Here is a 72,089-nt window from a genome sequence, read left to right as displayed (position 1 = left end):
GGCCGATTTTCATCCCGTCTACAGCCGGCAAAAAGTGGCCCTGCAGAGAGCTCCGCTATTTCTGACAGTTCTCTGACAGTTCCATGACATTTACAGAGGTTGCAACAATGTATCTATTTGTTTCCATTTAGGATACAGATGTTTTTATTCGGAAACAAATAGATACACTGTTGCAACCGCTGTAAATGTCAAGGAACTGTCAGAGAACTGTCAAAGAAATAGCGGAGCTCTCTGCAGAGACACTTTTTGCTGGACTGGAATTCCTCTTATTTTCATCCTACTTCTTCTTCTTTTTCATCCTCATCCTCTTCTTCTTCATCATCATCCTCATCCTCTTCTTCTTCATCCTCATCCTCTTCTTCATCCTCATCCTCATCCTCTTCTTCTTCTTCTTCTTCTTCTTCTTCATCCTCATCCTCTTCTTCTTCTTCTTCTTCTTCTTCTTCCTCATCCTCTTCTTCTTCTTCATCCTCTTCTTCATCCTCATCCTCTTCTTCTTCCTCATCCTCATCTTCTTCTTCTTCTTCATCCTCATCCTCTTCTTCTTCTTCTTCTTCTTCTTCTTCATCCTCATCCTCTTCTTCATCCTCATCCTCTTCTTCTTCCTCTTCTTCATCCTCATCCTCTTCTTCTTCTTCTTCTTCTTTATCCTCATCCTCATCCTCATCTTCTTCATCATCCTCATCCTCTTCTTCTTCTTCTTCTTCTTCTTCATCCTCATCCTCTTCTTCTTCATCCTCTTCTTATTATTATTCATCCTCTTCTTCTTCTTCACCCTCATCCTCTTCTTCTTCTTCTTCCTCATCCTCATCATCTTCTTCTTCTTCCTCATCCTCTTCTTCTTCTTCTTCTTCTTCATCCTTATCCTCATCTTCTTCCTCTTCCTCATCCTCTTCTTCTTCCTCATCCTCTTCTTCTTCCTCTTCTTCTTCTTCATCCTCTTCTTCATCCTCTTCCTCTTCTTCTTTTTCTTCTTTTTGTCTTCCTCTTGCAGGTCACTGCTCATGCGCAGATTTTTTATCGGTAAAAAAACGGCTGATTAGCCCATTATTGCCGCGAAAATCGGCCGATCTTCTTCTTCTTCGTCATCCTCATCCTCTTCTTCTTCTTCATCCTCATCCTCTTCTTCTTCTTCTTCTTCCTCATCCTCTTCTTCTCCTTCATCCTCATCCTCTTCTTCTTCTTCTTCTTCTTCATCCTCATCCTCATCCTCTTCTTCTTCTTCTTCTTCTTCATCCTCATCCTCTTCTTCATCCTCATCCTCTTCTTCATCCTCATCCTCTTCTTCTTCTTCACCCTCATCCTCTTCTTCTTCTTCTTCTTCTTCACCCTCATCCTCTTCTTCTTCTTCATCATCATCATCCTCTTCTTCTTCATAATCATCCTCATCCTCTTCTTCTTCTTCTTCTTCTTCTTCGTCTTCTTCTTCATCATCCTCATCCTCTTCTTCTTCTTCTTCATCCTCTTCTTCTTATTATTCATCCTCATCCTCTTCTTCTTCTTCTTCTTCTTCTTCCTCTTCCTCTTCTTCTTCCTCATCCTCTTCTTATTCTTCTTCTTCATCCTCATCCTCTTCTTCTTCTTCTTCTTCTTCTTCTTCTTCTTCTTCTTCTTCTTCTTCTTCCTCATCCTCATCCTCTTCTTCTTCTTCTTCTTCTTCATCATCCTCATCCTCTTCTTCTTCTTCTTCTTCTTCTTCTTCTTCATCCTCATCCTCTTCTTCATCCTCTTCTTCTTCTTCTTCACCCTCATCCTCATCCTCTTCTTCTTCATCATCCTCATCCTCTTCTTCTTCTTCATCCTCATCCTCTTCTTCTTCATCCTCTTCTTCTTATTATTCATCCTCATCCTCTTCTTCTTCATCATCCTCATCCTCTTCTTCTTCTTCTTCCTCTTCTTCTTCTTCTTCCTCATCCTCATCCTCTTCTTCTTCTTCTTCTTCTTCTTCATCCTCATCCTCTTCTTCTTCTTCTTCATCCTCATCCTCTTCTTCTTCTTCTTCTTCTTCTTCCTCATCCTCTTCTTCTTCTTCATCCTCTTCCTCTTCTTCTTTTTCTTCTTTTTGTCTTCCTCTTGCAGGTCACTGCTCATGCGCAGATTTTTTATCGGTAAAAAATCGGCCGATTAGCCCATTATTGCCGCGAAAATCGGCCGATCTTCTTCTTCTTCATCATCCTCATCCTCTTCTTCTTCTTCATCATCCTCATCCTCTTCTTCTTCTTCATCCTCATCCTCTTCTTCTTCTTCTTCTTCTTCATCCTCATCCTCTTCTTCTTCTTCTTCTTCATCCTCATCCTCTTCTTCTTCATCCTCATCCTCTTCTTCTTCATCCTCATCCTCTTCTTCTTCATCCTCATCCTCATCTTCTTCTTCATCCTCATCCTCATCTTCTTCTTCATCCTCATCCTCATCCTCTTCTTCATCCTCATCCTCATCCTCTTCTTCTTCATCATCCTCATCCTCTTCTTCTTCTTCTTCATCCTCATCCTCTTCTTCTTCATCCTCATCCTCTTCTTCATCCTCATCCTCATCCTCTTCTTCTTCATCATCCTCATCCTCTTCTTCTTCTTCTTCTTCGTCTTCATCATCCTCATCCTCATCCTCGTCTTCTTCATCCTCTTCTTCTTATTATTCATCCTCATCCTCTTCTTCATCCTCATCCTCCTCTTCTTCTTCTTCTTCTTCCTCATCCTCATCCTCATCCTCTTCTTCTTCTTCTTCTTCTTCTTCATCATCCTCATCCTCTTCTTCTTCATCCTCATCCTCATCCTCTTCTTCTTCTTCTTCTTCTTCTTCTTCTTCCTCATCCTCTTCTTCTTCATCATCCTCTTCCTCTTCTTCTTTTTCTTCTTTTTGTCTTCCTCTTGCAGGTCACTGCTCATGCGCAGATTTTTTATCGGTAAAAAATCGGCCGATTAGCCCATTATTGCCGCGAAAATCGGCCGATCTTCTTCTTCTTCATCATCCTCATCCTCTTCTTCTTCTTCATCATCCTCATCCTCTTCTTCTTCTTCTTCATCCTCATCCTCTTCTTCTTCTTCTTCTTCATCCTCATCCTCTTCTTCTTCTTCTTCTTCATCCTCTTCTTCATCCTCATCCTCTTCTTCTTCATCCTCTTCTTCTTCATCCTCATCCTCATCTTCTTCTTCATCCTCATCCTCATCTTCTTCTTCATCCTCATCCTCATCCTCTTCTTCTTCTTCATCCTCATCCTCTTCTTCTTCATCCTCATCCTCTTCTTCTTCATCCTCATCCTCTTCTTCTTCATCTTCATCCTCTTCTTCTTCCTCTTCTTCTTCTTCATCCTCTTCTTCATCCTCTTCCTCTTCTTCTTTTTCTTCTTTTTGTCTTCCTCTTGCAGGTCACTGCTCATGCGCAGATTTTTTATCGGTAAAAAAACGGCTGATTAGCCCATTATTGCCGCGAAAATCGGCCGATCTTCTTCTTCTTCGTCATCCTCATCCTCTTCTTCTTCTTCATCCTCATCCTCTTCTTCTTCTTCTTCTTCCTCATCCTCTTCTTCTCCTTCATCCTCATCCTCTTCTTCTTCTTCTTCTTCTTCATCCTCATCCTCATCCTCTTCTTCTTCTTCTTCTTCTTCATCCTCATCCTCTTCTTCATCCTCATCCTCTTCTTCATCCTCATCCTCTTCTTCTTCTTCACCCTCATCCTCTTCTTCTTCTTCTTCTTCTTCACCCTCATCCTCTTCTTCTTCTTCATCATCATCATCCTCTTCTTCTTCATAATCATCCTCATCCTCTTCTTCTTCTTCTTCTTCTTCTTCGTCTTCTTCTTCATCATCCTCATCCTCTTCTTCTTCTTCTTCATCCTCTTCTTCTTATTATTCATCCTCATCCTCTTCTTCTTCTTCTTCTTCTTCTTCCTCTTCCTCTTCTTCTTCCTCATCCTCTTCTTATTCTTCTTCTTCATCCTCATCCTCTTCTTCTTCTTCTTCTTCTTCTTCTTCTTCTTCTTCTTCTTCTTCTTCTTCTTCTTCTTCTTCTTCTTCCTCATCCTCATCCTCTTCTTCTTCTTCTTCTTCTTCATCATCCTCATCCTCTTCTTCTTCTTCTTCTTCTTCTTCTTCATCCTCATCCTCTTCTTCATCCTCTTCTTCTTCTTCTTCACCCTCATCCTCATCCTCTTCTTCTTCATCATCCTCATCCTCTTCTTCTTCTTCATCCTCATCCTCTTCTTCTTCATCCTCTTCTTCTTATTATTCATCCTCATCCTCTTCTTCTTCATCATCCTCATCCTCTTCTTCTTCTTCTTCCTCTTCTTCTTCTTCTTCCTCATCCTCATCCTCTTCTTCTTCTTCTTCTTCTTCTTCATCCTCATCCTCTTCTTCTTCTTCTTCATCCTCATCCTCTTCTTCTTCTTCTTCTTCTTCTTCCTCATCCTCTTCTTCTTCTTCATCCTCTTCCTCTTCTTCTTTTTCTTCTTTTTGTCTTCCTCTTGCAGGTCACTGCTCATGCGCAGATTTTTTATCGGTAAAAAATCGGCCGATTAGCCCATTATTGCCGCGAAAATCGGCCGATCTTCTTCTTCTTCATCATCCTCATCCTCTTCTTCTTCTTCATCATCCTCATCCTCTTCTTCTTCTTCATCCTCATCCTCTTCTTCTTCTTCTTCTTCATCCTCATCCTCTTCTTCTTCTTCTTCATCCTCATCCTCTTCTTCTTCATCCTCATCCTCTTCTTCTTCATCCTCATCCTCTTCTTCTTCATCCTCATCCTCATCTTCTTCTTCATCCTCATCCTCATCTTCTTCTTCATCCTCATCCTCATCCTCTTCTTCATCCTCATCCTCATCCTCTTCTTCTTCATCATCCTCATCCTCTTCTTCTTCTTCTTCATCCTCATCCTCTTCTTCTTCATCCTCATCCTCTTCTTCATCCTCATCCTCATCCTCTTCTTCTTCATCATCCTCATCCTCTTCTTCTTCTTCTTCTTCGTCTTCATCATCCTCATCCTCATCCTCGTCTTCTTCATCCTCTTCTTCTTATTATTCATCCTCATCCTCTTCTTCATCCTCATCCTCCTCTTCTTCTTCTTCTTCTTCCTCATCCTCATCCTCATCCTCATCCTCTTCTTCTTCTTCTTCTTCTTCTTCTTCATCATCCTCATCCTCTTCTTCTTCATCCTCATCCTCATCCTCTTCTTCTTCTTCTTCTTCTTCTTCTTCTTCCTCATCCTCTTCTTCTTCTTCATCCTCTTCCTCTTCTTCTTTTTCTTCTTTTTGTCTTCCTCTTGCAGGTCACTGCTCATGCGCAGATTTTTTATCGGTAAAAAATCGGCCGATTAGCCCATTATTGCCGCGAAAATCGGCCGATCTTCTTCTTCTTCATCATCCTCATCCTCTTCTTCTTCTTCATCATCCTCATCCTCTTCTTCTTCTTCTTCATCCTCATCCTCTTCTTCTTCTTCTTCTTCATCCTCATCCTCTTCTTCTTCTTCTTCATCCTCTTCTTCATCCTCATCCTCTTCTTCTTCATCCTCTTCTTCTTCATCCTCATCCTCATCTTCTTCTTCATCCTCATCCTCATCCTCTTCTTCTTCATCATCCTCATCCTCTTCTTCTTCTTCATCCTCATCCTCTTCTTCTTCTTCATCCTCATCCTCTTCTTCTTCATCCTCATCCTCTTCTTCTTCATCCTCATCCTCTTCTTCTTCATCCTCATCCTCTTCTTCATCCTCATCCTCTTCTTCTTCATCATCCTCATCCTCTTCTTCTTCTTCGTCTTCGTCTTCATCATCCTCATCCTCATCCTCATCTTCTTCTTCTTCTTCTTCTTCATCCTCTTCTTATTATTATTCATCCTCATCCTCTTCTTCTTCCTCATCCTCTTCTTCTTCATCCTCATCTTCTTCTTCTTCCTCATCCTCTTCTTCTTCATCTTCATCCTCTTCTTCTTCCTCTTCTTCATCCTCTTCTTCTTCTTCTTTTTCTTCTTTTTGTCTTCCTCTTGCAGGTCACTGCTCATGCGCAGATTTTTTATCGGTAAAAAATCGGCCGATTAGCCCATTATTGCCGCGAAAATCGGCCGATCGACCGATTTTTTTCCAACTTTACCAAAAAAAAAAATGGCCAAAATCCCTAAAAACGGCCGAACAAATAGCCCACTAACGATCCGAAAATCGGCCGATTTTTATTTTCGGCTGAAAAATCGGCCGATTTTCGACCCATCTATGGCCTGCATAAGGATCAGCAAAAAGGGCAAAGTTTGATTTGCAGGAGGTTCTAAGTCTAGATTAAAAAAAATAGCTGTGAAAATATGTCAGTTATTCACACAGGCTCCTTGAATCTTCACCATGATGTTCCTAATAGGCTAGTTCCTTGGATTGTCAGTGTCATGTAATAGCACAAATGGGGGATTTTCTCATTATCCGCTTCCACGCCGCCCTTTAACAGAAATACTGCTGCAGGGTGGCTTGAGTGCGCAAAATCAAGTATATATACATGATTTTGCAATTCTCATAGTAAAACAGCACACAGCACACAGTTAACCCTTGGATCACCCCACATGTTAACCCCTTCCTGCCCAGTGCCACTAGTACAGTGTCAGTGCTTTTTATTAGCACTGATCACTGTATTGGTGTCACTGGGGATGTCAGTGACACCAAGTCAGTTCCTCCCAGTGTTAGAATGCCTGCAGCAGTCACACTATACGTCGCTGATTTTTTTTTATTTTTTACTGGACATGTTTAATAGCAAAAAGTAAAAAATATAGAGTTTTTTTTTTTTTTAAATTGTTGGTCTTTTTTGTTTATAGCGCAAAAAAATAAAAACCACACAGGCAATCAAATACCACCAAAAGACAGCTCTATTTGTGGGGAAAAAAGGACATAAATTTAATTTGGGTGCAGCGTTGCATGACCGAGCATTTATCAGTTAAAGTAATGCAGTGCCGTATTGCAAACAATGGCCTAATCAGGAAGGGGGGTAAATCCTCTGGAGGGCAAGTGGTTAAATACTTCAGAAATAATATAATATTGACATTATATGGTGTTGACAATCCTAGGACATAAACAAATTACAGTGAAGAATCGTGCAGCCTGTGTGAATAACGGACATAATCGCAGAGTGATTTTTATATATAGACCCCTATCTGTTTAGGCATGTGGCATGCACTTTTGAAGTTACAAAAAAGTATCCAATATCATGTTGACTCCAAGGGTAGTTTACTGCACTTCCAGTCTTTGCCCTCTGGAAGAAGAAATTCACTTCAATAGCAAACACTGGGGGTTATTTACTAAAATTGGAGAGTGCAAAATTTGGTACAGTTGTGCATAAAAACCAATCAGCTTCCAGGTTTTATTGCCAAAGCGTAATTGAAAAATCTGAGGTTAGAAGTTGATTGGCTACCATGCATAGCTACACCAGATTCTGAGTGCAACAGTTTTAGTAAATCCCCCCACTGTGTGGTCTATATGTTTCATGCAATGTAGACCACCAACTATACTGCTTTCTGAACTGCTACTTATGGGACATTTGGCAGGCATCAAAGCACTTGACAAGTGTCCCTTTTGGAAAAAAGCACGTATGATCCTTTAATCAAACCAGAGTTTTTAAAATAATCCATATCCTCATTTTCCTGTTATACTCCATATACTGATCCCCAGATATTACATCTGTTTTAATAGCTGTAGTTGAATTATTTCATTTTTTTCATGGCAAAATTACATTGAATAGGTTTATTAGGTATAAACACACCTAATAATAATAGTGGGTATTGCATAATAAGGATGACTATGTACTGTTAGAAACAGAATTTATCTACAAAAGATCAATATTTTATAAGAACAAGAAAATAGCACCAATTAGACTATTCACTTTAATGTGTCTTCTGATGTTAGATGGCTTGCTGGAGTATTACAACTTGAAATATGTGCTGGAAAATTAATGAACCCTAATGAAACTTATAAAGGAGAACAAGGGTTTTGTTACCATTGAGAAGTGACTTAACAAAAATTCAATATAGTGTTTTGAAAGCTGAAGACAAACACACAAAATGGAAGGGCACAGCAGACCAGGGAGAAGCAAAAGCAAGAAAATAATGATACAAAAAAAGGATATATTGAGAAGTTAGATGGTAATAAAAGATGACAGAAAAATACTAATTAATTCAGAGAAAGAGAATAAATAGCAATCAAGCATTTGCCTTGAATTTTGTGAAATATGTTGAACACTTAAATTAAAAAGAAAAGAACATTTTCTAGGATAACAGTATTAAAGTAATGGTGTTTCCAATCTTTAAATGTGTTCTTATATGCATGGATGAAGGCATATTATATTTCTTTGTAATTATAGTTTAATTTTGAGGCTTTTACTATAAAATATGAATCATCTTATTTACTTTTTATTACTTTAATATTATCAACAATTTTGACAAATTTTCTTTTTTTTTTTTGCATTTGTTTGCTTTTGTACTTTGTAGGATTTTATCTTGAATAACCAAATATTATGTCCTAGAAATGTGATTTCCTGGAAATCAAAAGAAGAAAAGTGTCCCTGTCATATGCATACAGAACAAAAACACTAAATATATTAGCATGAAATGAGTGTACTAGATAATCCCTGTACATGGATGGGAATGAACCCTATGCTTTTTGTTGTGGAAGCAAGCCTAATCCTTAAAGCAATTTTAAATGATTATTTTTTGAAATAACAAACACACAATACTTACCAGCTCATAATTTTGCACAGAGCAGCCCTGATCCTCCTCTTCTCAGTCCCCCACTAGCTCTCTTGGCTCCTCCCCTCTGCCGAGTGCCCCCATAGCAAGCCACTTGCTATGGGGATACTTGTGTGGGTTTAATCCCGTATTCCATTAACACACAGAGCGTGGCTCAGGCCCATCCTCTGCTCTCTGCTCAGTGGCTTCGATTGACAGCAGCAGGAGCCAATGTCTCCTACTGCTGCCTCTCTATCCAGTGAGGACAGAGAGAGTGAAGAGAGTCACTGCTGTCATGTACAGTGCTGGATCGAGATTGGGCTCAGGTAACTATAAGGGGGGCTCTGCATGAAGAAGGTTTTTTAACCCCAAGTAAAAGGTAAAAAAAACCTTCTGCTTTTAGAACCACTTTGCCACTACTTCTTACCCCAAGAAAACACATAAATATAGGTAGAAAATGTAGCATTTCTGATGGGCATTGTACTCAGGATAGGTCATGTACTAGTTTCCCTGTTTTTCTTCATAAGGATACCTACATATCCAACACAGCTATGTATCTTGTCAGAACTGTCTATAGGCATTTATGTCATTTAAAATCAGCTGTCTGTAAATTGCCACATTAATGCTAAACAAGATAACTGTGGCAGGGACTGTACCACCTACTGAAAGAACATTAATGTGTATGACATAGCAGTATGATTTTATTCTTCGTTTTGGAAAAAGTAGGGACTCCTGTGAGATTTTTACTTCCATCCTGGGCTCTCTTACCAGAATGAGGTGAACTCCCCTACAGCAACACCCACACACATTTGTTTTAGTAGAGTAGGGATAGGCTAGACCCCCATTAGAGTTTTATTTCTATTTATGCTCTATTTGCACATTTTCCCTCACTTCTTGCCCCATAGGACCATTGTCAGTAGGACAGTAAATGAAAGTGTTACTAAACCCACAGCAGTAAAATCAGTCTGTATATGCAGTAAAGCATGCTTGGTATACTCACTGTGGAACCTAAGGGGTTAATCCTCTGTATTGTGTAAAAAGACTGTTTGATCCTTTCTTCTCTGTGCCTCCTTTTGTTAAAATGACCACCTGATACAGACTGAATCCATAGTCACATGAACATGCTCAGTTTGGTGTGTATTGCTAGAGAGGTTTTTTTTTTCTTAGGAGAGTGCATGTGATCAGCATAGGGCCAAACAGCACTATCCTGACAGAGGGTCAGGACTTTCACATCCTCCTAGAGCAGAAAGAAAACTCCTCCTACAAGCTTTAACCAGTGCTCTGCTGAAGTCACAAGAATGCTCTATCTGCTGATGAGAAAAGGTATTTAACAGTTTATATTTCCTAAAATATTTGCATTTCCATGTTCTGTGTACTGTGAGAGACCAGTTAGAGTGAATGCAGGGACCTGGGTTTAGTAACACTTTAATGAATGAGGTGAAACTCAACTGACTTTCATGATCCAATCATATGCTCACAAAAATGTAGGTTTTTTTTTTAACCTCCCTAGCGGTATGATTATTTCCGATTTTTGGTGCTGAAAGCGTTACCATTTTTTTGCATGGAAAAATTTAGTTTTTTATTGTAGGCTGTAATATTTAGGAATAACTCACTGAAATCTGTCTGAACAAGAATCTATTAAACATCCCGGGTATGATAAAATTTGAAACACAAAATCATAAATTATAATTTAATAAATAATCATAAAAAGTAATAATATAATAATATTACATTTAATTCAATAAAATAATCAAACCAAAAACACTGAAATTTGAAATATAGCGCCAAGTTCGCACATTGCTGAGCAAAGTCGCAAAATTGTTTTCAGTGTCTGATGACGAATTTCCCCACGAATCATTATCACTCAATTCTGCAAGTGGTTCTAATTTACTATCACTGTTCTCTAGCTGATCTAAAACCACTTTTGACCTAAAGGGACACTTTTTGGACGCCATGGACTTTTCTAAGTTTCCAGGCAGAAAGAACATTCAAAATGCAGACAGGGGACAGGACAGAGCACTAGGGACAAAATGTATGTGAAATGGGTTGAAATAGCAATGTTTTACTATGTAAAATCGTTTTGAAAAAAATGAAATTTTTTTTAAATTTTCAAATTTCCTGCCGCCGCCGGCGGCGCCCGTACGTCCCGACGTCACAGGGACCGGAACACAGGAGCCGGATGCCGGCATCAGCCGGAGGGGATGGCCGGGGACGCTGCAGGGGACACATCGCGGGAGCGAAGGACAAGGTAAGTGCTGCAGGGACTCCCTATGCAGCGCCGCATGGTAAGCCCGAGTGTAGCTCGGGGTTACCGCTTTTGGTACAGACATTTTACCCCGAGCTACACTCGGGAATACCGTTAGGGAGGTTAATTTACCCGGCACATGATTGGGTATTCTTTGCAAAGTGAATTTTAAGCACATTTACTAAGCTAAGGGAACATTTTTTTGCAAAGTGAAAACTCTGTTGCAAGGTGAATATCCTATTTGTTTTTAGTAAAAAAACAACCGGTATCTAAATATCACTGTGAAGTCCAATAGGCATCAGAATCTGACCATGCAGTTCAATGTACTGACCTTGTCAAATACCCAATCTTTTTTCAACAGTACAACAGTGTGTGTGCATACCTGTGATGAGGGGTGTTCTGTACCTATGGCAACACAGAGCACTGAAGTTGTGCACAGAAAGCACATTTCCACTAAGACAAAAAGATATTCTGAGGCACTTCTAAGTGAAAATTAGTTTGAAAACCTACAAGACTGTAAAAAGTGAAAAAGTGTGAGAATGTATGTGTGCTTTAAACTGTATGTATGCAATGTATGAAATGGCAAAAACGTTTTTATTTTGATACATAGGTAAGTGTCCAAGCCTCTTCAAAGTTTTTCTTTCTGTTTCTCTGATAGAGAGATTCACTCCACCATTAGTTTTGATAACTATTGCCACAAAAAAAAGAAATTATCCTAAATTGTGCAGTTGTAATGAGAGCAAGTGAGTGGAAATCAATAAATGATAAAAAACTGTCTAATATCCTCTCACTTGATGTTGGGTCCCCAAGAATGAAAGTGATGGAAATCACCCCAGCAGGGCACAGATGGAAAAAAAATTACAAGGAGCCTGATATGGCTGTAACTCTTTCATACTTTAGCCAAAACAAGAAAAAAAATTGTTGCGGACACTTTGAAATGGCACAATAATAAAGAAAAAAAACATGATCAGTACAACTCTCTAATACTTGTACATTTCTCCATGTTTTATTTCTTTAAAAGTTGTAAATGTACAAAAAAAATATTGTATCTGCTAGAAATCCAGTGAGCTCCTAACATCCTGTTTGAGCTGACAACACAATTGGGGGATTCAATAAATCCCTAATGACACATCTCTGGTGCTATGGTCCTTTAAAATGGCCTGAGACAGATTTTAAATCCTTGCCACCCAATTCCATAGCTTTACTGACCTGTGAATCAGATTCACATAGTTCCTAATAGTGCCACTTTTTGCAAAGTAGTGCTATTATTGCACAAGGTTTAAAAATAAATACCTCCAGTTTGTAGATAACAAAACTGTAGGCAATTAAGACCAAATTTAAGGCTGAATACCAGGCAAATATTTTTTCCCGTGCAGTGGGGCTGTGCCGTCATGGCACGGGTTAACTGCTTGTTTTATTATAGGGGAGAGGACAACGGAGATATGCTTACCTGATTCACTGATCCTCCCCGCACAAGACCGTTCCAGCACCCCCGTGCTCCAGCAATCTTGAAAATGGACTGTTCCTGACATTAGCAGGCTCAGAATACGCTCCATAGACAGGAACAATCCACTGCTGGACAGCGGGGGACCATGGTTTTCCAAAGGATCAGCAGATCAGGTGAGTATAAAATTTATGTTCACCCCTAGAAAAAATAAGCAGTTGACCCATGCAGTGCGGACACAGCCCCACTGCATAGAAAATAAAAAAAAGATTGCCCAGAGTTGGGCTTTAAGTTGATATACAGAGACAGGCAGAGTGTCTGTCTATGTAGGCTGTACAGCAGAGTGGCATATTTGCCACCACTGCCTCTTCACCTCTCCACCCTTCCACTGGCCAATGACACCTACTGTGTGTGGGAACCTTAGAGGGAAGCTGAGACACTAGTTCACTATCTTTTCTGCTCTCTCCTTGGAATTGACAGCAATCAGTGGGTGGATTCTAAGGCAAATTGAAAGCTGTCTATTCACCTGGTGTCAATCATATGGAGAATGGACTGGATGGGGAGCTAGTGTCTGTGAATCTGCATGAGACTCCCTCACCACTGCACATGTTGGCATGACAGCTGCAGCAACAGGAGAGAGCTTAACTGACTTTTCAACATGCCAGCCTCAGTGCACCTGCAGACATGGTGCCTGCCCAAGATTCATGTACATGTTTACAATGGTTACATAAATCTGTCATCTGCACCAACATTCACTGGGTTGATTTACTAAAACTGGAGAGTGCAAAATCTGGTGCATCTGTGGTAGCCAATCAGCTTCTAACTTTAGCTTGTTCAATCACTCTTTAACAAAAAACCTGGAAGCTGATTGGTTTTCTATGCAGAGCTGAACCAGATTTTGAACTCTCTAGTTTTAGTAAATCAACCCCAATGTGTGGAGACACAGCAGAATTTTAACATACTCATTATGAATTTCTTTAAGTGTCTTGCATGAGGTGATTGTAGCTGTATTACTGCACTTGCAACAGAAACAACTGAGTACTGTCCATGATACTTTTTTTATTTGCACTAATATTCAATTTTGAGGACGAGCTTTTGGGTTATGTCCCCTTCTTTAAGGTCCAGGAAGTACTGCTTGGACCTGAAGAAGGGGACATACCCCGAGAAAGCTTGTCCTCAAAATTGTATGTTAGTGCAAATAAAAAAACTATCACGGACAGTACTCAGTTGTTTAAGTGTCTTATGCTTCACTAAAATCTCACTCAGCTTTGTACGACCTGCCTGCTGGACTACATAAATTGACCTATCCCAAAACCCTTTGTGTTCCACTTTATGTGCATACAATGATTTCTTTCTAAACAAAACCATGCTGCTAACGTTAATCCCAAGAACCTGCCCATGTATTGTATGTAGCAAAAGAGTGTTTAGGGAGAGGCAGCTCTGGAGGTGTGCCTACTTCAATAGAAACTGTCCTCTCAGCAGATGCCCCAAAAAGGGTTGGAGCAATATAAGGTGTGTCTCACAGCAGGGACAAGGTAGAGAAAAAAATACATGGTTAGGCATACTTTAAAGTGGGAGTTAAAGGTTTGAGGAGTGAAAGTGGTTCTAAAGGCTGAAGGTTTTTTAGGTTTATGCATTCTAGGCATGAAAGTGAAAAAACGTCTGTGTGCAACCACCCCCCCCCCCCACATCTAACCCTGATACTCACCTGAGCCCCCTCTTGATCCATCTATGTGCATGGGAGCCTTGGCTATCCCGGATCTCTCTCTCATCATTGGCTGAGACAGCAACGGGAGATGTCAACCACAGCTAGTGAGCCAACGAGGAGAGAGCCCACTCTATGTGTCTTATGGACACATAGAATTGGGCTCGGGAGCGAGCATGTCCCAGTGCCCCCATAGCAAGCTCCTTGCTATGGGGAGTCAGGAGTCGGACCCACTCTGGTCTGTACAAAACCATTACACAGAGCAGGTAAATATGACATGTTTGTTATTAAAAAAAACAAACAAAAAACTTTTAATATTGCTTTAATATCTGGACATAAACTTTAAGTAAAATTCAGAACTACGGGTCACAAAATTCAAGTTGCAGTCTCTACTGGGTAGTATAAAATGAATAATTTAGCTCTTGGTATCTACTGTATATATAATGTTGACAAGTATAGAAATCAGTTCCTAAAACTTTCTTGACCATATCATGTTTCTCCAGTCTCTCTAGTATACTTTATATAGTAATTCTGCTATGACTGTTTTCACTTATCTTGGGCTGCAAATATCTACTGCATATTGTGCAATTGATCATTAATGCCAAAGAGCATTCCATTTGTCTGCTAATGCTGATTTGACAAGGAGTTCCATATCAGAGGATCAATTCAGATGCGTCACTTATTAATTTGTACAGAAGAGTTGTTATGACAGAAGTCTGTCTACATTGGAAAAGACAGTTTATATAATCTATAAACACATTTAATATGGAATCTACATAGTTTGATGACACTGAAGTATTTTTGTCTAATAAACTAACTGTTTACCTTTTACAGTAGCAAAAGTTAAATGTATGACATTTTCTGACATTTCTTGATCACTCAGAAATGAATATATTAATGATTTGTCCCTCTGTAAATATAAACACAAACATAACAAATACATGATATCCACATTGTGTCCCCTCTTGGCAATCAAGTTGTCACGTTTTATAGGAATGACATTTGAATTACATGCAGGGATTCATTTATAATATATCATTTTAAGGTTTGATTATTGTCAGCAGTGTTATAAAATGATTGCTGAATGTGGGCATTCTTCAGTATATACCACACATAGCAGATTCATTTTCTAATTAAAAAAAAAAACTATAAAAAGCAGTCAATTTGTTGTGGTCAAAAATGACCCTTGGAACTGAAAGAAAATTGCATATTTAAATTGCCTGGTTCACAGTATGCTGTATATCATGCAAAACAAAACTGCAGCAAGAGTTAAAAAATACGTTTACTTCAGGCGACACATGTGGGTAATATAATGAGTGACAATTGAATTATAAACAAGAATTTTATTAGTATACAAAAAGTATTAAACTTTTGTGAAAATGGGGTTCTTAAGTAGCACAAAACATGTTAAAAATGACTGTATATAAAAACAAAATCAATGTCAAAGCTGTTAGAACAGTCCATACTAAGTACACTGTCAGCTGTTTCAGTGATTATACCACCACACAAATTATACAATTAATATGTATAGCACACGGTGATGGGGAGATACCACCTACTGTATGTAAATACCAGCATCACATATAATGACAGTCACAAGAAAAAGGCTCTTTTTCATACAGTATAGACTGAAAGCATCTGACATACAAGTTGAGATACTGTGTACCCTATATGGTACAGAGTGCTCTTATTCCTTGCCACCTGACCAGGGCTGTCAAACACAAGGGCTTTAGGTCATCTAGAGCCTCTACTTCTAATCTGGGTGTCTTGTATAGTTGGGTTGGTGCTGTAGTCCTAATGTAAGGTGATGGGTACCTGCAGGGAGACAACCATATACTTCAATACATCTAACCCTCCAACGCTCCCTCATAGCTCACCCACTTGGGAAATTCACCCTATGGGTATTAGGATATATTTAGGGCTTGATTATGGGGGATCATAAAAATTGGTTGCTCCTGTGGCAAGATGAAACCCACCAAATGCCTCTTAACTACATTAAAGTGTTACTAAACACAGGACTATATCAGGTCTCCCACAGTACACAGAACATGGAAGTGTAATTACTGTAGTAAATGTAAACTGCTAAATACCTTTTCTCATCAGCAGTTAGAGCAGTCTTGTGAATTCAGCAGAGCACTGGTTAAAACTTGTAGGAGGCATTTTCTTTCTGCTCCAGGAGGATGCAAAACCCCTGACCTCTGTCTGGACAGTGCTGATTGGCCCTGTGTTGATCACATGCACTGTCCCAAGAAAAAAAAAAACCTTTTTAGCAATAAACACTAAACTGAGCATGTGCATGTGGCTACAGGTTCAGTCTGTCTTATCAGGAGATAAGATGTGGACATTTGAACAAGAGGAGGAGCAGAGAAGGCAGGATCAAATGGCCTTTTTACAGGGTGCAGAGGATTAACCCTTTAGGTCTAACAGTGAGTATAAAAAGCATTCTTTACTTTATATACTGACTGATTTTACTGTTGTGGGTTTAGTAACACTTTAAGCCACAGTCATATGAACCTGTTTAGATCTCCACAGCTAAATTTAGTGAAGTAACCAAAAAACTGCAGATCATATTTTTTTCAATTAGACATTTTGTATCTCTTGATTGTTTCATGTTTACTGATTTTTGTGTAAATACATTTGTGCAACACAAGCATATGCAATAGTATACATGCAGGGGCGGACTGATAACTCATGGGGCCCCTGGGCAATAGAGGATCATGGGGCCCCTGTGTCCTTGCCCAAACTCAAAAAAGCCTATGAAAAAGGTAACAGGGGCATCTCATGGGGCCCCCTACTGATCCCAGGCTCTCGGGCAGTGCCCGAGTTTCCAAATGGTCAGTCCGCCCCTGTATACATGTAAATAATAACACTGTTCAACAGGTAAAAAGTTTTGGGCATAAAATTAGCTAATCTTACATAATTTTGGGGTGCTGAAAACGAAAATGACCCTAAAAAATGTTGATTGGCTCTAGTTTCCATGATATATTCACCCATCTAATGACGTAAGCCATTCAAAATTATGATGCAACTTCAGCTGCATATTGCGCAATTGATACTGGTGACCAATAGAAAATTGCATGTATACTGAGATGATGCAATTAGAGATGAGCGAATCGAAGTATCCGAAGTGGAATTCGAGTCGAATATCGGAAAAATTTCGATTCGTGCCGAATCCGAAAAACAGCCTAATTCGGACGCGCGAATCGAAATTTTTCCGAAAATGGCGGCTGACATGTGCGGCGACGGAGCGGGGATGTCGGGGAAGGCGCGCAGACAAGGCGCGCTGCCCCATAATGCATTCCTCAACGACATGTGATCGCATCAGCCAATCAGCAGCCAGCCAGCCAGCACTGTGTAATGGTCGAGGTATATATAGCGGCCATTTTGGAAATCTTCATTTGCCTGCAGTCATTGAACAGAGGCAGACCGCTCTGTACTAGGGACAGGGACAGAGTTAGGGCCACAGAAACGAGAATTGGGGACAGAGAGAAGTTACTTAGGGACAGAGAACCATTACTCAGGGACACAGACTTGTTAATGAGGGCCACAGAATCGTTATTTAGGGACAAAGAAACGCTAGTTAGGGCCACAGAATTCATACTCAGGGACAGACAGAATTTTCACTCAGTGCCAGAGAATTGTTACTTAGGGCCACAGAAACGTTATTAGGGCCACAGAATTTTTACTCAGGGACAGACAGAATTGTTACTGAGTGCCAGAGAATTGTTACTCAGGGACAGACAGAATTGTTACTGAGTGCCAGAGAATTCTTACTCAGGGCCACAGAATTCATTCTCAGGGACAGACAGAATTGTTACTCAGGGACAGACAGAATTGTTACTGAGTGCCAGAGAATTGTTACTCAGGGACAGACAGAATTGTTACTGAGTGCCAGAGAATTGTTACTCAGGGACAGACAGAATTGTTACTGAGTGCCAGAGAATTGTTACTCAGGGACAGACAGAATTGTTACTGAGTGCCAGAGAATTGTTACTCGCACAGACACAAAATTGTTACTTGCACAGACACAGAATTGTTACTCGCACAGACACAGAATTGTTACTCAGGGCCACAGAATTCATACTCAGGGACAGACAGAATTGTTACTGAGTGCCAGAGAATTGTTACTCAGGGACAGACAGAATTGTTACTGAGTGCCAGAGAATTGTTACTCAGGGACAGACAGAATTGTTACTGAGTGCCAGAGAATTGTTACTCAGGGACAGACAGAATTGTTACTGAGTGCCAGAGAATTGTTACTCGCACAGACACAAAATTGTTACTTGCACAGACACAGAATTGTTACTCGCACAGACACAGAATTGTTACTCAGGGCCACAGAATTCATACTCAGGGACAGACAGAATTGTTACTGAGTGCCAGAGAATTGTTACTCAGGGACAGACAGAATTGTTACTGAGTGCCAGAGAATTGTTACTCAGGGACAGACAGAATTGTTACTGAGTGCCAGAGAATTGTTACTCGCACAGACACAAAATTGTTACTTGCACAGACACAGAATTGTTACTCGCACAGACACAGAATTGTTACTGAGTGCCAGAGAATTGTTACTCAGGGACAGACAGAATTGTTACTGAGTGCCAGAGAATTGTTACTCAGGGACAGACAGAATTGTTACTGAGTGCCAGAGAATTGTTACTCAGGGACAGACAGAATTGTTACTGAGTGCCAGAGAATTGTTACTCGCACAGACACAAAATTGTTACTTGCACAGACACAGAATTGTTACTCGCACAGACACAGAATTGTTACTCAGGGCCACAGAATTCATACTCAGGGACAGACAGAATTGTTACTGAGTGCCAGAGAATTGTTACTCAGGGACAGACAGAATTGTTACTGAGTGCCAGAGAATTGTTACTCAGGGACAGACAGAATTGTTACTGAGTGCCAGAGAATTGTTACTCGCACAGACACAAAATTGTTACTTGCACAGACACAGAATTGTTACTCGCACAGACACAGAATTGTTACTCAGGGCCACAGAATTCATACTCAGGGACAGACAGAATTGTTACTGAGTGCCAGAGAATTGTTACTTAGGGACAGACAGAATTGTTACTGAGTGCCAGAGAATTGTTACTCAGGGACAGACAGAATTGTTACTGAGTGCCAGAGAATTGTTACTCGCACAGACCCAAAATTGTTACTTGCACAGACACAGAATTGTTACTCGCACAGACACAGAATTGTTACTCAGGGCCACAGAATTCATACTCAGGGACAGACAGAATTGTTACTGAGTGCCAGAGAATTGTTACTCAGGGACAGACAGAATTGTTACTGAGTGCCAGAGAATTGTTACTCAGGGACAGACAGAATTGTTACTGAGTGCCAGAGAATTGTTACTCGCACAGACACAAAATTGTTACTTGCACAGACACAGAATTGTTACTCGCACAGACACAGAATTGTTACTCAGGGCCACAGAATTCATACTCAGGGACAGACAGAATTGTTACTGAGTGCCAGAGAATTGTTACTCAGGGACAGACAGAATTGTTACTGAGTGCCAGAGAATTGTTACTCAGGGACAGACAGAATTGTTACTGAGTGCCAGAGAATTGTTACTCAGGGACAGACAGAATTGTTACTGAGTGCCAGAGAATTGTTACTCAGGGACAGACAGAATTGTTACTGAGTGCCAGAGAATTGTTACTCGCACAGACACAAAATTGTTACTTGCACAGACACAGAATTGTTACTCGCACAGACACAGAATTGTTACTCAGGGCCACAGAATTCATACTCAGGGACAGACAGAATTGTTACTGAGTGCCAGAGAATTGTTACTCAGGGACAGACAGAATTGTTACTGAGTGCCAGAGAATTGTTACTCAGGGACAGACAGAATTGTTACTGAGTGCCAGAGAATTGTTACTCGCACAGACACAAAATTGTTACTTGCACAGACACAGAATTGTTACTCGCACAGACACAGAATTGTTACTGAGTGCCAGAGAATTGTTACTCAGGGACAGACAGAATTGTTACTGAGTGCCAGAGAATTGTTACTCAGGGACAGACAGAATTGTTACTGAGTGCCAGAGAATTGTTACTCAGGGACAGACAGAATTGTTACTGAGTGCCAGAGAATTGTTACTCGCACAGACACAAAATTGTTACTTGCACAGACACAGAATTGTTACTCGCACAGACACAGAATTGTTACTCAGGGCCACAGAATTCATACTCAGGGACAGACAGAATTGTTACTGAGTGCCAGAGAATTGTTACTCAGGGACAGACAGAATTGTTACTGAGTGCCAGAGAATTGTTACTCGCACAGACACAAAATTGTTACTTGCACAGACACAGAATTGTTACTCGCACAGACACAGAATTGTTACTCAGGGCCACAGAATTCATACTCAGGGACAGACAGAATTGTTACTGAGTGCCAGAGAATTGTTACTCAGGGACAGACAGAATTGTTACTGAGTGCCAGAGAATTGTTACTCAGGGACAGACAGAATTGTTACTGAGTGCCAGAGAATTGTTACTCGCACAGACACAAAATTGTTACTTGCACAGACACAGAATTGTTACTCGCACAGACACAGAATTGTTACTCGCACAGACACAGAATTGTTACTCAGGGCCACAGAATTCATACTCAGGGACAGACAGAATTGTTACTGAGTGCCAGAGAATTGTTACTCAGGGACACCTAATCGTTGAATTAAATAGTATGTCAGACAACATGCAGAGGAGTGGCAGAGGAGGCAATGTTTTAGGAGCGAGCAGACGTGGCAGCAGAGGAAGGGGTCGAGGCAGCAGTATTCGCAGCCAGAGGCCAGTGCTCCCGGTGTCATCCAGCGGTCGTGTCTCCACCGACAACCCTGCCGTCATTGATTGGTTGGCTCGGTCGTCTTCCTCTTCCCAGGTCACCTCTGACACCTACAGCCAACGGTCGGTGGGTACGTCAGACACAACCGTTAGTTGGCATGGCCCGGGAGCAAGCCCACTGAAATCACGTGTCCTCTACCTGCCCCTGTCCTTTGCTGTTCCCTCACCAAGCGAAGTATCGCATGCTGTGGGCTCAGCCCCACTGTACAGTGAGGAAGAGCTAACAGAGGGCGGTCAGGAACGGGGGGAGACATCGGCCTTTTCAGCAGCCAAGCGAACAAGTACTGGCGAGGAGAGTGGCTCGGTAGCCGGTCTAGAGACAGGTCTGTCTCCTGACCCAGACGCAGCCGAGGAGGCTAGTAGTGAGGCGGAGACCCTACTTGATGATGAGGAGGTTGATCGCACTTGGCAGCCTCGTCGTCATCAGGCAATTTCTTCCGCATCATCAGGAGAAGAGGGTGGCAGCTTGGCAGCGAGCAAAACAGTCGGTGGGTTGCCCAGGAGACAGCAGCAGGGTCGCATCAGTGTCAGTGGAGCCAAACGTCCACGGAGTAGAGCACCAGCTCCACTGCAGCCTACCACCACGGCCAGTAGTGGTGCCGGTGCGCACGGAGGAAGTAGCAGTCAGCCAGTGAAGAGTAGCGGGGGCAAAGTTTCCTACTCGGTGGTGTGGCAATTTTTCCTCAAGCCGCCCGAGGAAGTAAACGTAGCCGTATGTCGACTATGTGGCCAGAAATGCAAGCGTGGCCAGGGGGCCCATGTTGGGACTACAGCGTTGCGTCAGCATATGCAGCGTCACCATTCGGTGGCCTGGGAAAACCGTGATAAACATACGGCGGTTCTGCCTGCCCCAGCCCCCGCTCCATCACCCGCTCCGTTACTTGCTCCGTCACCCGACGTCGTCAATCGCCCTCTATCAGCCAGTCAAGGCTCCAACACCTCTGCTGAGGGGAGTTGTCGCTCGTTGGCATCTTCCGCTCGTTCAGATGCTCCTTCTCCTGCTACTCCTCTTCTCGGATTCCGTCAACAGTCTTTCTTGGAATCCGTATCCAAGAGACAACAGTTTGCGAGCACGCACCCGACGGTGCAAAAGCTGAACGTCCTCCTGTCCAAGTTGCTGGTGCTGCAGTCCCTCCCTTTCCAACTGGTGGACTCAGCACCTTTCCGAGAAATGATGGCTTGTGCCGCGCCGCGGTGGAGAGTGCCAAGCCGTCATTTCTTTGCCCAAAAGGCAGTGCCAGCCCTGCATTCACATGTAGAAGAGATGGTGGGCCAGTCTTTGAGCATGTCGGTCTCTGCCAAAGTGCACGGCAGCGCCGACGTGTGGAGCTGTAACTACGGTCAGGGACAGTACATGTCATTTACGGCCCACTGGGTGAACGTGGTGCCGGCACAGCCGCACCAGCAACTTGGACAGGTCACGACGCTTTTGCCTCCACGTTTGCACGTCCTTGGTCCAGCAAGCATGTCCGCCTCTACCACCTCTTTTTCCGCCGTGTCCTCAGCCGCCACCCCCGTGCCAAGTCCCATTACCCGACCGGCATATCACATGTGCAGGGCGCAACGGTGTCACGCTGTGCTGCACCTGGTATGCCTTGGCGAACGTAGTCACACAGGGGAGGAACTGCTGAGTGTAATGAACAGAGAAATCGACAGATGGCTGTCTCCGCGCAAACTAAAAATCGGAACCATGTTGACTGACAACGGAAAGAACATGGTGTCTGCTCTGCGTCAAGGAAGGTTGTGCCATGCGCCATGCATGGCTCACGTGTTCAATCTGGTTGTCAAGCGGTTCCTAAAATCCACCATCCCACTGCAAGACATCCTTAAAATGTCACGTAAACTGTGCATGCATTTCAGCCATTCCTACACCGCAAAGAACACCCTCATTGAGCTGCAGCGGCAGAACGGAATTCCACAGCATCGCCTGATCTGCGACGTTGCAACAAGGTGGAATTCAACCCTACACATGTTAGACCGCCTTTACGAGCAGCGAAAGGCCATCACCGATTTCCTGATGTTACAAGCGGATAAAGGTACTCCCCTGTGTAACTTAGATGTCAGCCATTGGCAGCTCATGCGTGACACCTGCCGCTTGCTCAGGCCCTTTGAGGAGGCCACGCTATTCGTGAGTCGGCAGGACTATGGGATGAACGACGTCATTCCTCTGTTGCACGTCCTGGAACAAATGCTGTTAACAATGGCTGGTCAGGGTGCGGTAGACGTGGCGCACAGATCTCAACGCCACATGACCCCTGTGGGGGCAGGACAGGAAGAAGAGGAGGAGGTAGAGGAGGACATTTGTGCTCAGGAATTATTGAGTGAAATGGGTGGTTTTTCCACTCAGCGGACAGGAGCATCTGGTAGAGGAGGAGGAGGAGGAGACAGAGGACCCAGACGCACCGTGGCAGTATGCTGTGGAGATGGAGGCAGGGAGTCCCTCGCATTCCTTGGCACAAATGGCCCATAGCATGCTCGGTTGCTTGCGTAGCGACAGCCGAATAATAACCATCAGACAGAGGGATGACTTTTGGCTGTCCACCTTGTTGGACCCTCGCTACCGGTCCAAAATGGTGGCCTTTTTCACACCTGCTGAGAGGGAGGCCAAAATTACGTACTATAAAAACCACCTATGTAGTCAGTTGGTCTCTGCCTTTGTGCGCCAACGTCCATCCTCAGACACTGTGGGCCCTGTGCGCTCGCGTTCCGCTGGCATGGCAGCAGGGGAGGGGTGGGGTGGTAGGAGCAGTGGCAGCTCCACCAGCAGCGGCTGCCTCAGTCTGCAGTCGATGATGAGTAGCTTTCTTCACCAGCGCAGTGAGGAAACTACTAACCAGCCGCAGCAGCAGCAGCAGCATCAGGTGGACCTGGAGCAGGAGCTCAAACAACAGGCTTGGGCCTACTTGGACAGCACCCTGCCAACCGAGGTAGACAATCCCCTTGACTACTGGGCAACGAAACTTGACCTTTGGCCCCAACTAGCTGAATTTGCCCTTGAAAGGCTGTCATGCCCGGCCAGTAGCGTGGCATCGGAGCGCGTGTTTAGTGCGGCAGGAGGTATTGTAACTCCGCGGAGGACACGACTGTCCACCCAAAGTGTGGAGAGACTCACGTTTGTGAAAATGAATCAGGCGTGGATTAGTCTGGATTTCAAACCACCAGTTCCTGACACAACTGACTAAATCCGCCATGAATCATGCCTCAAACATGTGCCACTTTCAGGTCTCCTCACACTGCTGGTGTGTTTAATTTTTTGACATAGGGTGCTGGCAGATTACGGGCCTCCTATAGCTGCTGCCAGGCCCCTAATCTGCCATAGGCCCCTATATACCGCCTCCTCATGCTGCTGCTAGGTCCAGAGTCTCTCATGGGTCCCTGTACGGCCTCCCATTGCTGCTGTCTCCATCGCCACACTCTGCTGCCATGTGCCACTTTCAGGTCTCTTCACACTGCTGGTGTGTTTAATTTTTTGACATAGGGTGCAGGCAGATTACGGGCCTCACATAGCTGCTGCCAGGCCCCTAATCTGCCATGGGCCCCTATATACCGCCTCCTCATGCTGCTGCCAAGTCCAGAGTCTCTCATGGGTCCCTGTACGGCCTCCCATTGCTGCTGTCTCCATCGCCACACTCTGCTGCCATGTGCCACTTTCAGGTCTCTTCACACTGCTGGTGTGTTAAATTTTTTGACATAGGGTGCAGGCAGATTACGGGCCTCACATAGCTGCTGCCAGGCCCCTAATCTGCCATGGGCCCCTATAAACCGCCTCCTCATGCTGCTGCCAAGTCTAGAGTCTCTCATGGGTCCCTGTACGGCCTCCCATTGCTGCTGTCTCCATCGCCACACTCTGCTGCCATGTGCCACTTTCAGGTCTCTTCACACTGCTGGTGTGTTAAATTTTTTGACATAGGGTGCAGGCAGATTACGGGCCTCACATAGCTGCTGCCAGGCCCCTAATCTGCCATGGGCCCCTATATACCGCCTCCTCATGCTGCTGCCAAGTCTAGAGTCTCTCATGGGTCCCTGTACGGCCTCCCATTGCTGCTGTCTCCATCGCCACACTCTGCTGCCATGTGCCACTTTCAGGTCTCTTCACACTGCTGGTGTGTTTAATTTTTTGACATAGGGTGCAGGCAGATTACGGGCCTCACATAGCTGCTGCCAGGCCCCTAATCTGCCATGGGCCCCTATATACCGCCTCCTCATGCTGCTGCCAAGTCCAGAGTCTCTCATGGGTCCCTGTACGGCCTCCCATTGCTGCTGTCTCCATCGCCACACTCTGCTGCCATGTGCCACTTTCAGGTCTCTTCACACTGCTGGTGTGTTTAATTTTTTGACATAGGGTGCAGGCAGATTACGGGCCTCACATAGCTGCTGCCAGGCCCCTAATCTGCCATGGGCCCCTATATACCGCCTCCTCATGCTGCTGCCAAGTCTAGAGTCTCTCATGGGTCCCTGTACGGCCTCCCATTGCTGCTGTCTCCATCGCCACACTCTGCTGCCATGTGCCACTTTCAGGTCTCTTCACACTGCTGGTGTGTTTAATTTTTTGACATAGGGTGCTGCAAGATAACGGGCCTCACATAGCTGCTGCCAGGCCCCTAATCTGCCATGGGCCCCTATATACCGCCTCCTCATGCTGCTGCCAAGTCTAGAGTCTCTCATGGGTCCCTGTACGGCCTCCCATTGCTGCTGTCTCCATCGCCACACTCTGCTGCCATGTGCCACTTTCAGGTCTCTTCACACTGCTGGTGTGTTTAATTTTTTGACATAGGGTGCAGGCAGATTACGGGCCTCACATAGCTGCTGCCAGGCCCCTAATCTGCCATGGGCCCCTATATACCGCCTCCTCATGCTGCTGCCAAGTCTAGAGTCTCTCATGGGTCCCTGTACGGCCTCCCATTGCTGCTGTCTCCATCGCCACACTCTGCTGCCATGTGCCACTTTCAGGTCTCTTCACACTGCTGGTGTGTTTAATTTTTTGACATAGGGTGCTGCAAGATAACGGGCCTCACATAGCTGCTGCCAGGCCCCTAATCTGCCATGGGCCCCTATATACCGCCTCCTCATGCTGCTGCCAAGTCCAGAGTCTCTCATGGGTCCCTGTACGGCCTCCCATTGCTGCTGTCTCCATCGCCACACTCTGCTGCCATGTGCCACTTTCAGGTCTCTTCACACTGCTGGTGTGTTAAATTTTTTGACATAGGGTGCAGGCAGATTACGGGCCTCACATAGCTGCTGCCAGGCCCCTAATCTGCCATGGGCCCCTATATACCGCCTCCTCATGCTGCTGCCAAGTCTAGAGTCTCTCATGGGTCCCTGTACGGCCTCCCATTGCTGCTGTCTCCATCGCCACACTCTGCTGCCATGTGCCACTTTCAGGTCTCTTCACACTGCTGGTGTGTTTAATTTTTTGACATAGGGTGCAGGCAGATTACGGGCCTCACATAGCTGCTGCCAGGCCCCTAATCTGCCATGGGCCCCTATATACCGTCTCCTCATGCTGCTGCCAAGTCCAGAGTCTCTCATGGGTCCCTGTACGGCCTCCCATTGTTGCTGTCTCCATCGCCACACTCTGCTGCCATGTGCCACTTTCAGGTCTCTTCACACTGCTGGTGTGTTAAATTTTTTGACATAGGGTGCAGGCAGATTACGGGCCTCACATAGCTGCTGCCAGGCCCCTAATCTGCCATGGGCCCCTATATACCGCCTCCTCATGCTGCTGCCAAGTCTAGAGTCTGTCATGGGTCCCTGTACGGCCTCCCATTGCTGCTGTCTCCATCGCCACACTCTGCCATGTGCCACTTTCAGGTCTCTTCACACTGCTGGTGTGTTTAATTTTTTGACATAGGGTGCAGGCAGATTACGGGCCTCACATAGCTGCTGCCAGGCCCCTAATCTGCCATGGGCCCCTATATACCGTCTCCTCATGCTGCTGCCAAGTCCAGAGTCTCTCATGGGTCCCTGTACGGCCTCCCATTGTTGCTGTCTCCATCGCCACACTCTGCTGCCATGTGCCACTTTCAGGTCTCTTCACACTGCTGGTGTGTTAAATTTTTTGACATAGGGTGCAGGCAGATTACGGGCCTCACATAGCTGCTGCCAGGCCCCTAATCTGCCATGGGCCCCTATATACCGCCTCCTCATGCTGCTGCCAAGTCCAGAGTCTCTCATGGGTCCCTGTACGGCCTCCCATTGCTGCTGTCTCCATCGCCACACTCTGCTGCCATGTGCCACTTTCAGGTCTCTTCACACTGCTGGTGTGTTAAATTTTTTGACATAGGGTGCAGGCAGATTACGGGCCTCACATAGCTGCTGCCAGGCCCCTAATCTGCCATGGGCCCCTATATACCGCCTCCTCATGCTGCTGCCAAGTCCAGAGTCTCTCATGGGTCCCTGTACGGCCTCCCATTGCTGCTGTCTCCATCGCCACACTCTGCTGCCATGTGCCACTTTCAGGTCTCTTCACACTGCTGGTGTGTTTAATTTTTTGACATAGGGTGCTGCAAGATAACGGGCCTCACATAGCTGCTGCCAGGCCCCTAATCTGCCATGGGCCCCTATATACCGCCTCCTCATGCTGCTGCCAAGTCCAGAGTCTCTCATGGGTCCCTGTACGGCCTCCCATTGCTGCTGTCTCCATCGCCACACTCTGCTGCCATGTGCCACTTTCAGGTCTCTTCACACTGCTGGTGTGTTAAATTTTTTGACATAGGGTGCAGGCAGATTACGGGCCTCACATAGCTGCTGCCAGGCCCCTAATCTGCCATGGGCCCCTATATACCGCCTCCTCATGCTGCTGCCAAGTCTAGAGTCTGTCATGGGTCCCTGTACGGCCTCCCATTGCTGCTGTCTCCATCGCCACACTCTGCCATGTGCCACTTTCAGGTCTCTTCACACTGCTGGTGTGTTTAATTTTTTGACATAGGGTGCAGGCAGATTACGGGCCTCACATAGCTGCTGCCAGGCCCCTAATCTGCCATGGGCCCCTATATACCGTCTCCTCATGCTGCTGCCAAGTCCAGAGTCTCTCATGGGTCCCTGTACGGCCTCCCATTGTTGCTGTCTCCATCGCCACACTCTGCTGCCATGTGCCACTTTCAGGTCTCTTCACACTGCTGGTGTGTTAAATTTTTTGACATAGGGTGCAGGCAGATTACGGGCCTCACATAGCTGCTGCCAGGCCCCTAATCTGCCATGGGCCCCTATATACCGCCTCCTCATGCTGCTGCCAAGTCCAGAGTCTCTCATGGGTCCCTGTACGGCCTCCCATTGCTGCTGTCTCCATCGCCACACTCTGCTGCCATGTGCCACTTTCAGGTCTCTTCACACTGCTGGTGTGTTAAATTTTTTGACATAGGGTGCAGGCAGATTACGGGCCTCACATAGCTGCTGCCAGGCCCCTAATCTGCCATGGACCCCTATATACCGCCTCCTCATGCTGCTGCCAAGTCCAGAGTCTCTCATGGGTCCCTGTACGGCCTCCCATTGCTGCTGTCTCCATCGCCACACTCTGCTGCCATGTGCCACTTTCAGGTCTCTTCACACTGCTGGTGTGTTTAATTTTTTGACATAGGGTGCAGGCAGATTACGGGCCTCACATAGCTGCTGCCAGGCCCCTAATCTGCCATGGGCCCCTATATACCGCCTCCTCATGCTGCTGCCAAGTCTAGAGTCTCTCATGGGTCCCTGTACGGCCTCCCATTGCTGCTGTCTCCATCGCCACACTCTGCTGCCATGTGCCACTTTCAGGTCTCTTCACACTGCTGGTGTGTTTAATTTTTTGACATAGGGTGCTGCAAGATAACGGGCCTCACATAGCTGCTGCCAGGCCCCTAATCTGCCATGGGCCCCTATATACCGCCTCCTCATGCTGCTGCCAAGTCCAGAGTCTCTCATGGGTCCCTGTACGGCCTCCCATTGCTGCTGTCTCCATCGCCACACTCTGCTGCCATGTGCCACTTTCAGGTCTCTTCACACTGCTGGTGTGTTAAATTTTTTGACATAGGGTGCAGGCAGATTACGGGCCTCACATAGCTGCTGCCAGGCCCCTAATCTGCCATGGGCCCCTATATACCGCCTCTTCATGCTGCTGCCAAGTCCAGAGTCTCTCATGGGTCCCTGTATGGCCTCCCATTGTTGCTGTCTCCATCGCCACACTCTGCTGCCATGTGCCACTTTCAGGTCTCTTCACACTGCTGGTGTGTTTAATTTTTTGACATAGGGTGCAGGCAGATTACGGGCCTCACATAGCTGCTGCCAGGCCCCTAATCTGCCATGGGCCCCTATATACCGCCTCCTCATGCTGCTGCCAAGTCCAGAGTCTCTCATGGGTCCCTGTACGGCCTCCCATTGCTGCTGTCTCCATCGCCACACTCTGCTGCCATGTGCCACTTTCAGGTCTCTTCACACTGCTGGTGTGTTAAATTTTTTGACATAGGGTGCAGGCAGATTACGGGCCTCACATAGCTGCTGCCAGGCCCCTAATCTGCCATGGGCCCCTATAAACCGCCTCCTCATGCTGCTGCCAAGTCTAGAGTCTCTCATGGGTCCCTGTACGGCCTCCCATTGCTGCTGTCTCCATCGCCACACTCTGCTGCCATGTGCCACTTTCAGGTCTCTTCACACTGCTGGTGTGTTTAATTTTTTGACATAGGGTGCAGGCAGATTACGGGCCTCACATAGCTGCTGCCAGGCCCCTAATCTGCCATGGGCCCCTATATACCGCCTCTTCATGCTGCTGCCAAGTCCAGAGTCTCTCATGGGTCCCTGTATGGCCTCCCATTGTTGCTGTCTCCATCGCCACACTCTGCTGCCATGTGCCACTTTCAGGTCTCTTCACACTGCTGGTGTGTTTAATTTTTTGACATAGGGTGCAGGCAGATTACGGGCCTCACATAGCTGCTGCCAGGCCCCTAATCTGCCATGGGCCCCTATATACCGCCTCCTCATGCTGCTGCCAAGTCCAGAGTCTCTCATGGGTCCCTGTACGGCCTCCCATTGCTGCTGTCTCCATCGCCACACTCTGCTGCCATGTGCCACTTTCAGGTCTCTTCACACTGCTGGTGTGTTAAATTTTTTGACATAGGGTGCAGGCAGATTACGGGCCTCACATAGCTGCTGCCAGGCCCCTAATCTGCCATGGGCCCCTATAAACCGCCTCCTCATGCTGCTGCCAAGTCTAGAGTCTCTCATGGGTCCCTGTACGGCCTCCCATTGCTGCTGTCTCCATCGCCACACTCTGCTGCCATGTGCCACTTTCAGGTCTCTTCACACTGCTGGTGTGTTTAATTTTTTGACATAGGGTGCTGCAAGATAACGGGCCTCACATAGCTGCTGCCAGGCCCCTAATCTGCCATGGGCCCCTATATACCGCCTCCTCATGCTGCTGCCAAGTCCAGAGTCTCTCATGGGTCCCTGTACGGCCTCCCATTGCTGCTGTCTCCATCGCCACACTCTGCTGCCATGTGCCACTTTCAGGTCTCTTCACACTGCTGGTGTGTTAAATTTTTTGACATAGGGTGCAGGCAGATTACGGGCCTCACATAGCTGCTGCCAGGCCCCTAATCTGCCATGGGCCCCTATAAACCGCCTCCTCATGCTGCTGCCAAGTCTAGAGTCTGTCATGGGTCCCTGTACGGCCTCCCATTGCTGCTGTCTCCATCGCCACACTCTGCCATGTGCCACTTTCAGGTCTCTTCACACTGCTGGTGTGTTTAATTTTTTGACATAGGGTGCAGGCAGATTACGGGCCTCACATAGCTGCTGCCAGGCCCCTAATCTGCCATGGGCCCCTATATACCGCCTCCTCATGCTGCTGCCAAGTCCAGAGTCTCTCATGGGTCCCTGTACGGCCTCCCATTGCTGCTGTCTCCATCGCCACACTCTGCTGCCATGTGCCACTTTCAGGTCTCTTCACACTGCTGGTGTGTTTAATTTTTTGACATAGGGTGCAGGCAGATTACGGGCCTCACATAGCTGCTGCCAGGCCCCTAATCTGCCATGGGCCCCTATATACCGCCTCCTCATGCTGCTGCCAAGTCCAGAGTCTCTCATGGGTCCCTGTACGGCCTCCCATTGCTGCTGTCTCCATCGCCACACTCTGCTGCCATGTGCCACTTTCAGGTCTCTTCACACTGCTGGTGTGTTAAATTTTTTGACATAGGGTGCTGGCAGATTACGGGCCTCCCATTGCTGCTGCCAGACATGTAATCTGCCATGGGCCCCCGTACCGACTCCTCATGCTGTGACGTTGCAACAAGGTGTAATTCAACCCTACATATGTTAGACCGCCTTTACGAACAGCTAAAGGCCATCACAGATTTCCTGATGTTAAAAGCGGATAAAGGTACTCCCTGTGTAACTTAGATGTCAGCCATTGTCAGCTCATGTGTGACACCTGCGCTTGCTCAGGCCCTTTGAGGAGGCCACGCTATTCGTGAGTCGGCAGGACTATGGGATGAATGAGGTCAAATCGGCCATGGGCCCCCGTACCGCCTGTTCACGCTGATGCTGGTCCCACAGTGTGACCTGGGTCCCTGTACGGCCTCCCATTGCTTCCACTCTGCCATGTACCTCTTTGAAATCTCCTCACACTCCTGCGGTTGTCCATTTTGTCATAGGTTGCTGGCAGATTAGCGGCCTTCCATAGGTGCCGCCAGGCCCCATATCGACCATGGGCCCCCGTACCTCCTGGTCACGCTGCTGCTGAGCCCACAGTGTGACCTGGGTCCCTGTACGGCCTCCCATTGCTTCCACTCTGCCATGTGCCACTTTGAAATCTCCTCACACTCCTGCGGTTGTCCATTTTGTCATAGGTTGCTGGCAGATTACAGGCCTTCCATAGGTGCCACCAAGCCCCATATCGGCCATGGGCCCCCGTACCGCCTGGTCACGCTGCTGCTGGGCCCACAGTGTGACCTGGGTCCCTGTACCGCCTCCCATTGCTCCCACTCTGCCATGTGCCACTTTCAGGTCTCCTCACGCTCCTGCTGGTTTCCATTTTGTCATAGGTTGCTGTATGGCCTCCCATTGCTGCTGCCTCCACCGCCACACTGTGGCTCCAAACACTGGTTTTGGCCCCGTGACTGGCCAAAGGAGTGAAGTGTGCAGTGATTCTAAGATCGACGGCACTCATCTGCATGTCATACTGACAGACAGTATTATTTCTCTTCCCCAGCAGACTCCAAGGGCATTTAAATTAAAGGTACAGTGTTCTGCACTAATATTAAGTCTCTCTGAAGCCTAGAAACACCCTTTTTTAAGTTAAATTCACAGCGAATTTATTCGACTCGAATCGAATATTGTCCACGAATTCGCCGAATCAGTCGAATCGAATTTTTCATTTCTTCGCTCATCTCTAGATGCAATATTAGCCTTTAATTGCATCACTTCACTGCATAAAAGCTGCAGTATCTGTAGCTGATTGTAGTTCGACAGCGTCTTTACATTTCGTTTTATGCTTATATAGGCTACTCAGTAATGCCTCGAACTTGTGTGAATAAAGCAGATAATTTCTGCTATATCTGCGGTGAAATAACTTTTATCTCACAAAAAAGGAGGATAACAGGAATGATTAAGAAAGCCTACAACTTGTATTTTGGCTGCAAGATAGGAGACCAGGACAAGAGCTGGGCACCACATATATGCTGCAATTCTTGTGGGACGGCACTGGAGCAATGGTTGAATGGAAAAAAGGCATATATGCCTTTCGCTGTGCCAATGATTTGGAGAGAGCCAACAGATCATGTTAGTAATTGTTACTTTTGTATGGTGCCTCCAATTGTAAAAGGGCTAAATAAGAAGAAAAAGTTATCTGTGCACTATCCAAATATTCCATCGGCAATACGTCCAGTTCCTCATGGAGAGGGGCTACCAATTCCTAAAGCACCAGAATCCTTCGTGGTTGAGTCAAGTGAGGAAGAACCTGAAGCGTGTAGTCACGTGCAGTTGTAAGAGATAGCCCTTTCCTCGAATACAAGAGAAAAGCCAAGAGAAGCAAAACCGACACAAACTGAAGACAAAACTAGTGAGAATCCTAAGTATTAAAATGATTCAACTTAGCTTATGGCTATAATTTTTCTTGGTAATCCTATGCAATATATTATGCCATTTAGGCTTTGTTATGTAGTCAATATCACTTGCTTTATATTTGTGGAAAGACATCTATCTATATAATTATTGTGCATTATGTAGTCATTACGCCTATAGTAGAAAACTTTCCATTTACAGAAAAACTAGAGCCAATTGACAAATTTCATTGTTATATTTGAACTCAGAATGTGAAATTCATTAAGAAATGGATCCTTTTGTTTCCAAAACTGGCAAAAAATAAAAATTTGTTGAACAGTGTAATTCGTCATCAGACACTGAAAACGATTTTGCGACTTTGCTCAGCGATGTGCCTCTGTATTTCAAATTTCAGTGTTTTTGGTTTGATTATATTATTGAATTAAATTTTTTATTATATTATTATTTTTTATGATTATTTATTAAATTATAATTTATGATTTCGTGTTATCATACCCGGGATGTTTACTAGACTCTTGTTTGGGCAGATTTCAGTGAGTTATTCCTAAAAATTACAGCCTACAATAAAAAAACTACATATTTCCATGCAAAAAAATGGTACCGCTTTCAGCACGAAAAATCGGAAATAATCAGACCGCCGTGGAGGTTAATCATCCTAATCTAAAGACAGCTTAATACAAACTAATTGTGATGGCCTTGATGTTCGAGTCAAACGTACGTTCAACTCGAACCAGGGGCAGACTGACAACTCATGAAGCCCCCTGGCAATAGGGGATCATGGGGACCCTGTGTCCTCGCCCACACTCAAACCACACCCAAAAAAGCCTATGAAAGGTACCGAGGGCATCTCATGGGGCCCCCTACTGACCCTGGGTTCTCAGGCGGTGCCCGAGTTTCCAAATGGTCAGTCAGCCCCTGACTCGAACATCGGCGATTCGTGTGTTCAGCGGGTTGTTTGCCCGCCACGCCCCACAATACACTGTGCTCTGACAGTGCATTGTGACCTTCCAAAGCAATGCACCTGACTGCAGGTCAGGTGCAATGCTTTGGCCAATCACAGCACAGTTGGATGGAGCTAGCAATTATGTCACGGCTAGCTCTGAAAAATTGTTTACATCTGACCAGCAAATGTCAGATAGTGGCGAGTGCTCAACGTGTCGGTCGGCGTCATTTTTTTAAAAAATTTCGGTGAGTCCGCGATGGTGTGACAACGCTGGACACTGTGATTGACAATGGTTTACAACGATGGAATAATTTTTTTTTTTTATATAAAGGACTTGTCAAAAACTCTTGTGTTTTTATTCACATTTCACACTTTTTTAGTGAATCGGTAGGGGTACTATGTACCCCATTCTTATTCACAAAAGGGGGGTGGGATCTAGGGGCCCCATTGTTAAAGGGGGCTTCCAGATTCAAATAAGTCACCCCCCACAGACCCCCACAACCACAGCCCATGGTTGCGGGGAAGAGGCCCTTGTCTCCATCAAGGTGGGGACAAGGTGCTTTGGGGGGGAGCCTCCCTTACCCCAAAGCACCACCCCATGTTGAGGGCACGTGGCCTGGTATGGTTCAGGAGGGGGAGAGGGACGTTCGCTTCTCCCCCTCCCCTTTCCTGCCATGTCAGGCCTGTGCTTGGATCAATGGTCTGGTAGGAATTTAGGGGGGCCTCACAGTTTTTCCCTCATTTTTGGGGGTTGTGGTTCTCCTTCAAAGTCCTACCAGGTCTAAAGGGTCTGCTATGGATTGGGGGGGAACCCCATGCTAATTGTATTTATTTTTTTTAGAAAAATGTCATTTAGAAAAAAAAAATGTCAGTCCTGCAGCAGGTTCTATACATTGTACAGGTGTGCAACTTGGCAGGTAGTTTAAGGGGACCCCTAGGTATGATATGTAAAGAAAATGTTCATTTTTTACTTTAAGCAATGAAAAATAACTGCCCCTTTAAAAATTGTACTTTTTTTTTTTTCACTGATTCATGTCCCTCAGGGAAGTACCTGAATCCCTATACCCCTTTTATGGCCAATAACTTGCATATACAGTTGTGTCCAAAATTATTCAACCCCCACTGAAATTGAGTGTTTTGGCCAGTTTGACATTGCTTTTGATCATTCAGTCATCTTGCTTACATTTACATTAAAGAGGCACTTGTAGGTCAGACAAATATAACATAACAGTTATAATGAAATAACCACAAATGTCTTTTCTGTGCTCACAGCATTATCAGTTTTATTCAACCCCCAAGTGACATTCAATCTTAGTACTTAGTACAGCATCCTTTTACAGTTATAACAGCTTTTAAACGTGAAGCATAGCTTGACACAAGTGTCTTGCAGCGATCTACGGGTATCTTCGCCCATTCTTCATGGGCAAAGGCCTCCAGTTCAGTCACATTCTTAGGCTTGCGCACTGCAACTGCTTTCTTTAAGTCCCACCAGAGGTTCTCAATCGGATTTAAGTCTGGTGACTGCGATGGCCACTCCAAAATGTTCCAGCCTTTCCTCTGCAACCATGCTCTAGTGGACTTGGAGGTATGCTTGGGATCATTGTCCTGTTGAAAGGTCCAACGTCTCCCAAGCCTCAGGTGTGTGACGGACTGCATCACGTTTCCATCCAATATCTCCTGGTACTGAAGAGAATTCATGGTACCTTGCACACGCTGAAGCTTCCCTGTACCTGCAGAAGCAAAACAGCCCCAAAGCATGATTGACCCTCCACCATGCTTCACAGTAGGCAAGGTGTTCTTTTCATCATAGGCCTTGTTCTTCCTCCTCCAAACATAGCGTTGATCCATGGGCCCAAACAGTTCTAATTTTGTTTCATCAGTCCACAGAACACTATCCCACAACTTTTGTGGTTTGTCCACATGGCTTTTGGCATACTGCAGTCGACTCTTCTTATTCTTTGGAGACAGCAAGGGGGTACGCCTGGGAGTTCTGGCACGGAGGCCTTCATTACGCAGTGTGCGTCTTATTGTCTGGGCTGAAACTTCTGTACCCACATCTGACAAATCTTTTCTCAGTTCCTCAGCAGTCACACGGGGACTTCTCTCCACTCTACGCTTCAGGTAGCGCACAGCAGTCGAAGTCAGCATCTTCTTTCTGCCACGACCAGGTAGCGTTTCAACAGTGCCCTTTGCCTTGAATTTGCGAATGATGCTTCCTAAGGTGTCTCTTGGTATGTTTAACATCTTTGCAATCTTCTTATAGCCATTGCCCTTCCTGTGAAGAGAAATCACCTCTTCTCTTGTCTTCCTGGACCATTCTCTTGCCTTCACCATGTTTGTAACCACACCAGTAAATGTCTAGAAGGAGCTGAGTATCACAGTCATTTTAAAGCTGCCTAATTGGTGCTTATTATGCTTGATTGCTGCTCGGTGACATCCACAGGTGTTTTCAATACCTGATGGAAAGCACCTGTATGAACCTCTGTTCTTCAGAGTGGTAGTCTTTAAGGGGTTGAATAATTGTGGCAATGAAGAAACCACATAAGAACCATTTACTACTGTATTACATAAACAATTGATGTCATTTTAGTTGCATTTGGGTAGTTACAACGTCCTTGTAGGATTTGATTCTGAATACAATTCCAAATGTACACTATAGTCCCTAAACCCCTTTACAGCATTGGGGGTTGAATAATTTTGGACACAACTGTAAGCCTTCAAAATGGGCACTTTTGAATTTACAAGTTCGAGTCTCATAGACTTGCATTAAGTATGAAGTTTGCAGTCGAACGTTCGACCGCAAACCGAACAGGGGGGTGTTTGGCTCATCACTACATACTAACATTTCTGGTTCACTACTGCACTGCCTCTGCACTACCTTTCAGATGTTAATTCTGGGTTGTGACTCGTATACAGGTATGTTCAGTGAACAGGGAATACTGTTTTTCTGTATCACTGTCACACTGTTGATATTATGCCTCATTGACTTTTACTCCTGCAGACTACTAATGATACTATGGGGTTGATTTACTAAAACTAGAGAGTGCAAAATCTGGTGCAGCTGTGCATGGTAGCCAATCAGCTTCTAACTTCAGCTTGTTCAATTAAGCTTTGACAGTTTGGCAATAAAACCTGGAAACTGATTGGTTTCTATGCAGAGTAGCACCAGATTTTACATGTTCCAATTTTAGTAAATCCCCCCCTCAGTCAGCAAAGCCCTTTTTGGTGGTGTGCAGGTCACAGAAAAAGAGACAGTTTCAGAAGAGCAATTCAAATTAGATTGTAAATATTGAAAAACTGTTTTACAGCTCCATATCATCTTTACTGAACAACAAATGTGTATTTTTTGGGCATTAATATGATGTAGGCGGAGTCAAAGATGATTGATACTAGCTTTAATTTTGTTCAGAAAGCTTCTACACCCAAGACTCTTTTTTATTCTACAGGTATTAGGAATTTACATTTGATATATTAAATACTTATTTATATTAAAGCTAAGCATTTTTTGTGAGTCTCTTAGTGAATGTAATTAATCAGCACTATATTCCACTCCCATAGTGTTTAGCAATAGGAGGAGAAGGGAGGGAGTGGAGTGTCATTTACCACTGTGTATAAGTCCACATTCATGACTCTATAGTCACATGGGCTACACAGATAAGAAAAAGGAGCAAACGAACAGCTTAGAATGGAACTGAAAGTGGAGCATGCTCAGTAGATGACAACAGTTGGTATACATAATTTCAGTCTGGATATGGGAGGGGCAGCTGAAGGCAGGATCAACCAGGTATATTTTACTCTAAACAAAATGAATACTTTAGTAGCTTTATGTATGCACACTCAGTTACATAGCATGTAATGAGAGTTTTTCATCATCTGGATTTTTTTTTTTTTTATAAATATTTATTGATTTTCAATCCATATACAAGTCATTTCAACATATCTATTAAAATATTTATCAAAAACATATTTTCTCCTTATAAAATTTATTCCTATATATGACTTTCTTTTCATACCATCCCCCCCTCCCAAATACCCCCCCCTCCTTCTCCCCGTCCCCTCCCTTCCCTCCCTCACCTTCCCACGCTCCATATTCTCTCTTCTCTCATTTACTCCATATGATTCTGTTATTCCTAAATCCAATTCTAAACCAACTACCCGGGACCTTATCTCTTCACCTTTTTCGCCATTTCTTTATATTCTCCCCCTCCTTTCCATTTTTTATTGTACATCTCCAACTTATCCTCGTGCATATAATACAATCTTTCTGTCCCAGAAATCTGGTTTACTCTACCCATCCAGTCTTCCTCAGTTGGCACCTCTCTTTTCTTCCAGTACCTGGGTATCAAGCTCTTTGCTGCAGTTAAGTAATACCATATCCCTGACCTCTTATATACTTTCACTGGGAGTTCTGAGATATGGAGGAGGCATAATTCTGGGTCTAATCCTATATTGATTTTAGTAATCTTCCCTATCAAGTAAACTATCCTTCGCCAGAACACCTGTATTTCTGGACACTCCCACCACATATGATACCACGTGCCAAACTCTCCACAGCCTCTCCAACACATCTGTGAAATTTCTGTATTCATCTTGTGCTCCAGGTAAGGGGTAATGTGCCATCTATTCAAACATTTATAATTTTTTTCCACTTCTCTCATACTAATATTTTTGTGAATTAATGTGAACATCTTCTTCTTCTCCTCCTCCTCTATTTTTCTTCCCATATCTCTTTCCCATTTCTCTATGTGCATTAATTTTATGTCTGTGTCAAGTTCCATTAATATCTTGTGTATTTTTGCCGTTCCGTGTCTACCATTTCCCCGTGACTCAAAAATTCTCTCAAATGGATTCCAGTCTTTTCTAGTTCTTATAGGTTTTGGAAGGCTTTCAAAAAAGTTCTTCAGTTGGTAATATCTTAATCTATCCATCTTATTAAAGACGTCACCCTTTCTTTCCTCCATATCCTTATATGACCCAATTTCCTCTCCTACCATTATATCTCTCAATTGCACCTCCTGTTTTATAATCCATTTCCCTGCTATGCTATCTTTACCCGGGATGAAATATTTTGTGTTCCTAAGTGGTATTAGTTGTGAATTAAAAACCCACCCCTTTTGTCTATGTAATAAATCCCATTCTTTTAAAACAATAAGAGTGTACGTGCTTGTGCTCTCCTCTAATTCTCTGTATTGTGCAGGCACCCAGATACTATTACTCAAACTTATTCTACTCAGTATTTTCTCAATTTTGACCCAACTTTTCTCCGGATTATGAATCCAATCGAAGATTCTTGCAATAATCCCCGCTTTGTAATATCTCCTAAAATCTGGTACCCCCAGTCCTCCTCTTTCTTTACTTCTAGTCAACGTTTCATACCCTATTCTAGGCTTTTTATTCCTCCATATACATTTTATTATCATTTTCCTCAGTTCTTTAAAATATGCCTCTGGGAGTTTGATTGGGATCATTTGAAATTTATATAATACTTTGGGGACAATTACCATCTTTATCAAATTTATACGACCTATCCACGATGGATTTCCATTTCCCACCCTCCTCAGCTCCTCCTTAATTTCATTTAATAACATTATATAATTGGCTTTATAAAGGTTTTTATTTGAGGTTGATAATTTTATTCCTAGATATTTTAATTCTTTGTCTCTCCAAAGAAAAGGGAATTCCTCTTGTAGTCTTTCTTTTTCACTGTTTTTGAGATTTATGTTTAAGATTTCGGTCTTTGTCGGGTTAATTTTCAGGTTCGACAGGTCTCCATACTCCCTCAATGCTTTCATTAAATTTGGAAGTGATGTTCTAGGGTTTCCAACATAAAACATCAGGTCGTCCGCATAGGCCACAACCTTGTGTTCTCTATCACCTATCTTTATTCCTTTTATGTCTATGTTCTTTCTAATCATGGACAGTAAGGGCTCCAGTGACAACACGTATAGCAGTGGGGACAATGGGCATCCCTGTCTTGTACCATTTGACATCTTAAAGTACTCTGATCTTCCTCCATTTACCATTATGGTAGCGGTAGGCCCTCTATACAACTCTCCAATCCACCCTCTCATTCTATCTCCCACTCCCAACGCTTCCAGAGTGTCCATCATAAAACCCCAACTCACTCTGTCGAATGCCTTCTCAGCATCTATCGACATCAGTATCATTGGGGTTTTCCCTTTTTTGCCCTCCTGTATAAGCAACAGTGATCTCAGAGCATTATCTCTACCCTCTCTTCCCGAGACAAACCCCACCTGGTCTCCATGTACCCACTCTGGCATCAGCTCTTTCAGTCTATTTGCCAGAACCTTTGCATATATTTTAGTGTCTACATTCAGCAGCCCTATGGGACGATAACTCGCACATTGTGAGGGATCTTTATCTTCTTTCTGTATCAATACTATATTCGCCTGTAAAGACTCTCCCCTTATCTTCATCCCGTTCCCCAATGCGTTCATATAAATCTTCATTTTGGGAATTAAAAGCTCTTTATATTTTTATAGTATTTGGCCGTATATCCATCCGGACCTGGGCTTTTCCCTCCCGCCATGCTTTCTAATGCTAATTTTATTTCCTCTGTGGTTATTTCTGCCTCTAGAGAGTTCAGTTGTGTTTCTCTTAATTTCGGTAGGCCTGCCTCCTCTAGGTATGTCTTTCTTTTCTCTCTATTTACCGTTTCCGTTTTCCTGAACGTATCCTGAGGTATGATATTATGCAACTCATTATAATACTCTTTAAATATTCTAGCAATATCCTTGGTTGAGTGTACAAATTCCCCCTTGGGGTTTCTTATTTTCTCAATATAATTTCTATTTTTCTTCTTTCTTAAAGTTCTCATTAAATACTTTCCCGGCCTATCTCCCCATCTGTACCTTTCACTTGTTATTTTATTAAAGACTCTTCTTTTTTCCTCCTCCATTACATTCTCTAATTCTTCTTTCTTCTTTATTAACCTCTGCATTATCTCCTTAGTTCTTTCCCTTTTATGCCCCTGTTCAAGATCATATATTTCATTTAATAATCTATTTGTCTTTTCTCTCCTTTCTTTTTTCTTTTTTGCCCCCATTGCAATAAGTAGGCCTCTGATGTAAGCTTTATGTGCTTCCCACACCGTTGCAACCGACACATCCTCTGTTTCATTCTCATCAAAAAACCATTCAATTTCTCTTTCCAATTCCAATTCAATTTCTTTGACCAATCTCTTCCTCCATGAGAAGTGCCTCATTCAACCGCCATACATAACCTTCTCTCCCTTCTCTACCCCATCTTAACTTCATAGCAACTGGGGCATGATCCGACAGGGTGCTTCCTTCAATTTTTACTTCTACCACCGACTCTATCACTCGATGTTCTACTAATATGTAATCTAATCTAGAATAAGTCTCATGTACGTGCGAAAAGAAAGTATAGTCTCTCTCCTTCATATTCCTAATTCTCCAGATGTCCACCAACTGACACTCATGCATCAATTTCTTTAACATTCTCAAGGATTTGCTTTCTTCCCTCCTCACAGAGGAAGTGGTATCTATCCGTGGGTCCATGCAAAATCCATCAATCTCTTCAGCACTTCTCTCATAAACCTCTCTGGTCTCTTATTTGGGCTGTATATATTTGCTATTGTACACTCAATTCCCTGTAGTTTACCTCTCAAAAATAAAAACCTCCCCTCCGGATCCGTTAATCTCTCCTCCACCTCGAACCTTATATTCTTTGAGAAGCCTATAGCAACTTCTTTTGCTCTTTTAGTTGGTGAATCCGCATAGAACCATGTTGGAAAATGTCTAGTCTTCAGTCTAACCTTCGACTCTATCTCTAGATGTGTTTCCTGCAAGAATACCACTGAGGATTTTCTATGTTGAAGTTCTTTAAATAACCTGAATCTCTTTCCTGGGCAGCTTAACCCTTTTACATTATAGGTTATATATTGGATTTCTTCCATCTTACTCGTTTCCTACCGTCTCCGTCTTCCTCCTTCCCTTCCTCTTTCTTATTCCTATAGAGCGTTTTTATCCCTCTACCCTTTTCTCTCTCCCTCTCCCTCCCCCCCTCTCCCAATACTCCCCCCATTCCCTTTCCTCTCCCTCCCCTCCCTCCCCCTCCCACACCACCTCTCCCCGCCTCCCTCCCCCCTCTTTTTAGGCCTTTACTTTGCCTAACCGTCATTTGTGGAAGTAGCATCCACCTTTGACTTAAACCTTAGGGCTTTACTCTTCCCATGGACAGGCTCCCCTCCATCCAGATCCCCCCCTTGACCCCCTCTCCACTCATCTTTCTATAGGAGGAAAAAGGAGTCAAGATGGAGGGATAAGGGGAAAAAAAAAAAAGAGAGGCGACGAAATGGGAGCAAGGAGAAAAAAAAGAAAAGAAAAAAAACCACTTCTCTCCCCTTCACTCTCCCTCCCCGCCCCTCCCCCTCTCCCCCATCCGTCTCCACCCCTCCGCTCCTTCTACTCTTTCTTCCCCAAATTCTTCTTCCCAACCCTTTATTTCAATTTTCTGCATTTCAAGTCTATTACAAAAATTTCTCAAGTCCTCTGGGAACCTCAAATGGGCTGTTATTCCATTTTTCCATCCTGTTAAACACTCCGGAACTCCCCATCTATATTGCACCTTCTGTTTTTTCATCTGCTCCAGCAAAGGCCTCAGAACTCTCCTCCTCCGGAGAGTCTCTGATGACAAGTCTGCATATATTTGAGTATCCATTTCTCCATACTTTATTACTGGTTTTCCCTTAGTGTTCCTCCAGATTTTTTCCCTTTGTTGTAATTCATAAAATTTTACAAGTATGTCTCTCGGCCTGTCTTTCTCATGATTCCCCTGGAGTTTCCCGTTTCTAGAGATTCCTTGTATATTAGTCCTTTCGATTTCAGAGTTTCCCATTATAAAGTTCAGTATTTTGCAGACCATCTCTTCTAGTATTTCTCCTTTTAAACTTTCCGGTACCCCTCTTATCCTTATATTTCTCCTTCTTTCTCTATTTTCTTGAATTTCCACCTTGTACTGCAATTTTTCCTGAGCTTTTTCCATATTAATTATCTTCTTCTCTAATTCGGAAATAATCTGGGTCTGGTTTTTAACTTTCTGCTCCGTTTCTTCCACTCTTAACAACAACTGCCCCAGATCATTCCGAATTTTTACCATTTCTTGCTTTATTGTTCTCTCCAGATCTTTGAACATTTCTGTCATCTCTCTTTTATTTGGGATTTGTAATTCTGTTTCTGTCTGTGATATTTGTTGATTACTGATATCCAATTCCATTGACTGTTTAGGACTATTTTGCATACTTAAATCAGACTCTCCTTTGTCTTCTCTGCTCTGGGGCCTTTCTGGGGTCACAATTCCCTGGGATGTGTACTTTTTAATTGTCCCCGTTTGTGTCCCTTTAGGCCCGGTTCCCTTTGCACTTTTATTTTTCATTTCTTGTGTAACCTTTATTTCTCTTATAAACTTATACTTTGCAAAACGAAGAAATTAATAAGGTGTAGAGATAGAATTCCCAGCTTTGTCTTCCCACCCTTCTGTATGCCTTTGCCTGCGCCTTGCGTTTATCTCCTTATTTTTTATTCTTATTCTCTGGGGGTCCCCCCCTTTTCTTTCTCTCCCTGCTTTCCTCCAACTCTATACAGTTTTTGTGTTTTGGGGCCACCGCCAAACTCACTCACCCCTCCAACGCTTCTTGTGAGACGGCTCCAGGCTCCTTCCTCCAATTCCTTCAGCAGGTCCGCTCTCTTCCTCTCAGGGGGACCCTCCAGGACTTTTCTCCATGCTCTTCTGAGTAACGCTGGGAGTTGTAATGATGGAGGAGGCTGTATAGCTCTGGGAGCTGTAGTACAAGAGTTGTGATACAGTGGGCTGTGTAACGCTGAGAGTTGTGGTGCAGGGGGCTGTAAAACGCCGAGAGTTGTAGTGCAGGGGGCTGTGAACCCACTGGGAGTTATGGTGGAGGGGGCTGTGGAACGTTGTGGAATGCTGGACTCTGGGAGTTGTGGTGGAGGGGTTTGTAGAGCAGAGGGCTGTTATTTCCTCTGCTCTCTCTGTCAGCCACACTGTCTCTCACCTCACCACAGCACTTCAGGACTCTGGGGCAGCTGGCCGACACAGAGTTCAGCGTCTCTCCCTCCTCCTGTCAGATGCCGGCTTCCTCGGCTCCCAGAGATGCATAGCGGCCGGCCACGCACTCGAGCCGCGCCCCCTCACCTCCCGGCACCCAGACACGCCATCACTGCAGGGCTGCACACCAGCTAATCTCCGGCTCCAGGGTCTCCCCTCTCACGGACCTCCACTCTTCCCAGGGTGCCCACTAGGCATAGGTAGGTCTCACCCTGCTGGTTTTCACATTTCCATGGGGGCCTGAGGGGGATTGGACAGAGGAGCTAATCCGAGAGCTCCTACCTCGAGCTCTCCTCAGCCGCCATAGTCAGGCTCCGCCCTCTCATCATCTGGATTTAATGACACTTTAAAGCGAAGTTCTAGTGAAAATAAAAAAAAAATAAAAGTTAGCAGCTACAGAAACTGCACTGGCTGCCCTGTGTTCCTGGTGCTGGCATCTTCAGTGTGGGAACCCAGCTCTGACAGCTTGCGGCTTCACAACCGGGTGCCCACTACGCATGTGCGAGTATCACTGAGCTTTGTGAATGGTCGTGTAGTCTTCTAGGACTTGTCACATGTCCCAGAAGACTACGGGGAGGGAGGGGGGGAGGACAACTTCTGCTTCTGATTGCCTAGGCGATCGCAGCGAAAGTAGGAGTGGGCACCTGTCAATTTTGGGTACCCGCTCCCCCCCCTGCCCACCATAGGTGCCAATCCTTATGGTGGCACAGGGGACCAATCCTTAAAGTGGAACTTCCCCTTTTGGGTGGAGCTCTGCTTCAACTAGTAAAAAACTGTGAGCAACCAGCTCTTTTTTGCAGGAGAGACATGCTACGTCTTCTGCCATAACACAAACTTACCTGCCTTCTAACAGTCTTCTACTGAATATACACAGAGCTGCACAGCTTGCATTCCTGGCATGCTTCAGTCATGCTGGAATGACTGACTCCTGTGTGCATGCAAGATTACATTCCATGTCAGTCAATCAAGAGGCTGAAAGCCCAGCACCCAGAATTAGTTGAATAGAAGATGACAAAAGCCAGCGAGGAATGTAACCGTCACATCGTTGGACAGTGGAGGGGAGTATTTTGGAGGGGTTAGTTCCACTTTAACTGAAAATAATAATATAAATCCCAACTAAAAACTCAGCAAGAGATCAGCTTAGGCTTTAATGAACTGCTCTGTGTTGGTCACACATAAGTTATCCAGTACAATTCCAGCAGCAAAAACATTCAAGAGTTACAGTATTTTGCCAATAAAACTGGGCCCCAGAGCCTCAAAATGTTGTTGTTTTTTTATGTACACTAAATGTAATATGTGCCATGTAGTGTACACCCTGGCTCATTCTTGGCATGCTGAGACTAGAGCCAGGTATGCACAGGAGTTCATTAATCCTGATCCAATGGCCAAAGAGGAGCTTCAGGTGACCCAGAAGATGAGACTCCTGAAATCACTTAAAGTGGGAGAGAGACTGGCAACACTCTGAGGCAATCAGAGCTCTCTTTTTGCTATTTTTCTATAGTGCTGTCAATAAGTGGTTTTAGCATCCTAATAATAGTGGAAAGCAAAGTGATCACCTTGTTTATTTTTATTTATTTATTTCAGGTACTTATATAGCGCCGTCAATTTACACAGCACTTTACATATACTGTATTTTGTACATTCACATCAGTCCCTAACCTGCAAGGGGTGTACAATCTAAGGTCCCTAACTCACATTCATATACATGGGCCAATTTAGACAGGATCCAATTAACCTACCAGCATGTCTTTGGAGTGTGGGAGGAAACCAGAGTACCCAGAGGAAACCCACACAGGCAGAGGGAGAACATGCAAACTCCAGGCAGGAGGTGCCTTGGCTGGGATTTGAACCAACGACCCTAGTACTGCCAGGCGGAAGTGCTAACCACTAAGCCACTGTGCTTGTTAGCGAACTGCTTCTTCTTCACTGTCCAGCAATAGTATGGAGGGAGTTAATATAATGTAACTGCATACTTTACCAAAAGGCACATTAACATGGTGGGTAGAAAAAGTGGTTCTGGAGAAATAAACTTTCTGTAGCATCCTCTAGTGTACACTAGAATAGTATAGTGTATTGCAGGCAAAATCTTTGTGTAGGACTCATGGTGAATGTGTGAGTCTGTGATTGAGGTCAGGTTATTGCAGGTCAGTTGGTTGACTTAATAGGTTGTGGCTCTATCACCTTCTCCTGGCTCTGGAGGACCATAGAACCTTCCAGAAGTCGGTAAGCAGGAAGGGGTGAAGACCTAATTTGCATGTTTATGGGAGTCTAGTCAGTCCCAGGTTTGGAGGCCCTGGTAGAGTAGTGGACTGGCCCATAAAAACGGAAGAGTCAGGCTGACAGAGGAGTCTGGTGGAAAATGGAGTGCTGAGGAGACTGTCGGTACCTGGGAAGGGTCCCCTTGGTATGGGGGACCAGCCTCCAGGCTGGGCTTGGGATGACTCAGGAGGATACATTCAGCAGGGCAGCATGAATGGGATCAAGACGTGGAGCAGTGAGAACATCAGCATGCCCTGGGATCCACTTCCACATGTAGCAAGCTTTCAAACGGCAGTGCTGGGCTCAATGCTTTATCCTTGTCCCCGGAGATCTTCAGAGCAGCCAGGTGGGCTGGTAGTGTCTTCAGGCTGTGGAGCTGGCAGCAGTTCTACAGGGGGAGAGGAGACATCTCTGCATGTACTTACAAGAAGCTAAGAGCTAAGCTGATTTTAAGAGGCTGCTAGTTCCTTGCCCTTAAAGGGCTGTTGCTATTGATCCACAAAGATTGACAGCTTTGAAGGAAAAGAACAGTCCAGGATCTGTTTCTGTACATAGGAAGGAGATTGTCCTCCCTTCACTGATTCAAGCCAAACTGAACATCCCATAATAGACGTGCAAAATGAAAACATTTGTTTTGTTCAATTTGTTATTTGACTGATTTCATTCAATTAGTTAAATTTGTTTAATTTGTTTTTTGGAATTCGGTTTGTTTATTCAAATTTGACCGAATTTGAAATTTCTAACGGATTTGAAAATAATTTTAATGGATTTGAAAATAATTCCAATGGATTAAAAAAAAAATTCTAACAGATTCGAAAATAATTCTAAGTTTGCAACCCATAACCCACAGTCCGCATGTGTTTTTAATGGTATCATGGGCTATATGAAGAGTTGCGTACCATATTGGAAATTTCTATTTCAGCAAAATTTTCACAGTGCCTTTGTTGATCACTACTCACGTCACCATAGCGCAGCTTACAATTTTTTGTAAAGTATTTTATGCTTTTCTAATCTATTCTATTCTTTTCTATTATTTTATACTCTAATCTGATTAATTCTATTCAAATTCAAATTCATTCTATTCAAAATTAGAATTTCAGAAGGCAGTTATATTCTTTCTATTTTATTCTCTTTTTTTCTGTACTATTCTATTCTATTATTTGATTCTCTATTCTAATCTTTTCCATTCTTTTCTATTCTATATTTTGATTTTCTATTCTAATCTTCTCTATCCTATTCTAATTTATTCTATTCTATTCCTTTATTTTATGTTCTATTTTGCTCTGTTTTACTCTATAATTTTCTATTCTGATCTTTGTTTTTCTATTCTAATCTATTCTAATAGATTCTATTCTTTTCCATTCCTTTATTTTTTATTCTATTTTGTTCGGTTTTACCCTATTATTTTTTACTGCATTCTGTTATATTCTTTTATTTTCTATTATGTTCTTTTTTCCTCTATTCCTTTCTATTCTATTCTTCTATTTTCTATTATATTCTTTTCTATTTTTTATTTTCTGTTCTATTTTATTCTATTCTTGTTTTTAAATTCAAATTTGTTTCTGATTTTGTTTTAAAATTTTAATTTTGTTTTCGAATGTGTTTTTGAATTCAAATTGATTTGAATTTCAGATGAATTTAGTTTTGTTATTTCATATTCATTTAAATTTGTTACTATTGTAATTTGGATACATCCGAAACTCCAGATAACCGAAAATTATTCTGAATTTCGAGTCAGAACAAAACAAATTGCACATGTCTATCTCATAATTATTATTATTATTATTATTATACAGTGTTTATATAGCGCCAAAAGATTTGCTCAGCGCTGTACAATATAGTGGGGGGCAGTACATGAGACAATACAGTAACAAAACAATATATGAGGGGTTCGAGGGCCCTGTTCTTTCGAGCTTACAATCTAGGACAGAGGGGATAGTGGTACAGGAGGAAGTGGCTGTGGGGGATGGATAACTATCCAAGTTATTTCCCCTTAATAAAATAACAAAACCAAGCTCACGGACTGTAAACTGACTGTGGATTATAGTTTGAAAAATGCCTGTTGCCTGGCTGTGCAGAGCTTAGGGATTCCCAAAACACGGGCGGCTCTCATGAGGGTAGCGCTACATTTCTAAGACATCATCATTTTGTTATTTTGTGTAAAATTAAGAAAAAACTGGTAAATAAAAACAAACAAGGGCGCACTCTCATCGTGCATTACCGTGGTATAACACGTAATTTATTAAATATAAAGAGCTCTGAGGAAGGGGTTCAGCTCCCGAAACGCGTCAGTTTTCCGCATCATTAGACACAGTTTGCATTGTGATTGTATTTGTGGATCACATTTACTGCCTATAATCATGTTGGTTTGTGAGTATACATCTTTATATTTAATAAATTACGTGTTATACCACGGTAATGCACGATGAGAGTGCGCCCTTGTTTGTTTTTATTTACCAGTGGTCAGATTCCCCGATCTTAAAAGGGCAGCACCTCTTCGGTTGGCATGTTGACAATTCCTTGGTTTGCATGAACATTGGAGCGCTTGTTTCGTTTGTTTTTCTCTAAGAAAAAACTGGCACAAAAGGGAATAAGAACTGTTTTTTTCAAGAGACTTTAGTCTTGCATATATTCAACACCAAACATTAGACACATTTTTAAAGATATGGCAGATCTTATGTTTATTTATAAACCTATGTTCTGGTTTTACCTTGGAAGACAAGCTGCTAGCTAATCCTAAACTTTCATTTTATTCTTCATGAATTATCTTTCTCATTTAACCTAGCTTCTTTATTGTCTTATTCTTCAGAGAATGCTTAGCCTTTGTTACACTTCATTCATTTGCTTATTACGTATTTCTGTATTTCATTGTTTATTTTTTTTATTACAATATATTCATGTATCATCTATCTTGTATTTAGTCTTTTTTTGCTTTATTCTTTCATTATCGCTGACTGTTATTTGATTAGGGATATCACTGCGTATTTCAACACTTTAATCATGTCTTATATAATTACTTCTTCGGTGCTTAATTTTTTGTTACCTTTCTAGCATATTGCCTATTTGCTCACATTTTTTTCCACAGGATATTGAATATATCGGAGTTAAGGATTATGCATTTACTGTTTATTTGGCATGTCTGTCTACAGTATTTATTTGGCATGCCTGCCTACACTATTTATTTTTTTCACTGTTTACATATGTATTGTAGATTCAGGTATGGATTTAGAGAAATTAAGCTAATCTCATGGCAAATGTATTTTTGTTATTTTTGAACCTACTTTAAAGCCTCTCCACAGTTGTATGGGCTGATGTGGTGATTTTATCAAGCCCTGCATTTGAATAGGCTGCCAACACATCATAATGGACCAAAAATTATACCTGCACTGTTTTTTTTTTCAATACAACACACCACAATGCATAGTAGTTGTGGCACTAAAGATCCATTGGGTAAATGCGTTACAGTGCGCACACATTCATAATTAAACCGATATTAAACTTTCTTTTTTTTCTTTGAAAATAAGAAATACTGTATGTTATACTTACCTGCTATGTGCAATAGTTTTGCACAGAGCAGCCCCATGCCTCCTCTTCTCAGGACCCCCGCCTGTGCTCCTCTGAGTGCCCCCATAGCAAACCTCTTTCTGTGATGGCACTTGTATGTGCTTGTACCCTAACCAAGACACAAAACATGGCTCAGCCCTACCCTCTGCTAACTTCTTACTGACTGTGATTGACAGCAGCAGAAGCCAATGGCTGTGTCTATGCCAATGAGGAATGAGAGAGCAGATGAATCAAGATCAGGTAAGAATAAAAGGGGGTGGGGGCTGAAGGGGGACCTGTATAAAGGTAAAACCTCTTCTGCCTTTGCAACTACTTTAAGCTATATACTAGACCAAAGGTTAAAGTGATGCCAATTACAGTGCAATTATAATTATACAATGCCTAGTACTGTTGAATTTGACCCACTACTACTAAGGTCACACAAATTGTTTCCTACAGAATGTGCTAATCAACAAAGGATGAGCCCTAAAACTAGGCTAGGATATTTGAATATTTGATACAATTGAAAGTGTTATACCTACTCAGGGAAGAAAAAGCTGTGTAAAGGTTCATCACCATGAATGAGCTTACTCCAACTCTTTTAGAACTTAAATGGAATCTAGAATGGTTTAGACCTTAAAAAAGAATATATAAATGTCAAATTTATTTTAAAGCGGTCCTTTCATCAGACTCATTTTTAAGTTAAGTGTATGCATAGTAAGAAATATGGGCCTATTCACACTTGTCTGGTTTGGTACAGCAAAACTCTTGCATTTTGTTGCACGAGAATGCATGTCAAGTAGAAAATACTCTTGTTTTAATGTTACTAAGTTACCTAGTTGGTATGGTTCAATGAAGACACTGGTCCATCCAGTTTAACTTGAGAATGTGTGTGTGCATCACTACTTTTTCCATTTCCCTGTACATTGTGATCACTAAGAAACACCACTGAAATGTTTTTGATCTTACCTCCACTCTCTGCTAACACCACCAACTGTGGAAGGCAATTCCAAATCCTCACCGCTCTAACAGTGAAGAACCCCTTATGCAGCTTAAAATTGAATTGTTTCTCATCTCACTTCACTGTGTGTCTTCTTTAGAAACCTAAGATTAAAATGTTTCCTCTCAGTGTTAGAGGCACCATTCAAGGATTTGCATGTTGAATAATATTATACATACAGTACTCATGGCAAAAAGGTATTCCTTTCGTTTACATCATCTTACACAATAAACTAAGCTTCCATAAATCTTCAACCTTCTCCGAGTGGGAAGCAGACCTCCCTATTCCATATACTAATACTCAATGGTGTTGAGTCCTTTAGATTGTCTTTAAATCGGTGAGTTTCATAGAGCTGGAACTGATGTAAAATATACTTTTATGATGGTACTCCATTTAAGCTTGCCAAATTCTACTCTTCACAGTCCTCTTTATGCTGGAGAGAGTGTGGCTCCACAGGCATGTTGATGCATATATAGTATATAGTATTGTAAAAATCTCACTAGTTTCTGGTAGGAAAATTATTACCAGAGATTACTGGAATACTAATAACACCTTCTCTGGTTTTGGCAATAATAAATCTGGGAACGAATATGTTCCTTCGCTTTTATTAGCCACATATTATTAGTTGCTGGAACAGCAATTACTAAGCACTGGAAATGGCAGTTTGTACCTAGTCCTTTGGAAATGATCAAGCTGGTTAAAACCAGTTTTGTTTATGAAAAATTTTACATGGCACAAATATTCAGTATTTGTAAAAGCTTGGAAACCTAAAGTCGGGTATAGATGGACTGAAATGTGGCTGGTTCAGCAGAGATGAACTATGATCTATGCGCAGGCTGGTTGTACTGAAGTCGATTCAGAAATCATCTTCAGTACAACCAGCCTAACAGGTTTTTTTTCATACAATCACTGCCCTTGGTCATAGCAACTGGCAGTGATCATTGTATTCTGACAGCTGGGAAACCTCCCTCTGTCAGAATACGAAATCTATGTGAGAGAGAATCCCCCATCAACACTGAATATATTGATGGGGGAAAAAACATTTTTCTTTTCTGCAACTTTTGATCACCGCGGTCCATCATGAAAGGACAGATGAATCTCCATCTGGACAATGCAGTTGGCAGTGGTAGATCAAAGTGATCTCCTAAACCTGCTGCAGCTGACATTGACAGTACTTAATTAACATCCTCACAAAACATGGAACTTGCTAGGAGGATGTAATATTACAGTCAGGGTCATGAAGGGGTTATGATTGAAAAAACTATTTTATGCATACAAAATGTAGGACAAAACTACAGAGATTGAAAAGTCACTGTTACCAATTGTGTTTATAATAGAAATTAATACAGCGAGACCATTATAAATGTGCAATGTCACCATTTTAGTGGCTTACTGGAACCCTTATACAATTCTTTAGCACGGTCTATGGCAACTGAATTTTTTTTTCATTTCCATCTTGATATCATAAAAACCATTCTACAAACCCACTGTAGTTAACAGGTTGTTCAGTTTTCTGTTTTCATCCTACATTCCTGAAAGAAATCATACTGGCATTCCATTTTCTCAGATCTACAAAAAATTGTTCTGAAAAGAAATTTCACTCAGAAAATCAATTTCTGCTTCATTTGAGGCAAGAATTCCTCCAAAGAAATGCATTCCTCAAACTTTTAAAAGCTAAACAAGACAATCTTTGATGCTTACTCAAAGTTACAGTCTTGTGAGATTCACCACAAATTCTAAAAACCTGTGACTGGAGCCCAGAGGAGTATTTTACTACAGTCCTCATTATCAGCATCCAAGTTAAAAAGTTGAAAGACATCTTGTGCAATAGATATATTATGGTTTTTATGAAAAAGAATTTTGGAAAGTTTTGTCTGTGGAAATTTCCTGATTTGTAGATTCATGCCAATCACTCACAGAAGTAACAACACCAACTATACATTAATTTTAAGCTTAGCTTAGTGAATGAGGTAAAGCTCTGTTGGTTTCAACCATCCAATCACGTGCAAGCCCAAAATGTTTTCTTTATTTTTTTAATATTTGCTTACATGTGATTGGGTATTCTTTGCAAAGTGAATTTTTACTATATCCGCTAAGCTAACTGAAATTTCCCTTGCAAAGTGAACATTTGATTAGTGGTTCCAAATTAATATTAACTGCTGCAGTAGGGACACAAAAGGATGCACTCAGCATCTTTCCAAATAACATTTCTGTTTATTTGGAGGAATTAAAGATTTTATACATATGCTTGTGTAGGTATCACATTATTATTACAATTGTACTTGTATGGTAATAAGGTGTGTAACATAGGCAGGCTAATTCAGGACTCAAAAGAATGCAAACATGCAATCAAAACATTATTAGTGCCGTGTGCAATGCATAAGCAAAGCATACAAAATACAATACAGTTTTTTACAGAATGTACAATTTCTTTCACAGTCCTAAGATTGAATACTGAACTCATTAGTAAAGACCATGTAGGCTTTATGCCTAGCAGGCAAGCAACAGATAATATGCATCAGTTACTTCATCTTATACATCTTGCTAAGAAATTAGATCCCCAGCTTCTTAACATCACTTGATATATGAAAGGCTTTTGATACTCTCACATGGCCTGATCTCTTTTTCACTCTAAATTTTGGCCCATGTGTTATAAAATGGATGCAGATACTTTTTTTGATGTGACTTCACCTTTTTGGGAGGTTGTCTATTTGCTAGCTTGGTGATAATAAAGGAGAGTGCCTTCCAGATTGGTCTTATTTTTGAGTAGGTCAAAAACAGCTGAAGTAGTATACCTTCAGATTTGGAGCATCCCAATTTGAGACTGTAAGTTGGTGTGTAAGTTCTTTTTTCACAAATATGTAAATCTGGAATAGAGCAGGGTGATCAGTGTAGAGCATTTATAAGTTTGGGAAAGAAGGCCTCAAGGAGTTGAGTTTTGAAACATACAGTATGTGTTCCAATAAAGCGATTGGTCCTTATAAGTGATCTTTTTGAGGAAAGGACATAATAAAGTGCCTATTTTGAAATTAGTTCCATTTGACTAGTTTGCTACAATCAAGGGATGCATGTAAGGTTTGAAGTGGGATGCAACCTTTCAGTCTTACTTAACAATTTTTTTAACCAGACATTTGATTATTTCAGGATTTCAAGTCGACCATAATAACTCAAAGCCCTGCAGGCCTGGTATAAATATTAAGGAAGGCTCTATGTAACAGAAACATTTTCTATCACTTTATACAGGCATATTTTTTTTTACTTATTTCCTGTCTGGCTTTTACTATATGCTGGTATGTGGACAATCGCTTTATTAGGATAGACTTGTCAAGGCTTTCCCAACCTAGAGGAACAGTCTTTGAATTTGGGTTGTGTCTCCTTGTTTGAGTTATATTCTACTTCTCACAGGGCCCAATTTTTTTAACTGCTTTCAGGGTCCATTTGTGTGGAATAGCTCTTCTTTAACCTGCAATGCAGCAGGAGCAGCACTATTTATTTGCAGTTCTAACCTACCAGTTAATCACTGAACACTATGAGTGTAACTAAATCACCGGAAGCAACCCCTAGGTTCTGATAGCCCTGCTGTCTTAGATTCCTTTGAATTTCTTGAAATCTGGCTATCAGTACCTCATAACGCCTACAGTAGAAAATGTATGAATCAGTGCAGATTTCTTCTACCGTAAATCATACGGGAATTGTTGTCTGAACAGTTTCTATGCAGCATAGGCAGCACTATTTACTTGCAGTCCTTACTCATCAGGCCTAATCTATAAAGGTAACTAATTCACCAGTAGCCTCCCTATTGCTCTTATAGCCTTGCTGTCTTGAATTCATTTGGATGTCTTGAAATTTCTCTATTAATGCCTTAGAAAGAATTCAGTGGCAAATTTACGAATTCTTTTATTGTAAATGGTATCAAAGTGTAACTTAGGGAAATTGCTCTCTGAATAGTTTCTAAGAACTTAAATTATTTCTATACATGTAAAAAGTTTGCTGTGTTATGTGAATGATCAGTTCTTTCAATATCGCAATCACATCATATCAACACCATTTTTAGTATATATGACCCATGAACAATTACAACTCAAAAACATTTCCTTACATTAATTGAAAGAGGACCACTTATGTGTCTTTTTCTTGAGTTCTTTGAGATCAACTCCCATGTAAATTACTTCAGTGGCTATGTTGTACATTTATGTACACCTTTAACAAAATTACTTGAAATAAAGTACTAATATCAGTTTATCCTCCTGAGGTTTAACTGATAATCTACCTTGTATATAGTGAACCAGTAATTTACATTTAAGCCCTGTTGTTAATTTTCTGCTTTGTTTAGTTGCACTCTGACTTGACATTTCTTCGCATTCACCAGTAGACACTTGACAAGAAAGTAGATAAAGATCCATATATCCTCTGCAAATATTTTTCTTACCTACAGTATTTATTTTACTGAGTAATAGACAGTGAAGCAATCAATACAACCAAACTTAAGTAAATGCTCACTCTGGCCATTAAGTTACAAATAATTGTTAGAACACATTACCTCGTTTATTGACTAAGAAATAAATATGCTTCAGAATATACCAATAGACATATATCTAGAAACAAAAGATAAAACAATGGGAAAAGAGAGGCTTGTTGAACTGCCAAAGCTGCTGATTCAGTGTTAACTATCTAGAACAACTTTTACTGCAAGAAACAGTATAAGCTCCTCCACAACTTGCCTTCTTGACCCAATCCTATTTGACTAATTCTGTGTCTACTACTTCAACTGACCCCTATGCAGGCTGAACTGTTATCCTCTCATTCATAGGTCACCTTTCCTCCCTTTCAAACATGCCAAAATACTTCCCACAGAGGAGATTTTTTTTTTTACTTCTCTTTCTTTTTAGCAATTTTTCAGTTCCCAGATGCATTTTAAACACCTAGTCTTATCAGGCTAACCCTATTTTCCACTTCAGACCCCCTTTTGAGGCCTCTTCAATCTAACATTCATTCTATTCATTCAGCAGAAATTGCACTACATGCTCATAGCCATATCCAATGAGGACTTTTCTCATACTTTCTACCATTTTTTACTGTTGATCACCCTCTGTACTCACTTGCCATTTAGGTCATTGCATATTCATGGCACTCCTAATACTTATAGCAGTAAGGCTCAGCTATAAGGTATAAGGCGGAAGTAATCCTTGATTCTGCCCTTTCCTTCATTCTTCACATTCATCCAAGACTCATTCAAATGCCTGATCTATCCCCCCATTTCTCATAGAGTATTCTAAGATACAGTTGCCCTTCCATTATTTATTCATCTTTCCCATTCGTTGGAAAATGTGGACAGAAAAACACAGCCTATTTTCCACAGTTTTTATAACAGTTTTTTAAACCGTTTAAAGAGGCATTCTATAGCTTATTAATGTTTTCAACACCCAATCAGAAATGTACTAAGCCATTACTTATAATTCCACTAATATTGTTTACAGTTTATTTAAGGTTTTTGCATAATATAAGGTACAAACATACAACAGGGTACAATAATCAGCACAGCTACCACAAGTGACAGTTGTTTTTAGAGCAGAGAGCAATTGCAAAGTCAGTTATCAAGCATTGAAGCAAATTTATATTGTAGATATATCATATTATCATAGTATCATAGCATGCATACATCCTTGGTACCTGAAAGTCAAAGATGATCTACATATGGAGGGAATATGGCTAATAGAACCAAAATCACATATACCCAGAAAGGACTAGGTTTATAACAGAGTGGCTACCCAGACTATATACATATTCATACAGTCTTGAGAGCCTCCAATACAGGAAATTAGTACAATAGCCTACGTTTAAATTGTGTGTCAATCCACTTTGCCTATACTTTTATCAAATTATAGAAGGAAATTTCTGCTGGAGTAAATACGTGTATATAAAGGCAGCACCCAATTAACTGCATCTCGTGCCCTCTGTGTGTATACCATAGGTTGAGGTGGGACCATGCAAGGTGGCTGAGGATGCCAAACCCCAAAGAAGACCAAGCAAAAATGTCAGCATCAGAGGGGGAGATTGTGGACATTGCATTGCTGAAGGGCAGATAAGCGCAGTGGACTTTAGTTATGATTTAAAATCAAATACACCGAATATCTGAATGGTCAAGTGTAAATTTCATATCTCACTTTCATATCCATTGTGAAAACATTCTAAAATTATTGCCCATAGCTCTGTCAAAATATGAGAGGTGCTGAAAGGGAATGTTGTTACAAAAGAAACTTATAGTGAAATGATGTATTCTTCAGGCGTTTGGATTTCTTGAAGGAATTCCATAATGAGGAATTATTGAAGCTGTTGTTCCTGATGTGTCCTTATGAAAATACTAGTACCTTGGTTATCATGCTGATACAAAAGCTTCAGTATTTCCTTACTCCCAACAGGAGAATGTATGCAGAAAAGGAGTTCAGACTTTCCTGATCTGAATACTTGTTCTGTGTTAATATCCCAAAGAGTAATAACAGGCAGCTAGCATTTGAAAAAGGAGGTCAGACATGGAAGAGTCCCTATTTTTCTAAGTATAAGTTTCATTTGGAGGAAGAAAATGTCACCATATAAGTGATAAGATTTTATTTTAAGAATGTGTGTTCACCTTTCCAACTCTTACATTTCCTGTTGGATGTTAAAATAAGTTGTTCTAATTTCCTTAAGAATCCATTACTGTTGATAATAAGGTCTAGCATTTAATGGTGTGAATTTCTGTCAGATGTAAGGTTCTGACATTTGCTACTTGCTGACAACTGTGCATTGCTGTTAGCTGGGAACTCCTTTGGGAAATATTGGTGCTGTTAAGACAAATGGCTTGTCTGTTAATACTGCATTGACTGTCTTATCATTTTGTTCAGTTTAAATTTTGATATACTGTAGCTGCCACTGATTCTCTCCTCCCTAATGATCAGCAGGTATGCAATGTATTTGTTTAAATAGTTACAGCAATTATTAATATAAAAGTAAATGTCTGCTTTCAAATGTTTTTATGACATTTCATTTGTTGCAGCAATATGGTCTTACAATTTCAATCAGTCCTTTGAAGTTTCCTAATCTGTCATGTCATATTTATTAATGCAATCACAGAACAAGATTCTGTAACTTGAAAGTCTTTAAACTAGTGGAAATATATTTTTGAGAATTATTGATCAAATTGATTTGAACAGAATCATATTCTACACCCACAAGCTCCACTCTGTATATTTACAGTAATAATCTGCTTGGCTCGGTGTCAGCTTTGTAGTATTGCTTCCATCTTTCCCTGTTCCAGTTCTGAAAAAAAACTTTGAAGTGTATATACATCCACATATATCAATAGATGATCTTTGGAAAGCCATGCTAAATAATAAATGATTTATTCATTTATTTAGGTTTTAGCTAAAACCTGAATAACACAAAATTTTAATGGCAAGCAGCATTATTCATTAATGATGAAGTCTAGTTATTGTTTGCAAAATAAAAAATTAAAAACTATAAGAAATACTTTACATTCTAGTAGAATTTCTTCTCTACCATTAGATTCTGCCAGTCTTCTGGATTGCAAGACAACCAATGCTATTCAATCCACTTTTTGTGGGACCAGCCCAGAGAGCACATCATCACACCAGCCTAACAAAAAAAATCTTTGTTATATGGGAAAAAAATAAGTTATATCTGTTTGCCCTGGTGTACAGTGAACTGTAATGCTTACCAGAGGGGAGCATTGAAACAGATAATAATAATCTTTGCAGTTGACTTAGTACTGTTGAGGATGGTAAAAGGGGATGGTATAGGGGTGCTTTTTTTTAAATCGACTCTTATTTACATAGTTTTGAATGTGTTAAGCTCCAGCTTGTTACAATTGCACCACAGGACCAGCAGTTCAATTTCATGGTGTGGGAGTCAAGATGTTGCAAGTTATAATGCAGACTCAGGTTGACAGCATCTACTGACCTGTTTGCTCTCTAGGTTAACTGCAGGGAGTCTGTGGTGTCATTCAGGTGTGTCAACACCAGTGTCTCAAAGGACTTCATTACTACCGAAATCAAGGCAAATGCCTTTAGTCATCAAACCCGTTTCTCAGGAACAGGAATGATTGTGGAACATTTAAAGCATGAGAGAACTATACATTGTACCAGGGATTTGTTGAAGATCTGTGTGAAGATGGGTACCAGCTAATTAGCACAGACTTTCAGACAGAAGGGTAATATTCCATCTGGGCCCACTGTCTTCCTTATCACTTGTGTCTGGAAAATCTGACAAACATCCTATTTAATGACTGGAGGGGAAGCAGTGGGGAAGAAGAGAGGGGTCCAGGGGGATGGTTGGAGACAATATGTCTAAGCTGAAGTTTGTGGAGCATGTAAATGTAGAGTTATCAGACCTTGAATAGAGCACAGAAAGCCAGTTCATGGTTCTCTTTCAGTTTGTCAGAGGAGCAGCTTTGCTGCTCTGATCTCTTTTGTCAGCATTTTTCTGGCATGGTTGCACAGGATTCTGTCTCCACTTCTGTAGTCTGTCTCATTAGCCTGCCTGAGTCAGTTTTAGTTTTGTTGTTTTTTTTGTTGTTTTTTTACTGCATTCTTTATTTATCATATAAAGTAACAAACAGTCATGTGTAAAGTGACAATAAGTACAATCATTGTCACAAATTATTACATCTTGGATGCATACAAGAAATATAAATAGCAAAGCAAAAAACAAACAAACAACAAGGTAGAGTATGTACGTGTCATGAAAGAAATTGGGCTTTGGGTTGCACAGCAATTTCAGTGTACAGAATAGGCAATGATGGTACAATTTTTTGATTGTAGATACCCTATTCTAATATGGAAGGCAAGGAGTCCCCAAAAGGAAAGTCTTGACGTTATAGAAGAGATTCAAAACATAGTCATGAAACCTTTCGGTGCACTTGTGTGTCAGGAGAGGAGTATTCCAACTTAAGCAGAAGAGGAGTGTGTGTGTGTGTGTGTGTGTGTGTGTGTATATATGGAAAAAGAATAAGCAGGAGGACGAGGATGGGGGCATTGGAAAGCAGGATAAGAAGAAAAAAAAAGTTTTTTTTGGGGGGTGCTAAAGTTGTACATTGAAATGACTTCCTGTCAGAGTAGATTTTTATTCATAAGTTGTTTGAACTCATTCATACAAGTGAACCTTAACAAGTGAAACCATGTGACTGTAAATTTGGAATAGGTGTTTTTTATGGAACTGGTCAGACTTTTGATTAGCCTGATGTCCTCCACTTGATTGATCCATTTCTGGATTGTGAAGGGTGTGTGATTTCCACAGTGGATGAATAGGGGAATGGTTGACATTGATGAGATTATGTAGTACTAACTTGTATACCTTGACAGGAATCAAATTGTAGTGTAAAAGAAAGAACCCAAAGGATTTTGGAATAATTCTGTCAGTGAATTTTTGGGTTATGTGATTGGCTTGAGTCCAAAATGTGTCCAGAAAGAGGAGAGGACCAAAAGATATGTACCCTAGCTCCAGGACTTTGTCTGCACCTTCAATATGTAGGTGGCAGATCAGGGAAAATAGCATGGAGTGTTGTAGGTGTACAATACCATTGAGTTAAATTTTGAGTCTCACTTCTTGATAGTAACTGCTAATGGAGCATTTGTATGACAGAATATGGATTGCATTGGTCATCTGGGGAAAAGGAAACATTCAGGTTGTTTTCCCATTGTAACAGAAAATGGGTAGGAGGCCTTGAAGCCTCTGTTACCAAAAGTTAATGAGATCAATATGGAGCATGGCATAACAGTGTTTAGTAGGCACTGGTTTTCAAATGGTATTAGATTTGTTGAACAGACCCCAAAAAATCCAAGTCACTGGACATTTGCAGAGGAGTTATCCTGGACTCTTGAAGCAAAAAATGTTGGGCAATTTGTTTAAGGGATTTCCTTAGAGTTCGAAAAGAAATGTCTTCACTGCCAGGGGGAAGTCAGGATTGCCTAAAATTGCAAAAGGGGCAAAGGATATGGGGCGAGGTCAAAGGAATGGAAAGCTTTAGTGCACTTGTGTCATGTAGGATTGATAGTAGGATGTCTTCCAAGGTCTGAGGAAGGCAATCTTGGAGACCAGAGGAGTACTTCCTGAGGTGTGGAGGAGATATCTTATGTTCTATTTTCACCCATTGTTTAGTCAATTTGTGTCTGCACCAGAGGTGTATTTTGGTTTTGTGCTGCCCTAGGCAAGTCTAAAATTGGGCACCCCCTTGCATCTGAATTTTTACCACCCCTTCCTCTCTAAACCCCACCCCTTCCTATTTAGGTTCCACCTCTTCCTATTAGAGCTCTGCCCACAGATAACAATGATGGGGCGCTATTCCTCCCACTGACAACAACGGTGGGTCACTATTCTTCCCACTGACACCAATGATGGGGCACTTTTCCGCTCACTGGCACCAACGATGGTGCCCCTTTAGTGTCAGTGTGGGAGGAATAGAGCCCCATAATTGGAATCAGTGGGAGGAATAGTGCCCCATCATTGGTGTCAGTGGGAGGAATAGTGCCCCGTCATTGGTGTCAGTGGGAGGAATAGTGCCCCATCATTGATGTCAGTATGGGAGGAATAGTGCCCCATCATTGGTGTCAGTGGGAGGAATAGTGCCCCATCATTGGTGTTAGTGGAAGGAATAGTCCTCCTACACTGACACTAATGATGGGGCATTATTCTTCCCACTGACACCAATGATGCTTACATTGCTGTGCTAATCCTTGCTTCAGCCCGGGCTCCCTCCCTCTCCCATGCACATCCAGCATACCCGGCTGCAGCAGCACCATCTGCTCTGCCCAGATCCCGGCCACATGGCACAGACACTTGCCGATCAGCTGTCTTCCTTCTCAGGCTGCTCTCCTCCTCTTTACTGGCTCTGGCTGGTACCTCACTCGATCTTTTTTGATCTTCGCACTGCCGCTCGGCTCCTCCTTTCCAAGCTCCACCTCCTCACCGGTGATTGGCCACCTGTGTGCTTTCCCTGAGCTACAGAATCAGCGGCCAATCACCGGCGAGGAGGAGGAGCTTGCAGAGGGAGGGACAGGCTGCCATAGGCTGCCCAGTGATCCCAGTGGTGTGGTCAGATGAGAGGGGCAGCATGTCATCCTGCCCACATCGTGATCAAGATCCAGGGAGATGAAAACACCGGACGGACACCCTCTCCACCTCTCTTCCAGCAGCACCCTGTGGACCGGATCAAAGTGGGACATGGAGTCATGGACACAGGTAAGACACAGGAGCCCCTGTCCCTTTCCCACAGAAGTGTAATTTTGTGGGAAAGGGGGGGCGGCACCACCGCCTCCCCCTGAAAAGTGCCGCATTAGGCAAACGCCCTGTAAGCCTTGTGGCAAATATGCCCCTAGTCTGCACCAGTCAAGAACTCTAGTTAAGTGATTGGATATGTAGTACAGTCCAATAGCTGGTAATGCCATTCATACCTCTTCTTTTGGTCTTCAAAAAATGGCATGCTTTACGCATGCAGGTTTGGATGACCACACACAATTGCTGATGAGATCTGGAATAGTCTGGAGAAGATAAAGTATACTGGGCAATAGGTTCTGTTTAACCATGTTACTTTTCCCTAGCTGTGAAGCTGGGACCAGTTGCTAATTTCCAAAAGGAATGAAGAGAGAAGAGGCTTAAAATTAATGATATGCTGATCTGAGAGCCTGAAGGGTGAAAGGGAATGAAGAGTCTGATAGCAGGTTCAGAGCTGTCTTTGTGACAGTCTTGAGCAACCTTCTGTTTAGGTATTATAAATCTGCATGAGAGATTGAGATGAAAGAAGTAGTTTGAGGTGAAAATTCTGGAGCTCCTGCAATGTGCTGCATTCTCCACCATGATCCAGATGATCCAGCCCCTTTCCCAGGGCTTGTTACTATTGAATGCCTATCTAAAAAGACCTGGTGGGCACACACATCCTCACAAAAGTGGGTGTATGGTATCAAAGTGTCGGTGAGTATATCCAGATCTTTGTCTGCAACCTCAAAACACTCTAGTTGGTGCAGGCAAAGCAAGCCTGTAGCACCAGCTTTGCCTACTTTGTCTATCTCTTCACAGTCTTAATTACAGGTTTTGCAGATTTAGATTTTTTTGCCTGTAGGTTGGTAGGAAATTAACTAGACAGTGATTTAAGAGACAGGGAAGGCTCCACAGGAAAAGTCAGTAAGCATTCTTTATTACAGTGTAGCAATGGTCTAGTGTGTTTTTATTTCCATGGAAAACATAATGCATTGACTAGATGATGGCAGTTAGGGGTATTTCCTCCGTTAAAATCTGCAAGGTTGATGATGACGATGTCTAGGAAGGTATGGTCTATGCTGGTTGTTTGTTCTGCCAGATGTTGTAATACCTCCAAGACAAGGCTTCAGGTGGAATGTAGACACTGACAAGAATAAAGGTGGAAAGCCCCTGAACTCAATAAAAAGGCTTGCAGTTTATAAAGATTGATTCTAGGTGAGGAGTTATTTTCTTTAACATTGGAAAAGTTGTAGACCAGCCTTTGCTTATGTGGAAACAGATTCCACCTCCCTCTGCTTTCCCCAATAGCTCTATTACATGTTCTGCATGGTGAAGCTAGAAGCCCAGTAGAGCACACTGTTCAGGATGGAATTACTGAGCTAGATTTCAGTGAAGCACAGTGAAGCTGAACTTGAAAAATTGTTATTTATATTATTGAGGAGTAGTAGATCATCCATTTTGTTAGCTATTGAGTGATAATTTGCCAGATGTATAATGGGGAGCACAGTTTGAAATCTTCAATGTCATCATTTGACTAGCACTCCAGCATGCATCCTCAAATGGCGTCTCCTGTATCTCCTCCAAGACGTATATAAAGCTGCAGCACCTCCAGTTAAGACCTCCACAAAAAACATACTTCCTGAGTGAAAACAAATGAAACAGTTTGTGGGATGAACTGTTTATTTTAAAAGTCTTCTCTGGTGTATTTTTTCCAAAAATAAAAAAAAGTAAATTGGACATATACAAACAAAAACAAAAGCACAACACTGAGGCAGCCATCCGTAGTGCCTGCTCAGATATATTGAACTGTCTGCAATTTCCATTATTTACTGTAAATTAAGTTAATTTCATTATTAGTAGCAGCTGCAAGTATATTTGTAAATACTATTCATTTATTTTCTATATAAAGTTTATACTGAGCATTAAAAGGCAGCATATTGAAAAGCAAAAATAATTACTATGAAAATGAAAATATTTAATTTATTATGCAAAATCATGTATCACTGTATATTTTAGTTTTCTGATAATTTAATTTATTGATTTATGCTTAGAATTTAAAAATACATTTGTTGGATTTTTTATTTTTTTAGTCTAGCAAATATAGATCGCACATTACAATTTCCATCCAGCAGGTATAACTCTAGACTCCTTTTTTTTTACCAAAAATACTTTTATTAGAAGAAAAAAAGGCATATCAAAGCATATACAACTATGGATCACAGTCTGAACATAGACACAGTACGTTGTATCCCAAGATGGGATGTAACATTATATCAAGTGTATATTGCAAACCAGCAGATACAAAGATTATAACAGATAAATCGATAAAGATATATTGTATACTGACCTATATATTAGCAAGCTCTTATGTTAAGGGAGTGTGGAGTGTTGGGTAAGGATAGCACATGATGGTGTGTATGTTATGGTTTGTGTGTCCATATCAGGAGCGTGTGAGTTACATGAAATTAGTCACACCTGTATGAAGGTAAATGCTCTATTTTATTGGGGATAAATAAATAATAAGGGCGTATAAAAGGTGTGAGATAAAGAGAAGTCAGAAAGGAGAATAGTTAGAGAAAGAAATGTAGGGTGATATAGTGGGGGGAGGGGGATATGGAAAAAAAAGGGGGGGGGATGGGTAAGGGGTAGAGGGGATGTAGAATGGGTAATTACGGATAAAATAGATCACATCAATTTGTATGAGCCAAGTCAGAAAGATGGTCATATAGCTTAAGATGCAATACGTGCAAGATCAGTCAATGGGGCAACATGTGGGCTAAAAACTGGGAAGGCAGGCCACGATGCAGAGCCACAGCCCATCCAAACGTGCATCAAGTGCATCCCCAGTGAACAGGGCGCTCCTCAGTACAGCATTGTGTCCAAACATTCAGTCAGGGGGTATAGGTTGTTCATGTACTAGTAGGTGATAAGTAGAAGTGGTTTGGAAATGACTCCAACAGGCCCATGTCTTCCTGAATCTCTTGGGATGTTACTTAGCTACAGAAATCAGTTCCTCCATTTCCTCAATTTGCTGATCCTAGCAAACCATTCTTGGATAGTGGGAACATGTGTGGACTGGAATACACTGTTTTGCAGCGTTTACCATATGCATCGCGAGTGATTTACGGTACGTGCTAAATGGAAGTGTGGAGTGGTGAAGCAAGCATTGTGCGGGGGGAGAGGACTAGGGTATACATAGTTTACTTGTGCGATTGTAGATTGGACTTTCCCCCAGAAAGGCTGCAGCAATGGGCAGTCCCACCAGATAAGCAAGAGTTTACCCTTCGCCTGGTGACATCTCCAACATGAATCTGAGATGTTGGGATCAAATTGATGAAGCAGGGATGGAACTCTGTACCATCTAGAGTATAGTTTAAAGTTATTTTCTTGTGTGGAGACACATACGGACCCTTTGTGTATATGTTCATAAATGTGATCCCAGTCTTCCGGTGATAGTTGGAATTGTAAGTCAGAGCTCCAGGCCTTGCAAGCTTTCCTAGACGGAAGGTCAATAGTGTTTTTGAGACAAGTGTAAAGCCTAGATATAACATGTCTCTGGGGAGAGTTTGTTGAGCAAAGTTTTTCAAATGGGGTAAGTTGTCTAGTATATTCTTTTAGATGTGAGGGGATATGTATAAAGTGGTGGCGTTGTCTATACATCCACGGCGTCAAGGTCAGGGATGGCCATTTATTCAGAATGAGGTCTCTGGATAAGAACGTCCCGTCTTTGAAAAGTTGATGCAAACTCAAACTGTCTGTGGGGCTAGATCCTGCAAGAAAGGCATGCGACATACCTGGGGGGAAGTCTGGATTCATTTTGATAGGAGTGAGTGGGCCAGGGGTGGAAGAGAAACCTGTTTTCTGACTTATCTGATGATAACACGATAGAGTAGGTCCTATAAGAAGGTGTTTCTTGAACTCAGATGGAATGTGGGAATTTTTCAGCCAAGTGGAGGTGGCGAGCGGGGTCCCTGAAAAAGCAGTTTCCAAATTAACCCAAGCCTTACAGTTGCAGTTCGTAGAACAATCTACTATTCTTGCCATGAGACAGGCTCTGTAGTAGTGGGTGATATCAGGTAGTCCAATACCTCCGCTTGTCTTAGGCATGGTAAGTCGGTCAAAACCGATTCTGGGGTGTTTATTACACCATAGAAATGAGGTACATAATGTTTTATAAGACTTAAAGAAGGAATTAGGCAGTTTGATTGGAATCATTTGCAGTAGGTACAGAAGTCTAGAAAGCATGTTCATATTGAGGATAGCTTCTCTGCCAAACCAAGAGAAAAACGGTTTATCCCATGTCTGTAAATCTTTGGTAATGCTACGTAGGATGGGTAGAAAGTTTTTGGCATAGAGTTCTGTAAGATGGGTCAGTAATTGAATTCCTAAATAAGTGATGGCCTCAGACTGCCATGCGAAAGGAAAGTTCATTTTCGCCTGTCTGTTCATATCTTGGGTTAGGGAAATATTGAGGGCTTGGAATTTATTGAAGTTTATTTTAAAATTTTCCAAATACTGAAACAATTTGAAGTCGAGTAGTAGGTTAGGTAACATAATAAGTGGGTCTGTCAAGAAAAGTAAGATGTCGTCAGCAAAGACTGCTATTTTGTGAATTTTGCCTTTGATTGAAATCCCTTTGATTGAAATCCCTTTGATGTTGTCATTCTGTTTAATGCAGTTCAAAAAAGGTTCCAAGGTAAGAATAAATAGGAGGGGGGATAATGGGCAGCCCTGTCTGGTCCCATTGCTTATTAAAAAAGCGTCTGAAAGGAGGCCATTGACTCTCGCTTTAGCTGTTGGTGTTGTGTATAGAGACATGATAAAGTTCAAAAGATGTGAAGGAAGCCCAAGGCCAGACAGAACGGCCTCCATGTAGTCCCATGCCAATCTGTCAAAGGCCTTCTCAGTGTCTAGAGAGAGGAAGAAGCCCAATTGCTTCTTCTGTATCAACCAATGATGAATATTGATTGCTCTGATCGTATTGTCTCTAGCCTCTCTACCGGGTACAAACCCCACCTGATCAGTGGAGATAATAGGGTCTATGATACGCAGTAAACGATTGGCCAGTATTTTGGCAAAAATCTTTAAATCAACGTTCGGAAGATAGTTTGCTGGCGATGTCTGGTCTTTATTTTCTTTCGGTATCAGTGTAATATGGGCTTCAGAAAGATGGTGCATGGACTGTCATGGGGTATCTAGCAAATTGTAGGCCTTTAGGAATGGGTGTGCTAGGACGTCAATGAAAGATTTGTAATATCTGGTTATAAATCCATCTGGGAAATGGATTTAGGAGGATATTGGGCGAGAAAAGTCTGGATAATGACCTTACGTGGTCTAGCGTCCCCTGTTTTTAACTCCTTTTTAACTTGTTTACTAGGATAAACATGACTGCTTTGCTGAAAGTTACCCATTGTTTGAAGAGTTTAACATCTGAACTTTAGACTACACACACTTACCAAAACTGGAGAGTGCACAATCTGGAGCAATTTTGCATTGAAACCAATCAGCTTCCAGGTTTTATTGTCAAAGCTTAATTGAACAAGCTGAAGTTAGAAGCTGATTTGCTACCATGTACAGCTGCACCAGATTCTGAGTGCTCCAGTTTTAGTAAATCTCCCCCACCTTTTATAGAATTTCAAAAAAGAAACATAACTGCCCTGAAAACAAGTGTCAATGGGTACCCTGTATTACCTTTTTATTTGTTAAATTAAGATTTTGTTTTTGTAAAAACACATAACACATCAAAACATCAGTTTAAAACCTTAAAGTTAAATAAAATTCTCTTAAATCCAATAGTTTTTAGAAAGTCACCCTGGTCAATAACAGAAAAGGAAGGTTTCAACTTTGTATTTAATTCTTATGAAATAAAATTAAAATGGGATACAGTTATTAAGCTTTTACACGCTACAAAAGTAATGCTACACTGTACACGCTGACTTGACAGTTTGCTGTGAACTCTGCTCTTCCATATTCTGAATGCATTCGCAGAACCATTAACAGTAAAATTGTATTATTTGTTCTCAACTTTCCAAGGATTATTAATCACAACATGTGATTATATATGAGATTCTACAAATACCGTAGCACAAAAATCTTAGACTAATTTGAAGAATTTGCCTGCTAGGCATTTTTTGTAGCTATGCTTTGCAGAATTATAGTTACAATTTGCTGAAGTAAGATTTGATTTAATATATTTCATGTAACTATAAAAGATAAAGGAGAGCACCATAAAATAAGTTTAGCATGTGTTGTATATACACAAGATACAGCAATATAGTGTTGTGCCGTGTAAGCCATCAAAAAAAGTAGAAGTTCTAAGTTTAGGACGTCACTGTTTATTGGCTAACTGAATAGATTGTAGTGCAAGTTTTTGCTGCAGGCTGGCCATTTCTACTAACATACACAAGAGCTAATGCTAGGAACCAATTAACTTTAGGTGGTTAGCAGTGCAGCCACAACAGATCTCATGCCTTTGGGGTTCATGGTACCAAAGTATCATGCAATCTTGTCACAGTGCATTTTTAAAAGTAATGAACACACTACTTTTGGTACTATCCAGATTGATTTCAGCCACTTTAGATAAATGGGCTGAAAACTGCATTACGTTGAATTGCACAGGAATTGTACAATAACGTGGAACAATGTGTGATCCCTGTGTGAATTGACACTTAAAGTGGTAGCAAAGTCCTATTGTTAATGTTTTACCTACAGGTATGCCTATAATAAGGCTTACCTGTAGGTACAGTGAATATCTCCTAAACATACATCCTTTAGGAGATATCTACTTGTGTAGCAGCTGGCACATGCAATCTGAAGGAATGACATATCCGTGCTGTTCCAGTGACTCCCGCGTGCATGCACGCCAGTAACATCATTGCAGCTCAGCCATTCAAAGGACCAGAGCCCGTGAACACGGAAAGAAGACTGGATGAAGATGGAAGCCCTGTCAATGGTGACAGCGTTTCACATAATCAGAAAATTTTCTTAAATGATTCTGCGCTATGATGTATAATATAACTGTTTAACATAAATAAATCAATAAAAGAGCATGAACAGTCACCAAAGCATTGCAGGCAACAACACACAAAACATAACAAGCATAAGGGTAAAGCGCTTCAAATAACTATAGCAAATAAGTTGATGGAACAAAAGTCCAATTCATATATGATAAGGATGAAATAAGCCCCTCTTCATTGGCACATCAATAATGTCATAAATGCTTCAATCTGGTCAGGAAGATAAAGGGGATCCACCATCATCAACACTCAAAAAATTCTGCCTCTTACCAGACCAAAATGACCCCCAGATATGGACGGGTCAAAATGCGCAGTGCAAATTCTAGGCTATGGACCTGGGGATTTTATGGCTCCAAAGGAACAAAACTGACCAAAGGCAAGCCGTGGTCAGGACACTGATATGACTCCAAACTTGAACTTAAAAAACTGGACTAAAAGGTGAACCTGTAAAAATGAATTTTTTAAGTCTGAGGTAAGCAGATTTTTTGACCTGGTGGGTACTAAAGGAAGCATTAAGATATAAATTAAGATATAAATTGAGGACAGGCAGCGTATCTGGATATACAACAACCTTGGGACAATATTCTATTAAATTTAAATCATTTAAGGGGTTCTTGGAAATATAGGCACACACTATGGGGCAACATTTCCTTAACATTAGCATGAAGATGAAAAATTAAAAAAAACTAACACTAGACATCAGCATGCCGTAGAGCAGTCCTTAAAGTTTTAATCAGTGTGTATAAATTACTCTGTATGTTTACTACCCTTCATGTGTGATATGAACCATTGTTGGTACAGTTCAGCCCAGCGCATTAGGTTTTTTCTTTATCTGCTAACTACCCAAAAATCAACAACAGAGCTATTTATTTATTTAATTTATTTTAGATTGGGGCGGAGGTGTTAAGTATAGGGCTCTGATAAAAAAAAGCAATGCCAACCATAAAAGTGTTCAATAGGAAAGGTGGGGGGTTTGGTCCTTCCGCACCTCACTAACACTAAGGACTATTCTGTATCTTTCACCAATGTTCAATACTACATGTTAACAATTGCACTACATTACTAGAATCTTTTTATTCAGTGACTATTGTAAAAGCAGTGATTTTCTACTATTACAGGAAAATGAAATATTTTAAGACAATCAACCTACTTTTCTTCCTAACATCTAAGAGTTTAGTTTTGCATAAGCCATTAGAGCAACATTAAGCATTCTGATAAAAGACAAAATTGTAGTCAGCGATATTTCTTCTTTATGTTCTCTGTAGAAAGCTGCCTTTTGTCCGCCTTTAGCAATCAAGATATAATGACACTTATTTTATGCCAGTATGTTAACAAAGGTTGCAAGACTTTATAATGAAAATGCCTTTGCTAATGTACATACTTATACAGTAAGTACATTGCATGTATTTACCTTCGTAATGGACAGTAAAAAAATTGTACACAGCCCGCAAGCATGAACCTTTCAACCATAAAACGTACTCACATGAATCCCTCAATGTACATATTAGTTATCAGCAATAATGTAGAATTCGGCAGTTACAAAGTGTATAACAGTTATTGTGGACTGAACAATATTATAAGATATTGTTTTTTGAGTGGCAGTGTATTGCATTGGAAGAAATCGCATTTGGAAGGGGGGTTCTGTACTAGGAGGGGGGTTTAGGACTGTGGGGTGGGGGATGTTTACTGTGGGACATAAGAGAGGTATTTTTATTTGCAGGAGGGGGTCATTGTTATATTGTACAGTGGCCTGTGCTTTACCCATTCTTGGACTCTGCATTCTGTGCATTATGCAATCCTGACACCAGTTGGCAAGTAGTTGTCACCTTGTTTGCTGCATTGTCACATGGCAGTGGGGGAGGGGGCTGTCCAACCTTGTAGCTAGGTAGCACGTAGGAACATGGGACAAAATAACACATGTACTTTGTCCCCTGTCGGACAGAAAACGAAAAAAATTAAGTGGGAGTTCTTCTTCAAAGCAGTGAGTTCTGACATTTGGAATCCTTGCAATTATGTACATTTAAATGCAGCCTACTGCATGTCTTGCTGCATAATTTGTAGCTTATCACAGCTCACCCTTACAAATGAAATAAAATGCATGCATATTGTATATCAGATACAAAAGTACACTAACTGAGTGACATTAAAGCTGGCTATACATTAGTAGATTTTTTAAAGAATGTTCGTACAAAAATTCTCAGTACATTCAGCAGATTGCTGAACACCATTCAAAAGTAGTTCAAAATCGTGTTTGCTTTAAACATTCGATTTTGCAACTAGTAGACTTTACCGAATAGAAACTGCATACACTGTGAGAAAATAGTTAACTCAAGAAAAGTTTTTTATCCTACTCCTGGTCTCTGTGGTCACACAGGAATGGTGATTTGACCCCACCAATGATTAACATTTTTAAAACAAAAAATTTCCAATTAAAATCTACTAGTGTAAAGCCAGCTTATGATTGCTATAACACTGAGTGCCATAAGCAATTAGAACTTTTAAAATAAAATACTTTGTATTCAGCATTTTTATCCTGTTAAATGCCAGTGCTGCTGATCTACTTCATCCTGCTTGCAGCCGCCTCCTGTGTAAGCACTCCAGCAATGACTGCATGGTATTTTTCAGGGCTGGTTTCTTTACGGTGATGACAGTGGAGTATAGAGAAAAATGTAGAGAATACAGTAACCACTACAAAAATCAAAGAGGTATTATATTTTATCTGAATATTTTCATTTGAAATGATTTTAAAGGTGGAGTTTAAAGAAAATCAAATGCAACTATACATACATAGATCAAAAGGAATGCTCTTGTCACTATTCTATAAAGTAAAAAATGGATGCACATCAAAAATTGTATCCTTTTCATGTAGCAGGTAGTTATGGCTATGTTACAGAGTGCCGTAAGAAGAAAGAACTGAGGCTTTGTTAAAAATAAAATATGCTTACTACTGGTCTTCCTTTTCAATTCTTAATATAAAAAGCCACATTGTGTTTTCTTCTCATA

Source organism: Staurois parvus, unplaced genomic scaffold, assembly GCF_062004578.1.
Source record: "Staurois parvus isolate SC_StPar_1 unplaced genomic scaffold, SC_StPar_1.0 ptg000071l, whole genome shotgun sequence".
Taxonomy (NCBI): Eukaryota; Metazoa; Chordata; class Amphibia; order Anura; family Ranidae; genus Staurois; species Staurois parvus.
The sequence above is the reverse complement of the archived record's forward strand: the minus strand, read 5'-3'. Positions refer to the sequence as shown.